The following is a 72,089-nucleotide window of genomic DNA, read 5'->3' on the forward strand; positions in this document are numbered from 1 at the left end:
TGAAGTACAGCTTCAAAGTAACTTTTGTATCGATATTGGTTGAAATAAGAGGAGTTTTTTTCAAGGTGGTGGCTCAGCTGGTAGAGTGGTGATCTTTGAAATTGGAAGGTGTGTCATTGAATCCCAGCTGCATTCAAGTGTTGAGGTGTTCTTGGTCAAGACACTAAACCCCACATATCCCCCATGTATTCACTGATGTACAGAAAAAGAGATGCATACTTTATATGGTGTTGTTATAATTGGCTTTGTTCTTAGACATTATGTATTCATATTCTGTATTTTCCTAAATAACCTATGTTCCCAGCTGGTACTTTCTGGTACTCTGCTCATACGGCACAATCGATGACCTTAAATGGTCCAAGACCTTAGGATGACATAGCAAGACGAAAGAACTGGGTCAGACTAAACATCTCTATTGGAGTAGATAGGTCTGGTACATTAGATCCACGCCTAAAACAGCACTCACACATACACACACTGTTTATCACATCCACAGAACACAACAAGGACAGTGGTTGGCCTGTTCAGGCCACTAAAAACTGGCCAATTATACTCTGTCAAGTGTGAGTACAGCCTCTGTGAGATAAAGCTGAAAATAAATATGGAATGCTTCCGGATATCGGGGCTCGGCCTGACGGATTTCCTGCGAGAACTCTGTCACTTCGAGTCCAGCGCTGCCATATACTCTACATGTGACCACTAATAAATACTTTTAATAAAAGATTTCTCCAGCTTGTTCTTGGGCTTCCAATGAAAGGATCGGGCTAACAGTGTATACATAGAATAACTGCATGTGTAACCGTGTGAAAGGGTCACACATGGTGTGCTTCACCATAGGGACATTCACTGGTAGTCCTGGCAATGTTTAAGCAGAGCGTGCTGGACCCCATCTGAGCAGTAATAGACACTTTTATATTGGCTATTTCTGGGATCTTTCCTATAAATATGTCAATCGTTTCTCTGACTTTCTCATTATTGCTACAACTGTCTTTTCCCTCTGATTTTCAGTTGGCTGCTAATTTGCACATATTGTATTCAGTTACTTATGTGATATTATGTTAGCTTTATTTTAATTTCATTTTGTTTTATTTAGTGCTTTCCCTCTTGTACCATAACTGTTGCACAGCAATTTCCCTCGGGATAAATGAAGCGTCTTGAATCCTTTTTTTTAATTTCCTCTGTGAGAAATCACCAGTCAGAGTTTTCCATTCTTCTGGCAGTTCTTTGCCTTAGATGAAGGAGATGTGCTCACAGATTCCACCCATAGATGAAGAACCACAAAAGCTCTGTGGTTCAGATATGATTTTATAGCCATGCTCGTACAATTAGACTCAATCAAAGCACAGAAGAGCTCCAAATTTGTGCCTGTTTTTTAATCTTTTTTTTTTGTGGAAAATTGTTGGCAATTTACCAACAAAATAGTCATGTGTTTTATGAAATGAAATAACTAAAACCCCAAATCAAATGTTTTCTACCTTAAAGCTAATGGCTGATACTTCCAGCCTCGTCTCAAACAAATCAAATTTTTATACCTCCAAGCTGCAGAATTTAAGAGGAACCATTCACCTCTTCATCCATCCTGCCTCAGCCTGTTCTGGGTCATGGAGGTGGCCAGAGCATATCTCTGCGGCCATAAGCTAAGATTTTGGGTAACATCTGAGTCAAGTTGGCTGTCCATCACTGAGCTAAAGCAGATAATCACTCAGCAAGATTTGAACAAGGAGCCTATTATCTGTGAGGCAGCAGTGGTAACTATTACGCTGCTCTGCCACCTTTGAGTTCCAGTGGCACCTCAGTTATCTTATTTTAACAAACCAAATGGGAAGATATTAATAGTCATGCCATGTACACCTAAAAAAAATATGATTTGCTTGAACTACTGAAGAACAGAACTTTGAACACACAAAGGCCAAATTAAGCCGAACACAGTAACAGGGAAAGAAACAAGAAAAGTTGTTTTGTTATTTTACTGAAAATATGAATCTTTGATGGGAATACTGCAACATATGGGTATGCTTTGCATCTTTCAATAACAAGCTTTAGACTGTGATTATATTGCCTATTTCAACAGTCCAGTGTGTTCCAGTTACAGCATAAACTATAACACTACAGAGATTATAGTGGCAATAAAGCTGCTTGTGGAGTTAGACACTTACTGTAATATAGCAACATTTTATGTGATATAGGTGCTTAAATGATGCATGTTTTGTGTACAAAAGAACTGCAGTCATTTTTCTAAGTTAACACTGTGAAATTAAGTGTCCACAGTCATTGAATTAAAGCCTGTAAAATGAAAGAGTCGGTGGAGAAATTGATGCATCAGGGCATTGAAGCTGGAACAGGTGGGAATTAATGGCACCTTTTCTACTGCTTTATTTTCTTAGTCTATTATCGCAAACTTATATTTGTTAATGAGAAAAAAGAACAATAGGAAACCACATCTGTAGCATATTTTTATTTCTTTTCACATGTGACTATGCAAGAAATCTGCACAGTATCTTTTTAATTTATCTAGACTGTTGCTTGTTTCTAATAATTTTGATTAATCTTAATTTTTTTTTTTGTTTCTTTTTATATTCTTTAATGTATTTTTTAGGGTCAGACCAAACCTGTCTGCCTGGTCCCGGCGTCTCACTGAAAATGAAATTGAGTGCAAACAGGTGCTGCTTCTCATGTGAAAAGCATATCTGCTCAATGTGTGCGAGTCACCAGTCCCTATTATTATTAGCCGTTACAATATGAGCTAGCAAACCTTAGCACCAGACAACTAGCTGTTAACATCTAGCTGAAGAAGTTAAGTTATTTTCAGCCTGTGAGTTTTTTCACAGCAAAACTTTGAGATGTACAATTTGGAGTAACACTGGATTCTAAGTGATGACACCGGCTGGAGTGGGTCTTTATCAGCCATCTGACGATGATAAATACAGCATTCACAGTACCTCCAATCAGCAGCTGCCACCATTCCAGAATTGGGGGAAATCTGAAACAGTTTACACACTTTCTTCATCTGGATGCCAGCCTGAAGTAATCAGGCAGGAGCGGCATTGGACAAACAAACCAATGATCGTTATGAATCAGATCCAGCCTTTCTTTGTGGAGGTATTGGACAGACTCTTACCACATCAGTGCCATCCATGCTGTCGCACACGGTAATGGCAACATCGTGTTGCGACATTATCAGAAAATGCAGAAGTAGCATTTGGAAAACCTCCTGTAGTTCTGGTATAACCCAGCCAGAGTCGGGACGTTAAACCAACAATAGGACCCCTGGAGAGCCCTGAAAATGGATGTGCATGACACTAATCCCAAAAGGAAGGGGAACAAACCTTTTAAAGAATGGGGTGGCATGCCTTTAAGGTCCTTACGGCTGCCATTCATGCTTAAAGAGCTCTAAGTACTGAGAAATTTAAATACTTTTGGTCTTCTACTCTTCAATACCCTGTTTTGCTTTGTCATTGTGGAAAATTATGTACACTTGATCATACATCGAGTTACTATATTCTTTGAATCCCATTATTTTTTAATAAGCAAAATATGTCATCTCTACTGCAGAGGCTCCAAGTTGAAAATCAGAATGTAACGTTTGAGGGATTCCAGGCTCATTGTGTGCAAGCAGAGGAATGCAGAAGTCGTCTCTTTAATTGGCTCTCCCTCAGCAAGTTACTCACCTTAGCTCATTTATGCAGTCGTGCACTTTGAAAGTTTATTAATAGCCAAACTTAAGTCTCGCATGTATCGTTAAGAAAGAATTTCTATTGCCCCCATTCAATTGTGCACTTTCTAAAAAACATTCTACAACATACTGTGCAGCGAGTCCCATTACTTTGTCCTCCAATTTGCATTTGCTTCATTTTAAGAACCTTTCCTGGCTGCGCACAAGTGACATTGGCAGACGACAGCGGCAGACAATGCCAATCCCCACTTTTCCCCAAGCCCACAGAGGCGTTTAGTCATCACCAAGAGTGCCTTGATGTTAGCCCTTAGTCTAAGCACATTTACCTGCTTATCTTATTTCCCAGGTGTCAGCTGGAGAGCATGTTGGTAATTGAGGGGAGTAACCTGCCAGTTGAGGTGTTCATCATTCATTTAGTTGATGGCATTGTTCTACTCGGATTAGGGGGGAGTTCCCATGTGGAAAAGAACATGACAGGACTGTAATCAAAGCTCAATTCAAAACATGCACCTCTGTTTAAATAGAAGTTTGATTATGAATTAAATGCGTTGTCAAACTAAAGGTTTTAACTCAGTACAAAGATAAATGTGTGACTTGTTTTTTTTTTTTACTAAATCATTCAAACTGGAAGAGAACACTAAAGTCAAATTTTTTTCTCTTTATTTTTACTATTTCACATGAAAGTGCACACGCAGCTCTGCTAAAACCACACCTACCTTTAGTCTCAGGTATAAACCTCCTCTGAGCAGCAACATCTCATGATATGACGGCGTAGATGTTCAGCAGTCTGGATTAAAGGACCACCATCAGGTGGCCGACTGTAGCAGCGCTGTAGAAAACGCAGGATTTCACTCGAAAGTACTTTGCTGATGATAGCAGTAATAATTTGATATTTAACATCAAAGCACCCAATATGCTGTTGATCTGAGAACATTCTTTGTTCCTATATACTGTATATTTTGTTTGTAGATCGGAAACGGATGAAGAGTTACTGAAAGGGAAACTGCTGTTGGAATATCTTGGGGCGTACACATTTTGAGCCCTGAAACATCAGAGATCCATGAGCGATCAAAGGCAAACCTTATAAAGAGAGGAATGAAGTGTTTCTGAAACTGTTTTATCATGGTGTCACTAAGCAAAAGCAGCACAGGATACAGCACAGACGCACACCAAAGTATAGAGTTCCTAGGTAGGCTTATCATGCATAATTGATCAGTGTTATGATATAAAGAGCCCTTTTACTTTCATTATCATGTCAGATAACAGTTATTCAATGTGCGGTATTGTTATATTTCATTCAGCCTAAGGAAGACGATTAACATTTGAATGCATTTAATTACTTGGTTAGGTGTACAGTTTAGGTTTCATTTGACATTTACTTGGATCGCTATTTTCTGTAGCTACACTCATCAGTTGATTATTGCTCTGAGTCTTTTCTCGTATCATTTTTTCAGTTATTGACAAGGAATTTCATGGACACAAGTCAGCCGTGTGGCAGATGGAAGTTCAGCAGAACACGAAAGGTCCATTTGTTGACTGAAAATCAGCATTCAGTCAATAATGCAGCTAATTGGGACCATGAAAAGAAACGCACACTGTTATTTTACGGATTGGTGGTATCCATGACATAGATCAGTTTGTATGCATTTTTTAACGGATTGATCCCTGAATAGGTGTTGTCTTCTCCTCCTTTAACTAATAAAGACCTGAATCTTAACTGGCTTCACGTTTTAAATCGGTCTGGCTGCATCACTTCACTGTTCATCAGTTAATCAATGCTTCTAAAGATCCATCTCACAGTCTTGCATCCTAAAACTGCTCCTAGCCACTTTTCATTAATAGCTACAGTCGGCGACGGCAGCTTGTCAAAGTGACCCAGAAAAAGTCATCTCAGGGCACTTGAAAGAGAAATTAAGAGTAAGTTCCACTGAGATACATTTCAGTTCACAAATTCAAACTTTACAGCAGTGTTATGTATCCAGTTTTGTGAGATAAATGTATAAACAGGTGAATGTCTAAATGAATTTTGCTTTTCCAAGGAAACCCTTTAAAGGGATTCTGTCCCTCAACTGTGATACTAAAGAAAAGTTGTGCTTGTGTGTTTTGCTTCTGGACTTTTTTACTTCAGAGCCTTCACACATACAAAATTGGCTTTGCCTTGATGAAATACACAAGAGCTCCCCTGAATTATGTTTATCACCTGCAAAGCTGCATCTCCATCATATATTAGGCAGCATAAATGGTGCCTTCGTGTGACAAAACTCAGCCCCAGGACATCACTACTTTAACTCTGTGCTGATAGCAGGCCAGATTTAAAATAATTCATCATAACTGATGAAATTAACTCGATCTTCATCATTTTACTTTTATGAATGTGTTCATAAATTGTCTGACACACAGTGTCTTCCCCATCCTTAACTCTGAACCACTCGGCCTCTCTCGGCTGTTCTTTTTTCAGTCATGTAACTGACCTTTAACCAATCAGTGCTGTGCAAGCTGACACTTAACAAGCTCTGACAACATTCAGCTGACGCAGCTTACAATGAACTTGCTCATGTTCATATTTCACCACTTCACCTTCACTTTGTTAATTAGCTCCTGTGAATCATCTTCATTTTACAGTAGACAGTACGATGGAGTCTTGTAGTATTGTATATGGGATTGGACACCATGGACACCTGAGCAGTTGCATACACTTCTCTGCATAGATCTTATTTTTTTAAAACCATTGAGATGCTTAAAATCCAAATTTGATTTGAAAAGACGTGCAAGATATGCGTATGTATGTAGGCATCAATGCAGAGGCAGCTACAGAGCTCTGGAATAGCTCACCAAGCCCATCGGCTCAGAAATGGAGCGGTTTTCAACACAGTAGCTCAACCTTACAATGTCAGGTCTCCATGCATGATTCATACAGTCAGTATGTTACTGCCAGTCAAACTGCATAAAGTAGACCTGCTTTTCAGCACAAATCAGCAGCCACTTGTCGAAAAGAACGTTGCTCAGTGTTGCAAGTTTGTCCCGTTTATCAGTTAAGATATCAGTGTTCTGAATTCATAAATTCTCCATTAAGAGGGCTTCTAGTGGCAGTTTACTCAATCTGTTGTTGCCAAAATTTATGACAAAACAATTTTAGTTAGAAAGCTTTATAAGTTTTCTCTGAACATTGTTCAATTAAATAGTCAGTTTTATAGATTAACTTTGTGTATACATACAGTGCTGTAATTCAAAGAGGATTTTTAGCAGTTTCTTATGATGACACAACTATTTTCTTAACTTTAATAAATTGGAGTGTTTCAATGTATAATAGCAATGAATCATTCCTGTATGTTTCTCTCTGAATTAAGGTTCCATAAAGTCACTGTTTTGATCAGCAGGCTTTTCATTTTACACTAATCTTCTGTAATTTATTATTCTGCCTTACAAAAAACTGCCCTGCTCGTCATTATTTTAGAATACTACCTGTTGCTTCAGAAATGACTGATATATCTTTTTAGCCTCCACGGGTTGCAAAGTAGTTTCCTATCATCCAAATGTCAGCTTCTCGTCAGTGCATGTAAGGGAGCACAAATGGTCAGATACCGTGGGATTACAAATGATAGGCTTCAGAGGGGGGAAGTCAACCAAAAGTCTGCAGGTCACCGAATGAAACGGCAAACAAGATGACAGAGATGCCCTCACAACACGTCAACAAAGAGTGGGGGTGGCGATACAGAGCAGGGAAGAGTCCACACACACACAGAGAAAACGCAGTGCTTCCCTGCATCACGGTGTGATGGACAGCGCCCACCGACTAATAAATCAGAGGCGGTGAAATGGCAGGATGCTGAGAAGGGTATTCAGAGCGACGCTATCCTGCGCTCTGGGTTGCCGAGAGAGGAGAGACGTGTGAGGAATGCGGAAGCAGACGCTCACACACATAGACAGTGGAGCCTGGTCTAATTTGGCTTGCCTGATGAAAAATGGTCAGGAAAGTGCTTACTTGGCTTGCCCTTGCCTACACTCCGCCGCTTCTCCTTCTCTTTTCCTTCTTCTGCTTTTACCAACCCTTCACCTCACTCCCTCTAACCTGTGTGCCCTTTTCGCCCCCTCTGTGTCTGCTTAATTCTCCCACTTTGATATCTGTTTTCTCCCCTTACGCTGGTATTTCTTCATCGAAAAAAGGCATAAATCCGTATTCTGAAACAAGGGCTAGATCGGACCGATATGTCAGAGGGGAAATAAGTGAATGATAATTAAAACATTTATGTAGATCATTAGCTCATATAGATTACAAAGATTATTGGCATTTTCACCAAAAAAAACAAGGAAAGCTTACTAAACAGTTAAAACATATCTTAGTTATTCATATTATGATTATTGATGTGATTTAAGAGGTTAACTCAGAACAATCGTTAAAACTATAAAGATTATCCAACATGTTTTGGCAAGCAAATGGATACCGACACTAAAATTAGCCTATTAAAAAGTTAAGCTAACATAGTTTGCTTTGCAATTAACATTAGCTTTTGGTGCAGAAAAGACCACAACAGTCATTTTATCTCAGGTGATTTGGCTACGAACATAATGAGTGGAGTAGGTGTTCTCTGCATTGGTGATGTTGCAGAATATTCTAAATAGGGGAATTTCATTGAGGAAAGTTCTTTGAGCTGATTTCCAAAAACTGTACATAGGAAAATAAAAGCTGCAAGAGGAAAACATGAGACAAACAAGGTAGAGGCAGGGAAAAGCTTGACTGCTGGGCATAGAGAGACACGGACAAATGGAAGAACATCAAGGAGTGGATACACTGAGGTGAAAAATGACCTTAAACACATGTGTAAGGTAAAGGAAAGCTGGAGGGGAACTAAACAAATGTCTGGAAATGAAAGACTTGGTGTACAATAACAAGACATTTCAACATAAAACAGCAAAAGGACTTAAAAAGAAAGCCCAAACCATGGCAACCACCAAATAAATCTACAGCTTGTGTCAAAAGCTGCAAAAGTTGCAAATTATATGGCTGACTTTTACAGATACTTAGTGCACTTAGTCACTATGAAATACTCTTATACAGAATAAAATGCACAAAAAGGCAGGTATGCTTTAGAGCTGCTATCCATTTGACTTGTATACTTTCTATGGTTTTTAATTAGATCCACTCGTCTCTCTGAACTAGTCCACAGGCATGCTTTCTGAGTCCATTTTCCATACACTACCAATGAATACAGTCATGTTTTTCTGTCCTAGTTGAACAAAAAACTACATTTCATCATACATACTCGCAGGGCTTTTTCTCCATCACACACAAATTGAGACACTGGAGGCAACATTGAGTCTTACCCAAGGACACACACACACACACACAATCTAAGGAAGCTCGGGATCAAACCACTGACCTTCTAACTAGCATTAATCATTTGTTCTGATTGATATACACAACAGCAACTTTGTTATTTCTAAATGAGCCAATTGAAGGCGTGAAGGCCGGACTAACACACCCAGATGATGCTGGCTGGGGTCTGCATCACCATTAATGTATAAATACCTTCAACGAGACTCAAAGGGGCCCGGGCGCTCTGTGTGAACTCCAAAGCTGAATCTTTTTTTCTGTAAAAATAGTAACGTGTGTATGTTTATAATCAAATCAAACTTTATTTATATAACACTTTTTATACAAAAGCAGTGCAAAGTGCTTAACATAATAAAATCAATACATACATAAACTCACACATTCACCCAAGTTTAACAACACACATCTGATCATACTCTCTTTTTTACACACCCCCAACTTTTATTGACTGCCTTTATACCGAAGACATCAATCTAAAATAAAACTGGAGATAAAAATCTGTAGATAAACATCTACATCTACATCTGGCTTGATGCTGAAGTGAGAAAACGATATCTTGGGGATCTGTCCACACCAGAAGCCAGCCCACCAATGACCACAGATGCTGTCACTACGGGGAACCGCCCAATCAGGGCGTCCACACCACAGCCAGGGCTGCAGTGCAGGATCCCCCTGCCACCCCGACCAGGGCGATCCCCACAGCAACGACCCCTCAGACCGAGTAGGCATAGTCCCTGGTGTGGAAGATCCCCCCGAGGAAACACACTGGATAAATAAGTATATAATATTATTAAATAACGTGTCTACTCGCAGTTACTTAAAGCATTTCCAGACCGTCCCATTGCTCTCCTAAAATCTTGAGTTTGTAACCCAGGTGTCATCTGACAAAGTCACCATTCAGTATCTGTGCAGTAATCTCCCACATAGATGGTTAGAAGCAACACAATGGCGTGAACATTCCTAACCGTCCACAGAAACTTGATTCTATTCAGTGTTCTCCCAGTGTATACTGGGACGAGCGAGTGGTCCAATTAAACGACCAAGTCGAGCTGTAACTGTAGCTGGACTCCATTGTGCTCGTAACCATACTGTGTGTTGCTCAATGCTGGTGGAAAGATGTATCGGAGGATGCATGAGTGTGTGATGAAAGCAGGGGTTGGTACGACAGTAACAAATAACCCCTGGAAGACAAGAACATTGTCTCATGCTTTGTGTTCATTTCGATTCAGGCTTCTCCACATCTGGTTGTGGTGTTTCATGGGAGTGGAAATGAAGAGATTGAGATTTATTGCAAACATGTGGATGCATTGCTTTTGAAACATGACATCAAGAGTTTTGGGAATATTTGTAGGTTTTCAGAAGTTAACATTTTGTGTGTTACAAAGGTGGCTTTTTACCGTATTAAAGCCCCTCCTTGCCTCTCTGGCCGTCGCACTCTGCTTAAAGAACAGCCCATCTTTAAAAGCCATATTATTGCTTCAAGCCTTCTATAATCAGCCCCCCTCCTACATCAGTAGCCTGCCCCACCACCACAGCCCTTCCTGTAACCTTCTTTTCTCTGATTCCAAGCCTCTGCCTACATCTCTTACGATGAAGAACCATTCCTGCCAAGGTGCCCTCTTCATGCCCGTCACACCTACATGATCAGTATTGTAGGCAGATTGGATTTTCTTCTTTGCAGAGTTTTCAGTTTTCCCGTCTGAACAGCCTTTGAAAATCAAACAGCATCTTGCATTAATATATATAATGCAATTTATAACAAAAGGAAAATAATCCTTTGCTTTCTTTTTGCATCTTCTACGGATGTGATGACAGGGATTTTATATCTGAATTATTTAAATGTCAGCATCCTTGTCACAAAGCAGTCATACTGTGGCATCGGTACTTTCCACATTACAGAGATCAATAACGTCATTATGAAGAATTTGATTTTTTTTACACTTCTTCCATTTGTGTCATAAAAGAATAATTATTGGAATCATGATTCTTAAAGGCTTGGGTATGAAAATGAGGCTTTTTGAAGGACGAGGGATCTCACAAAGACAGAATGAGCTTTTTTCTTCTTAAGAACGGAGAATTCAATTTAAATTTTCCACTGAAAAACCTCTACTTAACTCAATTCAATCACCTCAAAACAGTAAAAGTAAGCGACTGTTTTACATTTGCAACTAAATGAAAATGAAATTGATTGAATGTTGTCTTTCACCATTTCATATAATTGTCCTGAAAGGAGTGATTATCAATCAATTATCCACTGTCAGTGCTTTCTAATCTTAGGCTACTTTAGTTTGCATCTCAGGGTATAAGCATGAGGAACTACATGGTTAACTGAATCATTTATTAATCTCCGAAGGAAAATTATATTCTTGCATTATAAATTAAAACATGTAGTCTTGGTGGATAGATCAGGGATGTCCACATCTGGTCCTCGAGGGCCGCTGTCCTGCAGGTTTTAGATTAAGTTCTGCACAAGCCTGCTAATGATGCATTCATCTGAATCAGGTGTGTTGAAGCAGGGAAACATCTAAAACCTGCAGGACAGTTTTGATCCTCGGGGACCGGATGGACATCCCTGAGATAGACACTATGAAAGGCTGACCTTGTGTACTAGTTCTATATACTTCAGCTGAGCTGAAGAAGCCTCTGACTGAAGACACTGTTGTTCGATCAGTATGTTGTGCAACTGTTTATATCCACATCCATCAACTCTCAGTGCTCAAGCGCAGTCCAACACAAAACCAGCTGTCTTTATTGGTTTGTTCACTTCCTTTGAGTCAGTGGTTCTAACTCTGCTGCCCAAACAGATGGATGCATCCTCTAAGTCAGTGGCTCCCAACTGGTTGTGGGTCGCGGATCCGTTTTCAATGGGTCGCCAGACTGACTGGGAAAAAAAAAGCTTTAATTTTGAAGGGCTCAGAATGCATGCTATTCACACTCCTAAACAGTAGGTGGCGACGATACCCTGTAAAGTTAAAACTCCCGCTATTTCACAGATAGAAGAAAAGTTACTGTTTGTTTTCATATGAGAGTGACCATGGCTAAACGCAGGTCCAACATTGACTACATAAAATATGGATTTTCTTATATTGAGGACAAAAAAGGGGAACGACCTTAGTGTACTTTTTGATTTTGAGTTAAAATGCAGCCACTTGAGTGTTAAAGGGAATTATTCCTCTCTACCATCACACTCTTTTGTTTGCTTTTGTTTACCATTAACCTTGAATTTTGTGTCTATTGACACACTGGGATATTTTATTTTATGTCAGGTTCAAACTGCAACATGTTTTCATTTAAGAAATTTGAGACGTTAAAAATGTTCCTGGGTCGCAGCTTGTCAATAGGTGCATTCCCACTGACGGATCCTTTTGCAGTTCCTGTAACCTTTTCAGGAATCAGGCTGTTTTTTCTTGCATTCGGACATACAGGAACTCGGGACCACGGCCCTCAGTTCCTAGAACCATTTCAGCTCCTTCTCCGAGGTCTTTTCTGGTTTCCATAGCAACACATATGACGTAGGTGTTTGGTGGCTGGTAGCTCCGCCCCTTGTCTGAAATGTTTACTCATACGACACGGACCCAACCGGCGCCTGTTTAATAAGTTAAACTTCGTCTCCTTTGTCTGCGGCGCTCTGCTCTCCTTCTTTCCTCCATGAAAGGAAGAAGTATCGCCCGCTGCTGGATTCTCCGTCTCCTGACTCTCGCTGTGCGCTCTTCCAGCCTCCATCTTAGACGCCTGATGTGATCGTCCATGATTAATATCACCGTCATGCAGACCGTGAACACGGTGGCCTCCTCGCTCTCCATGTTAGCTTCTTGGTGCTGTTGTTTTCTTCTCTCCTTACTTGTCCCCGGTTAACATATTTGCATGTTATAGTATGCAAATATTAGTTTAATTATTGCTGTTTCTTGACAGGTATGCAGTCCTAAAATGTTGTAACAATTCAACAGAAACTAAAGTCTTCCTTCCAAAGGCATCTTTATGGTTGGTTTGTTCATTGAGGCAATAATACCTTCAATCTAAATTCAAAGAACAAGTATCCTCGAGGGGTCGTGAGAGCAATTACACGTATCAAGTGTCACAATGGCATCCATTAATGTAACTTGGGCATAGTCATGTTTTTAAATAGAATAGAATAGAAGTACTTTATTCATTCCAACCTGGGAAATTTCTTTACAGTAGCAGCATTTACACCCGAGACGTAGAATAAACGTAGAAGCACAAAGAACCTACTATTAAGTGGTAGTATAAATAAAAATATACAATTCAACCTTTAAGATTGTAATTACAAAATATGATTAAAGTAAAAATATTGTATATATACAACAAAATGTGCAGTGGTGCAGTATTAAAGTGTACTAGTAGCAGTTATTAAACAGATGTACAAATAAGCAGTGTGTTTAACATGTAAAAATATATATCTACAGTGCATATGGAGAAATAATGACCACTGATTTCAGCTTTTATTAAACAGTGTGATGGCATGTGGCAGGAATGCAAGTGGATTAGATGGCCAACCCAAAGCAAGTAATGTTTGTGCATAAATCCAACCAGGATGTGACAGAAAAATATCCATTAAGGTGGCGTATTTTAGCCCATGATTGTTTTCTAGCCACGCACAAGTCTAAAGTCCCAAAAAGAAACTCTCTAACAGGGTGACGAATAGACGGCAGAAGCACAACCTGTACAGATGAGCTCTGTTTTCATCAAGTTTTCCCAACACATGCTTTCAAATGGTTAAAAATGTCTTTGTGCACCTCTGATGTATGATGACCTGTATTTACATCCAAGACAGAACACCAAATAAATAGAATTCCATATCCATAACATAGCAGAAAATACTCATGATACAGTACTTTATTTGTGCTGCTTCAACCCTTAAGTCCATGGCCGGTAAGCAAAAAAATAGCTCTATACTTGCAGCTATGCTCAAGCCTCCTGGGGCCGTACATTTTTTCTTCTTTCTTCTTTAAATGTCCTGCCACAGCAGAGCACAGTTGCGACTGTGTTGATTGCTTGAGTTTGTGTGCCTGTGTGTATATGGAGGTGCACACAGCAGGCAGCTTGCAATGATCTCACGGTGAGCCATTACTTTTGTGCCTGTGATGTATCAAGCAGGAATTCATTCTCTTTTTTTTTTTCACGCTCTTCCTCAGATGCCCACACATACAAACAGACAGAGGATCTCACACAGACCAAGTGTGCCGATCGTCCATCTCAGCTTGACACCCCCCCAAACAGTGATGTTTTCCTTTGGCATGGGGGTATAATTCACTGACTGATAGCATTCCCTCTCTCTGCTGTACTCTTCCTCTCTCCACTCACTCCATTATCCTCTTTCACTCCCTCTTTCTATTCATCTCAGTCAAGCTTGATCTCCATTTCTCCCCTCCCCACCCGGTCTTTGTTTCACTCTTCATTCCTTTTTGAGGGATCACATGCATTGAAGGCCTTAAATCACCACTGACGCTGTGGAGCAGAAATGCACAGTAAACATACAGCCGTGAACATGATGGCTAAATGTCAGGTCTCAGTATGAGGGGCCTCTCACTATATTCACCAATTTGCTCTGACATTCAGCAAAGAGAAAAACATCAAAGAGGAGGAAGAAAAGGCTATTTTTATCATTCACAGCACCATCAGAAGTCCATGTCACATTACGAATAAAGAAAAACTCGCTTCTCGACACTCCTGCCTCTACAATGCTTTTCTTTTTTCCCCATTGCACTTTTCAACTTAACAGAAAAAGGATGACTTTTACAGTGATGCACGTTGACTGCGCTGTGCTGTACCCGAGAGGGTAAACCCTGTTCTCATTCTAAGGTTTTCATTATGTATCAGGACAAAGTAAGTCTGTCTGGTACTTCTTTGGTTTTACATACATTAAAACTTAAATCAGCAACACGTGACGTATTACGATGTGTTGTTTATTTTTTAAAAACTAAGATAAAATGTGTAGGCAGTGTGTAGAAAGAAAAAAAAACTAAAGAAGTAAAATACTGATGATCCAGCAGCTTGTAGAAGCACCTTTAGCAGCAGGAAGTTGCAGTAATGGTTTCTTGTGGGACGTTATCAGTCTCTCACATGGTTGTGGAGGAATCTTGGCCACTCTTCTCTCCAGCGTTGCCTCAGCTCATTGAGGTTTGCAGCATTGGTTTCTGCACAGCTCTCTTAAGGTCCCACCACAGCATTTCAGTCAGGCTGAGGTCTGGACTCTGACTGGACCATTGCAACACCTTGATTCTTTTCTTTTTCACACATTCTGCTGTAGATCTGCTGCTGTGTTTGGGATCTTTGTCCTGTTGATGAGCCAGTTTCAGCCCAGCTTTAGCTGTGGGACAGATGGCCTCACATTTGACTCTAGAATACTTTGGTATCCAGAGGAGTTCATGGTGGACTCAATGACTGCAAGGTGCCCAGGTCCTGTGGCTGCAGAACCAGCCCAGATCATCAGCCCTCCACCACCATGCTTGACAGCTGGTATGAGGTGTTTGTGCTGATATGCTGTGTTTGGTTCCCTCCAAACGTGCTGCTGTGCATTATGACCAAACATCTCCACTTTGCTCTGGTCTGTCCAAAGGACATTGTTCCAGAAGTCTTGAGCTTTGTTCAGATGCAGCTTTGCAAACCTAAGCTGTGCTGCCATGTTCTTTTTAGAGAGAAGAGGCTTTCTCCTGCAGCCCTTCCAAACAAGCCATCCTTGTTCAGTCTTTTTCTAACTGTGCTGTCATGACCTTTAACCTTTAACATGCTAACTGAGGCCTGTAGAGTCTGAGATGTAGCTCTGGGCTTTTTCACCTTGGGGTGAACTTGCTGGGACGTCCACTCCTGGGAAGATTGACAGCTGTCCTGAATGTTTTCCACTTGTGAATAATCTTTCTCTCTGTAGAACGATGGACTCCAGATAGTTTAGAAATGGCCTTATAACCCTTCCCAGATTGATGATGTCTTTCCTCCTTGGCATCGTGTTAACACACGCCTGAATGCTACAGAGCAGCAAACTGACAAAACTTCTGCTTTTATAGAGCTGCTCGTGAGAAAATACCTTTATCTTTCTCATTAATTTACATTTTTTAATTTACTGTTAATATTGCACTGATATCAATACATGCCTCATGTTTTGGTATAGATGTATTCTATCATAATATAATGCACGGTGCAAGTTTTCATGTTGATTTTCCCTGTCAGCAACACCTTTATGTCTGTAAATGGTGATTAGCATTCATTAAGCTTTATTTTTTTAAATAAATCCAAAGTAAATCTCTCCAACCATGCGTATTTTCTTCCATGTTGTGTTCTATTTATTCAGTGATTCCGTGCAGGAAAATTAATTGGGTTAAACAACTCAAATAGACTTGCTGTGAACTGAAAATGCTTTATTTTGTGACAACAAAAGACAGACAGACATCCAGAAAATCATTACCAAAGGGACAGCGGTTTGACACTCATCCTCGCTTCACAGTGTTATATTTTCTCTGGTTTCTCTGTGTATTTGTTTTTTGAAGGACAAATTCAATTTCTGTCAAATAAGTTCAGCTGAAAGCAACAGGTTTACACCGGTACCCTGACAGGTATTGCGAGAGATCTGATGAATCACTCTTTCCCGTCCAAGCCATGAAGCTTGTGTATCGTGGAGATTTATCGCATGTTAAGACAGCGCTAATTACAGAGTGCAGGTCACAGTGTATAAAATCTAATTCACACATCAAACTGTTGTTCTTTATGTACCCCCGACTAATAAAGAAGCTGTTAATCACAGGTAAAACATTATTGCAGTCGATAGGTTTTATTGTTAGGATATGGCTTTTGTTTTGCTAAGTTAGTGTTTTGCTACCAGTGTCGCTGTGAAATACTGAATCCCCCACATGACGGACTGCCCTGAATTAAACCATAGAAATTAATAGAAATATTAGGTTACTACTGGAATAAGCACCCACCATCCCATTCAGAGATTATATCTAGAAGTATAAAGTACAAGTAGATTAGATTCTCTTAAACAAGATCTGTTCGTAAAGCTTCTTAAAGTGGAAGTCGGGATAATTGGATAGCTCTCCAGAACCATCTCTGTGTTTGCAATGCTGTTCAAGTTGATCTTTTATCCCTCTGCTTTATCATCAAAGCTACAGATCAGCTTTATTCTGCTTAAATCTTAGCCTTATTTCTTCATTTGTTTATCATCATGAAGAAAACTGATTTGGAGATATTGATTAGTATACAATGAGCTTAAACAGCTTGTGAAGTGGGTTGAACTTAAAGCACAAAATGTGTTGATTCTGTTTTTTTGTTGTCAACAAAAGTAGCAAAGGATTGATACAGAAGTACAGAAGAACATAGCTCTGCTCTTGTCCAGTACCTGCAGCCACATACGTCTGTTGTGTCACTTTGCTGTTTTGAATGGATTGGTGCATTCACATTGGCATCTGCACAGCTCCACTGTTACTGTTGCACACTCTGGTGGGAAGCAAGGTGACCACTGACTCTATTTATGATGTAGCAGGTCGATACATCTGCTCCAGTTGTGATGCTGTTGCTGGCTTACAGAGGTGTGATTTTGTCTGGTATCTGTGGCATTGTTTAGCTTTCTTGAGCTTTTAGATTTTAGATTTTCAGGTGTGTGATCAGACACTGGTTGACAGATTCAAAAGTTAAACATACCTAAAAACGCATTCTTTAAATGTAGTTCAATACCTGTTGCCTCCGCAACCCAAGCTCAGAGAGGCAGAAGATAATAGATGGGTGGGTGGGTTAATACACCTTTGTGTCCACAAACATACCCAGCTTTAAAACATTACAATAAATGACAGGAAAATGGGAGCAATGCTTTGCCTTTACATTTAATGAAGCATTTAATGTTCTTTTTCTTATCTGTCCATCTTTGATTAGGCAGACTAGACACTACACTAGTTTTGAATTAGTCACAATGTTTCAGTTGGACTGCTTGGTCATCATAATCCTATTCCCAGATCATGACGTTCGCGGTTCGTTGTGATGGACTAGCAAGGTCTGGCGCTGGTGTTTCAGTGCTGCATCCCTTAAAAAAGTCAGATATTATCCCTGATCCACACTGGTGATAAGTGGATACAGTTGGTGCTGCTGTCCATAGTGATGCTACAACTGTTCATCATCCTGCTGCAATGAATTATCATGGTTGATAATAATCAAATGTGTGTAAATATGCACATGAATGTACCATTTATCACTGCAAGCACTGAAGGATCTTCCATCATTACATACGTTTGAACTGCTCGACACGTACAGGAACCAGGGTCAAAAAGTGCAAAGATCCAGCCAAACACGATGTTAACTTTGGTCTTTTTAATGGAAGAAGCAGACTTGATGTCAAAAACAAAATACAAAAAACAAGGTTTGTGAACTTACTGCATTTTTACATAGGTGTGTATACAGTATGATTGAGTATGTGAGTTATGGCTCATAACCGACAGCCAGTGTTATCCATGCTGGGATTTATAAGATTTATTTCCTTTGATCAGCTTAATTTTTATAGTTGTATTAGGATGCTCTGAGTCACTGACTTCAGCTTTGAACCTGACCTTAACATATTTACAGCATCTCCTCTCGAGCATCAGCTTTCCATTAAGGTTTGACAAGCCTATTTGAGTTTTCACATACTTAAAATGAAGGTTTATGGGCGCTCGGCTCCCTGTTCCCTGCTTGCCAACCTGGTCTGTATTGCAGAACCTGTCACTACCACCAGTGTAAGGCCGAGATGGGAAAGCAGTGATTGTCTCAGAAGGAACCCACAAGGGTTTGTCACCATGTGGCAAAGAATGAAAGGAGCATAACTGAGGAATCAATAAAAGTAGGACAAGTGGGAAATGGGTTCATTTATTTGTGTATTGATAAAAGGTGCTCATACCAAATGTTGACTTTCAAGCTTTTTAGAATTACCAGACCTATTTCCCGCTTTTTGGCAATAAATAAGGAAATGAGACTCAACACTTTTGTGAAGTCATGCTTTCATAAATTCAAATGGAATGAATTTTCAAAAGCAGCAGCAGAATAAATGTTTCATCATTGAGTAGATAATTGAAGCAAGGTCTTATGACAGGATCCTAACCCACTTAAAGTCAACATTATATAAAATTACATTAAATTGGACCAAAAACCCTGGAGAAAAGAGCTAATAAATTAAATAAAAATGTGAAATACAGAAGAATGGTTTGCGAGTTCTTCTTTATCCATAATGCTGACCAAATGTCCTCAATCGAAAGACTGTAAGTGAGTAAACTGTGTTCTGCTTGGCGGACACAGGCTCTTAAACTGATGTGCTAATCTCATTTTTGTTTCCAAATACAAACTGGCTTTCCTAAGGGGTACAGTATCTTTGCCTGAGTCAATTTCATGTTTGAATACTCAAAACAAAGCGGCCGTTGTGTCTCTAGTCTGCCAGCTAGTCGGACAGATGCTGAAGATCTGTCAGATGGATTTACCCATAATGCTCTGTTTGGGGAGCTGCTCACCAATAATGTCGATAATAGACTTTGAATCTTTAATTGTGAAACATTGTTTTTTGTTTTTTTTGGTGACTCGTGGTCGACATGTGAGAGGATTCTATCCTCAGAAAGTGTAAGTCGCACTGAATCTAAAACTATGCATAATGAGTGCATGTTCAGATTTGACTGAGTTATGACTCAGAAAAGGGGTGGGATACTTGGGACACCAGCTGTCGAAATTCAGCTGGTGTGAATTATGTCCGATGAAGTTGGAGATGTATAAAAATTCAAATTGGTTAGGAAAAGACACCTGACAGAATCAATTACCATTGATGCTACATGTACAGACTGATTGATGTTTTTACACCCATTTCTTTTACTTCACAGGGCTGTCTAAGAAATGAAGTGGTCCCTCTGTTTCTTTGGTTTAGTCCGTAAGATCTAACAAGGACATGTGAAGACAAAAAAAATATCTGTGCTTGATATTATATAATGGGATGTCTGAAGTGACTGACTCAAAATCTCTCTTTGTTTGGGGCTATCTGGGTCAGAAAAAGTGTAATTTAATGAGCTGTTCATAATTGTAGGATAAAGTCTATGTACTAAGTAATATTACTACACCAGTACTATTTCAAATTTCCCTTGTGTGTACCCACTGGGAAATTTCTTTCGGAAAACTTTTCGTTGGTGTTTTTTCCTGTGTGAGAAACTGGAAATTCCCATTTGTATTTGAATGCAACACCAACAGAGGTTAAAAAAATGTTGCCCATTTGAGTAGCTGCTATTAGTTAGCCTCTGAAATCCTAAAATAAAGAAATACAGAGGAAATGGTCCGATATGACATGATTTTTTTAATTATCTCTCAGCTGGCTACCATGTCCACGATAAAAGGGAGTTACAGCATAGATGGAAGTTAACAAATAATTCATTCTTGTTCCATGTTGGACCAAATTCAAATCTGCAATCAAATGTTAACATTATGGGGTGCAAATATTAGTCAAATCAGTGGTGGATAGTGTTCATGAATTGGAGATTAAGTTGTATGCAAAGAGAACACAATTTAATCAAACTCAACATATCTAGGTGGTAAAGTACCTGTAGAGGAGAGTAAATGGGGCAAGTAGATTGAAGTTGGGACCTATTGATCACAATCAAGTAGCAATGGAATCGTTTAGCTAAAACCTAACCAACCACAGGTGGATCTGTAGGGTATAAACACAGGTGATTATATTACTTCAGTGTTCCTATCTGTGGAGCAATATTTTAACAACCAATAATTGACAAAAATATTATGCCTTAAAATGCAATTACTGCCTGATCTCAACATAATTTGGTGTTAGTCTGAGCTTGCTTTTTCTGTGTGTGCCAGTGAGAGCTCGCTATATGCCGTGTGCTCTGATTCAGTTTAACATGCTTCAGGGGTTCATGAGTGTAATATGTGTCCAAATTTATGTTTGCCTGGCAAATCTTTACTACAGATCTTAAATAAGGCACACAGAGGTGTAGGGTGGAGTGAGTCCACCTTCTAAAACCAGCTGCAGTGAACATGGCTGTGAAGAGATGTCAGACAGTTAATTTAAACCTCTGGAAACCATATTAGGTCGTGGAAAAAAAGGGCAGAACATGTGTCCTTTAACTTTATGGTCCTTTCGTGTCCCTGGACCACACAATGTTTCAAAGAGGTCAAAGAGTTTGCTATCTCTCTTGAGTCTGGAGCACTGTCCAATTTGGGAAACCAGTTCACAGTTCTATGGGTTCACCAATTGTGTCACAACCAAAATGGGACTTGACTACAACTCAGCAATCTGCCTTTTCCACTTATGAGACGGATTTCATCCAGCATAAATAATGTATATTCTTATTGAACAGCACGGCAGTCCTGGGACAGTAAGAACAGCGAGGAGCTGAACTCTGGTGCTGTACTCACAGCACAGAAAGGACAAAGCAGCAGTACAACAGTAACCATTTAAAACGTGACTACAGTAGTTTTTTCAGACAGTAGTCTCAATGTGTTGAGGTTAGGGGATAGAGGAATGACTCGTTGGTGCTTGGCGTTGGGCCTGGAGCTGCTGCTGCTCTGCACACTTACCTTGAGTTTATTACAGTAAATCCAGTGGCACAGACACCATAAAGGCAAGGTTTTTCTCTCCTTTATCCTGTGACTTGGCTGTCTTATGTCAACATGATAATATCCGACCATATGTTGCTCATATCCACAAAGCTATTGACCATCATTTACTTGTTTCTCCCTTTGCTTTGTTTTGAGAGTAAAGCTGTGTTTGAACAAATGTTTAGTTATGAAATCGACTTTGAAAACCATTCTAAGTAGTATTAGTGGGTTTATATTCATTTCAAAGTGCCACAGACAGCAGTTTATTCTTGAAATATCAGTGCAATAACATTTCTGGGCCAAGCCATTTGGCTGAATCAAAGCATCATCCAGCAAGTGATTAAATTACAAATCAAATTAGAATACAAAAGTTTGTGATTCCATTCACTGTGCAGATATGCACTGAGTGGGACAATACTCAAACCGTACATAAACACCATGGACAGAAGTGGTTGCCAGCATGCAGCATCTACACAGATTGCGTGAATAAAAGGCAGCAGAGCTGCCCAAGGCTCTGGAGGTGATGGATGCATGGCTGAGAAGTGAATAAGAAAGCTTGGGGATAATGGCAGGGAGTCTAGCAATATTTGACTGTTGCAGGGGTAATCCTCTGCTCCTATCCCCCCTGCCTGAAGGTGATAATGGTTTTGCACCGCTGCCTAGCTGCATGTGCAACTAGGAGAGACTGGTGCCGTGTCACTTCATAAGGCCTTCATAAAATGCCTTTCTCTGGCCCTAAGCAGTATCTGACACGGGAGAAAGACGTGCTCTGACTGTCTGTACGCATTTATCTTGAATTCATTGTGTTTCTATTTGCATAGTTGCGATATATCACGCAGAGAAGCAGAAGCAAATATAATACTTCTGAATTTAGTGGGTACTTTTTCACTCTAATCTCCCCACCCCATCAAAAAATACTTACTGTAAAGGTCAAATTTCACTTAAAGGCTCATCCTGTGTTACAAGTGTAAACCTTTGTGTAGCAACACTAGCAATAAAGCAAAAGCATGACATCCTTCATTTCATATCAGAATGGACTGATGGGAGTCGGCACACTGACCGCAGAGGGCAAATATTGAATTTTTCCTTGAGAAATGTTCTCCAGGCTCTTATTTTAAAGTATGTTCTATTGCTGCCATGTTATTCAAGCACTGACATCCACTAGAATGTTTTTTTAGAGTGAATAAAGGTTTTGCTTTAAAGAAAACTATCTCAGGAGACTGGTATAGACTGTCCATGACACACAAGTTGACAATTCACTGCAATCAAAAGGGGATGAACGTGGGATAACTTCAGATCTTAACCTCACCAGCTGTATTTTTCAGAAGCAGAAAAATGTAAGATCTCAAAGAGGATCTAAATCTAGGATCTATTTGTCACAACAGAGAGGCCTGTGTGAAAGTGTTAGGCCACCCCTAATTTCTTTACATGTTGCCCCAAAAAGGAAATGGGTGAAGTGAAACGGGTTGAAGGACATCCCAAAGCTCTTCATTGGATGTCGGCTGCCTTTTGTTCCGTTCTCTGTCAGATGATCCCACACTGCTTCAATAATGTTGAGGTCCGGGCTCTGGGGAGGATTCATCCCTCCATAAGACCTGTTGCCACTGATTTTCAGTCCACTTCTTGTGTCATTTGGCATAGCTCAGCCTTTTCTCCCTGTTTCTCCCCGTTTCCCTTCCTTAAGAATGGCTTCTTGACAGCCACCCTTCCATGGAGACCATTTCTGATGAGGCTTGGGCCAACAGTAGATGGATCAGCTGAAGGTCCAGATGCATCTCTCAGGTCCTGTCAGGTCTTTGCTGGATTTTTTCCTCTTTCTTAAGGACATCACTTTCAGATCCTGTTCATCTGCTGTAGATAGTTTTTTAGGCCTGACACTTCTTATTTTTTCCTCCACTTGTCCAGTCAAACTATGTTTTCTTTCGTCATTTTCATAGATGTGAAAAACGGTTACAAATGTTGTCTTCATGACAGGCTGCTAGTAACAAAGTGCCTAAAGATACACTTTGAATAGATTTTTTGCTAATTTATCCATGATATGTAGAGACAACACTGGTTCATCTGTTGAGTTGGGTACCTTTTTATGCTTTAGTGATTCATAGGTCAGTGTTAAGTGGGTTAAAAAACAGTCGGAAAATGGTCAGGCATAAGTAAAAAGCGTTAAAAGACCTTCAGAAAGGCTGCAGAATTATTGCTCTCATGCCACAAAAAGTAATAAGCTTGACCTCCATTGACTGAAGCATGTTAAGAATCCATACTCCTGTCACATCTGTCTGTCAGAACTGTTTAGTTACCAGAGTAATAAGTCCCTTGATTTGTTTTGCCGGTTTTTCAGTTCCAAGTTACACTGAGCGGGCTAAGCTTTATTTTCTTCGGTTAACCCTAACCCTAATCTTTTTCATTACCCAAACCTAACCAACTTTGATCAGGTGAGTCCATTCTTTTTGCAATTGCATGTAGGTAAATCTACACGCCATCATTTGAATACACAAGCAATTATCCATCGGAGAGCAGAGATATTGAGGGTGACCATGGCCCAGGTGATGGAGTGGTCGTCTTCCAACCAGAAGATCGATGGTTTGACCTCAGTCAATCCAGTTGTTGGTCAGAAAGAATTTGTCATTTACAATATTCTTCATACTGTCAGTTTGATTATGCAAGACCAAGAAGCGTCGTACCAAACAATCTGATTGCTTGAGGTGCAGGTTTGCTTTTTGCAGGCTCACCAGTGATAGACCTATGAGGCCATTGTCTGCACAGGCCCAGGGAGACAGAAGCATAATTCCTGCCCTCCCTGATACGCATATATCCATTTCAACTGGAGCAGAGGAAGCAACAGTCAAATCAAATTTTTATCAAATGAAAATAAAGCTGCATCATGCCCCCCTTTTGTTTTGTGCTACATTTTTGATTTTAATAGTTGTTGGCGTTGACTCGGTAACAAAACAAAAGCAGGAAAAAAAAGACTTGAAAGCTTCTTGTAAGCATCAGTGATGGTGAAAGTGTCTCCTGTTAAAAATCACTGGCTGTATTTGTAACTAGATGTGTTTTCCAATTCTACAGGGTACCTTTAACTCCTGTTAACCCACACCGGGGTGTGTGTCAGGTGACATAACAAGCAGTCAGCAGTGCTTTAAAGCTTGAGCACTGAGTGATCCTCAAAATGTAAGCAACCTCAGAATTTGAAGCCGGGCAATTCCTTTGGGATCACTCGAGTCACTGCAAGCAGCCTGACTACTGATTGGCCAACGTGTGCCTGTGTGAGAGAGGGAGAATCATTCTTTCAGGTCTTGTTAGTTAGGGATTAATCCTGTGATCTTATCTCTCTCTTTATTTCCACCTGAACCCACCACTGCCACACACAGCTGTGATAATGGGGCAAATTGCTTGGGCTTGTTGGTCCGCCACAGACGCTCATACTCTCCCCCAAAATCACAAGGAGCCCCGTCATCAATAATGACCTTAACGCTCGTGGGTGATTACCAGCGAAAGGTTATGAATCGTGATGGATAACGCACCGACACCTGAGATGCAGATGCACTCTTAATCAGCCTGACACAATCAAAACATGCAAAGGAGGAAAAAAGCATGCTAGTAATGACACCAAGTGCAGCATGGTCTGCATGACTGCATCTTTAATCGTTGAAACTGTGTCGACAGCAACTGCAAAGGGGCATGTTTGACATACTTCAAACATTAGCTGGGATTTTAATGTCACTGTGTGTGGTTCTCTGTCTCCCATTATTCCATCTCCCATTGACTGGTATTTGGGAGTTGTAATGCTTTTGTGTGAGGAAAATATTGTACGAGGTGTATGTAAGGAAATGCTAATTACATTCTAAGTGTGGTATGGATGCCAAGCAGCTACGTGCTAATTGCTTTAATCTAAATGCTATGTGGCAATGTCTGATCGGAAAACACTTGTTCCTTATTATATTGATTTCAGTTCATAGTGGAAAGCCTAACCAAAGCCTTAATCATGACAAAGCCCAGCCTTAACTTAATATAAATACACATTTACACTTATAATGTATAAAATAGATCAATCAAGTGCTAAAGTGCTTTAACTTGTGTTGTTTGCATGGAAGTCTTCTAGAAAAACTGCTAAATTTCTAACTGTATTTGTGACCTTAGTAGTTTTTTAACATATTCTTGTTATTAATTGTTAGTTTGTCTTGTCTTGAGCATTTTGTATATTTTGTGAATTATGGGGAATTATACTGGCCATCTTGAATTAGATTAAGCGGGTATAGAAAATGGATTGATGGTAAATCAGAGTAAAACAGAAGTTAAAGCAGGGTATGCACTCGATCTGTGGTTTCGTTGGCAAGCCCGTAGGAGTGCATCCTTTTTGAAAATCTCCATCAGATCCACTGCTTCCAGTATAAAAGATCAAGATGGCAACAGCCAACATGCTAAACTTGACACTTCAGAATGGGATTCAACAGCCTAGCGGGTAACATGTTTGATACATCTGATTTTTTCAGTCCGTAGTTACTTATCTTACTGACCTGAAACACCACATAGTTTGTTCCACAGAATCATCTGGCAAATCCCCTAAAAGTGTTTGAAAGAGGGCAGGAACCATGAAAAATGACTTGGCGCCTGTCCAGAAGGAATATTTGTTCATCAAAGCACCAAAGGAATATAAACCAGTCGGATATACTAAGCAGAACTTCACTAAACCTGTCGAAATCGAGCTACACAAACACAGCCGGATAATGCAATGAAGGAACAAATCACTCTTAGTTCCATCTTGTGACATTTTTTTCTACAAACAATAAAGCATAAATGTACATCAATACAGCCAAATTCCCAATGAATTAACATCTCTAATTCAAATTAACATCTCTAACTCTAATTCACATATTTGTATGTTTCTTTAGTCGGACGACTAAATGCATGAGAAATCATGCATGAAAATCTGCCCATATAGTCGGTTTCAGCTCACCGGCACTTGAAGCATCTTCAGACTGTCGCTCTGCTCTAATAAAATCCTAATTTTGTAACCACAGCATCATCTGACAAAATCACTTAAAGACAACATCTGTGCAGTGAGTTCAGCTGGACTTTGCATGGACGAGGATCTCCCACAGCTTTTCCACAGTGTTGCAGCATCGGATATATTCTGCTCAATAACCCGATTCCATAAAGTAGTCCAGTTAACTATCAAAGTCGAGCCGTAGCCGCAGCTCGACTTTACTGCGCACGTAAACGTGCTAACTGATGATCACTGTGGGGATAATGTGAACCCCACAAGTTGAAATCAGTTGATTTTCTGTAATTGTTTTTATAAAAAGACGCTTGGGGTTATTCTTTAAACTGGCTTTTCTTCTTTGTACGTGGTGAAAACTCTGCAGCATGTACAGAGCACCGAAGCCAGCTTGAGTTTAGTTGAGCGTATACATGCAAGAATGATTCGACTCCCAACCAGAAGCTTGTTTGCGCAACATTTTGGTCGTTCTTCTCTACTGTAGGGCTTGCTTGATGTTGGCTATCCTTGTGTGTTCTCTCTTGCTGATCACTATTCCCTAACAGGAATACTTAAGTTATTATCTCTCTTTCTCTGTGCGTGTATCTAATAATAATCCATACTGTGGAGGCTGCCCTTACACAAACATGTGGATGTTGCCTCTCTTCTGTACATCTCTCAGCATGACTGCTTGTCTCTGCCTGTGGCCCCGATCCATGCGTTATTGATGGAATCCCTTTCGACACACACCCCTGCACACACAGACACACACACGCTGCCCACTCAACCATCCAATCATGCCCAGCAAGACCCCAGTGACTAATGCTAGCTGATCCTCAGTGACCAATAAAAAGAGCCTGGAGACTGACAGGTTGCTCTGCAGCTCAGATTTATTGAGTGGGGTCTCTCATCCCCTCCCCCCTCTCCCTTCACTTTAATTACTTTTCCTTTCCCTCCCCTTAATTTTTTTTCTCTTGTTTTTGTTTATCTTCTCACTGTCCCTCTCTTATTCTGTTTCCCTTACGCTGTTGTCACGGTTTAATTCTTTTCTTTATCCTTGTGAAACGCGGGCAGAAGACTGCAGTCATTTACAACCCCCTGATGTCTGAGTGATTGGTTTCTATTTATACAATTAGTTGAGACATCATGGAGGGGAAAGGGGGTGGGGGAGATCTGTATGGCTGGAAAATAATAGAGTCAGCGATGGATACAGATGGATGATAACAAAGTAATCTTGGGGGGGATTGCAGAGACCAAGGTAATGGATACTGTAGATCTGAGACGGGAGAAGGATTAAGCACAGAAAAACAAAATATTACCTTTGCAGTGCTTGTGTGAGTGAGTGTGCACAGGCATCAAGGCAAGGTCGTACACTTGGCTGTGATAGTTTATACACTGACAAAAATTGTCTGTTCTGTTATAGAAGTGAAAAATCTAAAGAGTTCTTCTCTCTGTGCACCTGCTTTATGCTATATTTCACTCTGGCAGTTTATTATGTTGTGTCTGCTTGTGTACACTGTTTGACTGTGTGAGCGCTTGTAAAATATATCCCTGCCAAATGGCTGGGAATAACTTAGTCAATATGGGGCAGGGCAGGGGGGCTCTCTTTATCCCATAGGAGTGTAGGAGTGAAAGGTTAAATAGCTATTTTCATGGTATGATACATTTGAAGTCAAGGTGAGTCAAAAGCCAATGTTGATGGTTCTCCAGGACATGAGGTTTAAATGGTTTGGCTCTGAATTAACTAAATTAATATTGCTAAGTGTAAATTAACTCCTTACTCTCGCAAAGATTTACATGCTTGACAATGTTTATTTTGCCCAACATCGATATTTGGGTTAGATACACATTACCCTAGAAAAGCTGTTCAGGATCAGCTTAAGGAACACAGCGAGCCCAGAGTGTTGAGCCAGACTCCTCGACATCTCAATCCGATCAAGCATGAGCTGGAAGAACCTAATTTTCATCACCAAACTCACAGGACCCAAAGGATCTGCTGCCAGCATAGCAGAGCTGAAGACCACAGGACACCTCTGACCATCTGATATATTTACATGTATTACTTATATGTAAACATAATGTTAAGAAGAATGCATGTAAGATACTGTGCAGGAGTCAGGTGGCAACTGGCATTCTGACATCCCTTCTTTCTGTTCATGCATTTTACATGTTTTAAGACATGTGTAAAGATGTGATACAGTCTTTAAAAGCATTTTATGTGCATTTATTAAGCACCTATTTCGCAACTATTTGGATATGATAAATAAATGCACATAAGGGAAGTGAAGACTTCTTTTCGTCTTTTTAACTATGTTGATTTGTTTGTATGTGCACAGCTGCTCCACTTTGATAAGCCACAAAATGCACATTCTTTATGTAGGCTAAATTTAAAAAATAGTGCTGTCAAACGATTATTTTTAATCGCGATGAATCACATTTGCTTCCATAGTTAACTCGCGATTAATCTCTATATTATCCTTTCAAATAAAAAAGTGCATTGTAGAACCACTTGACTATTTCAAAAACACAGCACATAAAATGCCACAACAATGTGGTCTTAAACCTGAAGAGGTAGTAGACAACAAACAACAAACAGAGGAGAGCCTAATGACTGCATTCAGAACTCTGTGTGACTTTTCTCCTATTTATTAAGCCAATTGCTAAGGCCGCGATTAAGCGTGATCAAAAAAATTAACGCGTCTTTTTCTTTTAATTAATAGCATTGCGATTAACGCGTATGACGGCCCTAAAAAAATTTTCTATATTAATGGGGAGTTAGATTAATCTAAGGTCCATAAGACATCAATAGGCTATATAAAGCCTTGAGCAATTGTTTGAATTGTCGGAAAGGCGGGATGTTTAAAAAAAATAAAACAAAGTGTCATTCCAACCATAGGAGGAAAAAAGAGTCGAAATGATGGGACGTTTGATAGAAAATTTGCTGAAAGGTCCAAACTAATACTTTCATGAAGATGAGACAGGGCCTCAGTCCTTCCCCAATCCTTGTGTTGTTTCAACCCTGCAGTTGTGGTCTCATTCAGTTGAGCAAAGTTGCCTCTTCAGTTGCATTCAGATGATTATTCTGTGACATTATCTGTTAGGATGTGGAAATCCAGAGGAAACCTTGCATCTCATTTTTGTCATCTAGATATGAAGACCTATGACGATATGCGTGAGAAAACAGCCACAAATGAGATAAATTGCTGAAGTTCCTGGTGTCTTCAGAAGCTTCTCATCCGTTTTCTTTGATGTGTTATCAGAGGAGTTTGTAGAGTACGTCAGCCTTGAAAGTACACCTGTCAGGAGCCTGTCAGAGAGGAGCTGAGCTTGACAAGTGATCTTACATTTTGGCCTTTCACATAACTGCATGCTGAAAGCAACAACTTCATCTATCACAAGCTGCTTTTTGAAGTCATTTCAATCCCTTCTGTGATTGTGGAAACAAACAACTTACATTGGCAGAGTTGCACAAGAGATGTCATATGTAAAAAAGAAAAGGCTGTACCAGATGAGAAGACTATCAATTATTCTGGAAAATTTGGCACAAAGCGGCGTTCTCACCATCTTTTCATTTGAATCCCAATAGTTTAATTGAAGAAATTTCCCTGTGGTTTTGAAGAGCTCTTTGATAAGCATTAGAACAGAGAGATTTTAAGATGTATTTTTGCTGAATTTTAAAGCTTCGCAATAGACATTCAGCGGATGCCCCGTGTCCTCACGGTATACGAGCGCACTTTGAAGACGATTTTCTCTTATAAGACAAAGGCTCACTCCCAACACAGCATGACACTTTTTCATGTTTGAAAAGAGTTTCATGGTCGAGTTTTCTCTGAAGTCTGTAACGATATCCAACCTTCTTCAAGTTCTTCATAGCCCTGTTGCAATTCTGTGTGGAGGTAAATCACATAGAAGCAAAGTGCAAACACTTTGTACAATGTTTTGTTTTCTTTCCAATTCTGAGGTCACAAACTAATACCAAGCTGACATTTCCTCTTGCCCACCATATCAAACCTGATATTGGAGAAAAGGAAGTCAAACATTCGTATCTGTCTGCCTTGGACCTTTCTTTTTTTATAGATTAGTGACTAATCTCTTTTTTTAAACATCTTTAATGGTTTCAGCTTAATTTAGCTTGTAAGATTCATACGTAGCTTACCTATATTCATCGCCTGAACACTAACTGGATTAGGTCATACATGACAATCTAACATTAGGACAACCAATTGTCTTGTTTGAGATGTTTTTCTCAGTTGTGTAATGTTGCCTTAAACTATAGTAACAACTATTGGCAGGACTTGTCACCATGTCAACCTAGATGAAGAAAAACCGGAGCCTTAATATGCTTTTGACATGGCGAAAGACATTAAATCTAAATCATGTTTTCAGATGTCTGACACAATCCCCGATCTCACTGTTTTCCACACAGTTAAAGGCAGTCCAGGTGAATTAATAAATGTGTTATTTAGAGACCCATTCACGCGTTTTTCTTTTCTTTCTAAAATGAGAAAGATCTCATATTATTGACATAGTTTTTAAAAAGATACAGAAAATATCCATTTTTTTCCAAGTGTTGGCAGGAAATTGTCACTCTGCCGTAGAAGTGGTTCAGCTGTTGAACTTGTTTACTGGTAATTTGTTGACAGAAATGATCAAAACCACCTCTTAAAAGCCTGAAGCTTCTGATGGGCCACTCAGCATTACTCTAATTTTACAAGTAGGCAAAAAAAGACAGTTTGAAAAGGAGGAAATTGATGGAATAAAGATGTGTGGACAACTGAAAAGCACATTTAGAGGAAAACTAGAGGTTTAGGAGGGCTATGAATAGGATATGTTAACACATATTTGATATATGTTGCCTAGAAAACTGTTGAACCGTTATTCTCTGAATTTTCTTTAAATGCCATTTGAAGGCAAAACATTTTAAAAGCTCTGTATCAAGAACATAAAGCATGGCCTTCATGGTGTAAAAACACAGCTCCTGATAATGCATTAAATGAAGGCTTGTTTTGTCATTTTTGTCACTGCATTTAGCACATTTTCAGAACAAGGCAACTTTTTCTTTTTCCAAAGAAGCAAAATAATCCAGCAAAATGATCTATTACAGTACAGATGTGAACACAGGTGCACTTTACATAACTGGGCAGTCTTTTTTGGGAATGGCAAACTGAACAGGGATCATCCCGGCAGGGCAGGAATATCAGCGAACATCAACGATTTTGATCGTTCTTATACAACGACGTGTGGCAAATGTTAGCATAATTCTAAATATACATGTAAATATGTACTAAAAGGTCATCTGTATGGTTGAATTAACCCACTGTCTTAAGAATAATCTGAATCCCTGTAAAACAGTTATGTTTTGACATATTTTGATGTTGGTTGATATTTAGGATGGAAATACACACATAAGTTACGCTGGCAGCAGTTTGCCGTCTGTCTGCTATTAATATGCATCATAAAACAACTTAAGAACATATTAAAGTAAAAAAATATTCACATGCAATACAAAACTAACACGCAGCACAAAATAAAACCTTTGTCCTTTTCAGTGTAAATTATCCAAAACTGAGTCACAAAAGGGTAAATGCTGCAGTCGTGAGGCCATTAGTGGTACTGCAACTGCGACACATAGCATTACTATGAATGAGTCCGAAAGCATTTCAGTAAAACATCTTGAACAATAAAAGAAGAATCTGACAATTACCTGCAGAACGGGTCAGCAAATAAACATTTAGGATGGGCATATACGAGAGGTCCTGCTAAAACACAATAAATATCGTGTTAGATTGCACTAAAATGAAAACTCAAATAAAAGTTACAAACCAGTGCAAAATCTCCCACATCTGCAGTTTATAGTCTGCTTCATAGGTTAACTTTATTTGATGTATGTCTCCGCTTAAGCAGTGTACTCCAAATAAAAGTTCTGATTTATTTATATATCAGACACACACCAGCCTACCGGCAGCAGTTTGTCGTCTTTCTGCTGCAGAATACCCACAAGGTGAAACTCCAAAATAAAAGCCTTGACCCATTTATGCAGGATTTAACATACAGAACCATTTAACAACTTCGTTACACCATGCTGCCAGTTTTCACCATTCACACCAGAACCAAGCTGGAACATTGTGTGTTGGGTACAAGTTGACTTGGTGCCACAGTTTGCAGTTTAAACATTTAAAAGCCCACAAAGCCAAAACTGTCAAAAGATAAATTAATACAAAATTGTCAGATAATTATAACTTTGAAAATATCTATTTGGATCTCGCCAGCTGAAAGCTTGTAGATTTGGTTCAGATGAAACCAGTCACAGACTAATTAGCGCAACAATCGGCTCCTCTGAGTTCAAACTTATCAACTTTAAGATCCAACTGCTCATCGAAGCTATGCCTTGTTGGCCTTTTCTAACTGGAATGGCATCGGTCCTGGAGAGTTCTGCAGCATCAAAGTCTCCTGTGTTGTGTGCTTGTTGCATCCACTGGTTTTGGCAGAAGGCGGACATGGTTATTTTCAGGATTTTGGCGTCTCTCTTTTATGGCACCAGTTGGCAGCATGACACATTAGTGGTACAGATGCAGCAGGCTTAGCGCTTACCCTATTACCATATTGGAACTTAAGTAGAAGTCACATTAGTGCTAAATGTAAATCAATAAATCAAGAATGTAAACGACTAAGCCAATGTTTAATCAGTGTCTTATGGCCGGGCTTAATTAGACTAAGCGGCACACGAAAGGTTGAGCTTTTTGCTGCTATTACAAGGCATTGTGATAGAACGGCTTTGCTCAGATTAATTATACCAAATGCACATTTGTCATAACTACACAATAAATGTGTTATCTTCTGTTCTGTTTTTACATAGATCTTAATCTGTCAGACAGATGCAGGTGTGTATATGTCTGGTGTTGTATACATTTGTTCTGTTGTGAAAGATGTGTACATGTCTTTGCTGCAGACCGGCGTTTATTATGTCCTTTTAGTGGGGGTTTAATTGCCATATTCTCTACTGGTTAAGCCCTTAAGAGAAAGTGCTTTGACATTTAAAATGTAGGAAGGACTAAAATTAACTGGTAGTTTACCTGCCTATTATGGTGAATGGCAAGCCAAAGAATCGTTTTAATTGCAATATAAGTGAGTATCTTGAAGCTATTCACATGAGCATCTAAAGACTTTGATCATGAGAAATTACATTTGCTGAAATATTGACTATGTAGGCCTACTGTCATTTCCAAGATGGTATGTATCAAGACATATACCTCACAGACAAGAGGTAAATGCAACCTCAGATGAACACATTATACCGTGTCATTTTTTAACAAATATTGAGCCAAAATACAGAAGCAGTGTGTGAAAAACCATTTCCAAACTATCTGGAGTCCATCGTTCTACAGAGAGAAAGATTATTCACAAGTGGAAAACATTGAGGACAGCTGTCAATCTTCCCAGGAGTGGACGTCCCAGCAAGTTCACCCCAAGGTGAAAAAGCCAAGAGCTACATCTCAGACTCTACAGGCCTCAGTTAGCATGTTAAAGGTTAAAGTTCATGACAGCACAATTAGAAAAAGACTGAAAAAGTATGACTTATTTGGAAGGGTTCTAAGCACATCTTAGCCTAGCCTTCTCATGAAGAAATGATGACTGTGTAATATGTTATTTGTTGTTGTTCATCTGAGGTTGTATATTAGCATTATTTTAAGACCTGATAAGGACCAAAGTACTACATGATATGTCCCGATACGTAAAACATGACTACTTTTTTATTGACTGTATTTTATTCCTTCAAGGTCTAGCTAATATTTTTCTATCCTTAACCAAATACTTTTAATGTAAACAAAGCAGTACAATGGAATATTGTGGGAGGTTGAAATAAAAACTGGCAAAATGTAACTGTAGAGCAGTTCCTGTGTGTCTGAAAGGGACTGTAATAGGGTACACTGTACACTGAAAACTGAAGAAAAGGGCTATTTACCAGATGTCAGTATGTGACAAGTTGGATATGTGACTATGCTGAGTTAGCCTTGTGTTTTTCTGTCGATACCCAATAACCTTTTCCATTAGAAGTGGATTTAAGCCAAGCGTGGTACATTGGAGTACGTTTATTGTATTTTTTCAGACTAAAATAGTCCATTCATTGGCTTTATTGTAGGAAATGTATAAAACCAAAGAACAAAGTAAAGATATTGTCATGAGCCTGTTTACTTTCCTGAAGCTACTGGGCCTCAATTAGCTTCGTCTCAAGCTGTGAGATGGTGACCCGTGCGTCTGTTTGCTCGCTCTGAGCCCATGCGAGCTCAAACCTGCAATATGTTGGCATAAAGACAGTCTGTGTGTTTGTGTTGAGGAGAGAAAGCCTCACTAACCATTTTGGCATATTGGCTTCCGTTTCATATTCAGCCCCAGGATGAGGTTTCATGGGTAGAATTTGTGTATGTGTTCACACAATATTTGTGTCTGCACATGTCTCAGGCTCCAAACGTGTGGGTGTGTGCCGCACTTATGTGGTAAAATGGCTTTATCTTTATCTTTCAGTGCTTGTTTTTAAGGTGCCAACTCAGTCAGGGAGTTTTTTTTCATAAATAGAAGTGAATTTGACTTCCTCTAATTAGAAGAGGCTGGATTTGTTGAATACGCGTATCCATTAGTACGGGTTAGTGTTTATTTAGCAATAATGAAAACAGTGAGAGAAGATCAAAAAGCATGGTTAAGGTCCTTGACTCGAAACAGTTCCCTTTGATGTTCCCCTTACATGATGAGAAATTAATTACTGTGGTCGTGAATAAAGTGTAAGTGTGTGACTCCTTTGATCATTTCAAATGTCAAATGTCTCCATCATTGTTGTGTAGCTAAATTAAAACAATAAAAATGAGATGAAAGTTAATCTGCTCTTTGTGCTGGGTGCACTTTTTGGCTGCAGTTCTTTTTTCGCCACGCTAATAGAATACACTCCTAATCCCTCAGATTAAAAACTCATTTGCATAATTATGTTACTGACCATACAGGTTAAACATTCTTTTACACAATTTGTGCAGTGCAGTCTTAAACATGGTGATCCCACAGTCTCTGCAGGATTGTTTCCCCTCTTTTCTTGCAGTGCTTATGAGCTCAGGGACCATTTGGACCATTATAATCCATTGAAGTAGACCAGCACTGTATTTGAAATCCCTGTCATGACTAACAGGATGATGCAGAACACCCAAAACACACTGTAATACAGTTCATGTGTACATTATGTTCTGAAGAGAGGATTACAAGGATATGTTTGTGTCTCTCTATTTCTTTAAAGCTGGCAGGGACGGTGCACAGCTGCACAAGGCAGCACATCATCAAACGCAGACCTGGGTACAGGGACACATGAGCATCTTGTGTTCAGTTTTAAAAAGCATTTTGAAATAGACCAACTGCTAAGAGACTGAAAAGAAAGAAAAATTGATGCACATGTTTGAGAGAAAAGGAGGAGGACAATGGTGAAGGAGACCAGGTGAATGTGGGAAAGAGATACAAGCTGAAGAATGGACTGTGGTCTCTGCCAGGCTTAGGGGTTCAAATTAAGACTGAATCCCTCCTCAGTGAGAAGTCATTTCATGCCCATCACTGCCAACACCTGTGGCTCCCATGAGAGGGGGGGCTGTGGGTGGGGGAGTGAGGGAGCATAAATCTGTTGGAGATCGGACCTGAATTTATGGCAGACTTGCTGGTAAACATCCACTGTGCTGTTCTGTTCAGCTTAGATACAGTACTGAAAGCCCCAGTTTGATCTGCTCTGGTGACTCACTGACACCTCATGATGGGCTTTGTTTGCTCATTGATTTGTTGGCCTCGGGATATTTCTACTTCAGATTCTTACACAACTTTATTAATTATTGAAGAATTTTGAATTTACTGTTCTGCTTCCGTTTGTTGTCTGAAATGCGTTTCAGGTTTATCCCAACAGGAAGAACCCCGGCGCCGAACGCCACAAACAACAGCCAGCCTCTCCTGTTATTTTCGACTATAACCCCTCACAGTGGCGGCAGTTGTCTGCACGCAGCGCTCTTTAATGCGCTGCTCCGTATAACTTTGCAGCACTGTTTTATTTTAAGGCTTTTCTGTTCCTGAAAAGGCATCTTTCATCCTACCTGCTCTGTTTAAGTACATCCTGGCTCCTAAACCTGAGCAGCTCTTCGACAGAGCCTGGAGGAGAGATGTTTTACTGGGGTTAAGAAATAGCCGGAACGTTAAAATATAGCTTCTTAGCCATGTTTAATTAGTGTATCCACACACAAGTTTAAATTAAACTGTCTCAATATAGCTGAATGTAGCTTGTTTTTAATGATAAATGTTATCTCATGTAAAACTATTAAGTTTAGTAACTATATGTTATGTAGTTGAAGCTCATCTAAATCACAGTAAATGGTACAACGAACCCATCTTACATTAACTTGTGGATTACCTGCACTGTCCCTTCATTAGAAAGGTATAAAATAAAGGAATGTTATCGGAAGTTTAACCTCTATTTAATCAGAAAGCAACTAAGATGTGATAGCCCACCATGTTGCTCTGTGCAGCTACAGTTGGGACCTTCTTCACAGCCCAGATCTGCAGGGTCAGATGCGAGCTGCATTGGGACCACTTCCTGTTGGTGATGCTGGCGAAAATTTGCCGACTTGTATAGGAGTTTGAGAAGCAGTACGATACTCCGTGTTCATGTCTGTGAACAGGCACATACACTTAGGCAACATGCTCCAAAGGAGGTGGTCGTGTCACTCTGTGATCAGGGATACTGTTTGGTTGAGACTGATCGCTGCTGTGCGGTATCTGAGAATACTCGCCAAGCTGTTCGTTAAGGTGAAAGACTTTGTAAAGCAGAATACACCAAATCGCCATCACAACCTCCAGACCTGCAATTAACATTCATATGGATATTAATAATAGTGAGCCTCGTCTCACTTCTTGCCCAACTGTATCATTAAGATATTATACAGTCATGAACAAGAAGGTATACCCTCCCATTAATATGAGGGTTTTACGTCCTTATCTGGTCCTCACTGAGGACTTCCACTTCTCAAATTAAAGGCAGGCCTCCTTTTCAAATTTTCATCCTTATTAGTGTAAATTATCATAAACACCGTACAAAATCTGCCACATATTTGTGTTCATATGCAAGTCAACTGGAAATCCATTCATTTCTATGTGGAGCTTCATAATCAGCACAAGTCTGCCAAACACCACCGTGTGTTTTTTGTTGTTGTTGTTGCTCTTTCTCTCTACAGATTTTGCCTCAAGTCGATTAAAAAAAGTTTACACTTTGTGGTGGGTTGTGGAGAGAGATTTCATTGTGAGCCAGACATCTGAGTTAACGAAGTAGCGAGCAGTCGAACTATTCTTCTGGAAGCTAAATCTTAACACTTCCTGTACCTCACCAAATTAAAATCCCTTTTGAACGTAACTGGACAGAAATAATACCTGTTCTTAGCAACTAAATCCAGTGCAGCAACACGTTTAAAATGGTATGCTGGTAAAGACTGAAAATGTCAAAGAATAAACCAAAAATCCATCTCTGTGGAACTATTGTTGCATGATCTTCCATAAAACCACCGTCACTTCCTTATCAAAGCAAAGGAATCGTCCTTCTATTAAAAGTGAGAGCATTAAATGTTCATTCCAATCACAACCCTTTTCTGTCAGTTCTTTCTCTACTTTTGATCCAGACCAACCCCCTAAATTACAGTTTGACCCCTTTTTGCTCCACAAAAAAAGGCCATGCCCCTCCATAGGTTCTAGCTGGCTTCATAAGAAAAAGGCTGAGCAGCCAACAAGGTTCATATCAAGTCTGAATGGCCCCCAGCTCGACAGGAAAGCGGCTCTTCACTCCCACTATGACAGGGCTTGTCACTCAGAATTCAAATCAAAATGTGTTTTTTTTAATAAAAAAAGGCCCATTGTAGCTCAAGATATAGCAGGGATGTTGTTATTTTTACTCCACTTGTGTGCCATATTTAACATTAATCCTCAGAATTCTGCTTTAAAAAGCGAAGAAATGTTTGTTTTTTTCTGTTTTAGCCTTTGTGTACAGCAGGGTTGTTTTTTAAGTCTGAAACAGGAAGCCTCCCTCAGATACAGTTGGTGAAAAGACGCCACACTCAGTCTATCTTTTTGCTTTTTCTCCTGGATGCCTATATAATCATTATGTTGTTTAATCCCTTGCACGCACATGAGCTGAGATAACCATACACTTCTGTTTGATACAGGACCACAATAAACATGTAAATGGTCTCCCCTGAGGTATATATCAGTTTTTGCCTGAGAAAACCAGTCAAGCTCCCACAGTAGCATAGAGCTTTTTCAACCACATCACATTTAAGGTAGTCTTTCAATAACTAATGCAACATTTCCTCACCTCCATTCACTGTTTGGAGCCACCCTGGGGAGATACGTCTCACACTCTGAAATTCTTTGATGTACAAAACCTGTGTGGCAGATAACTGTAAGACTGGCGTTTCAAAACGGGGGGAAAGAACATAAATGCAATGCTCTGGGCATAAGACGGACGGACGGCCAAATATGACAGTTTTATTTATACAGAGAATTCACATTTGCTCGCAAGAAAGTGAAAACTAGTGGACTCGTGTTGCATTGTTTAAAGGCTCTGATGGTTCATCAGATTATATCCTGATACTCCCTGCATTTAATCTCTTATGACACTGAGATTGAACCTTTGTTCTTACACAAAGCTCAAAGCTTTAAAAGCACTCTCACCTGCAGGGATTTTTTATCACAACACATACACAAGCGTTTAATATTTAATCCATACGTGTGTCTATTGGAGTTGTCATATATGACGAGTACAGAATAGAACAGGATGAAAAGCAAACAACAGCACGCACTATAGATGAGCATTCTCCTTAAAAGTGATTCATTATTTATGAATGTTGTCTCATGCAGAATTGATATTTAAGGCATTCAGATGCATATCAACACAGTGGAAGTCCAATTTGTAATCTTGTAAGCAGCTACTGTGTCTATTCGAGTAAGTAATTTGGAATGAGTGGTGAACAATCCTCCTGAGGTTACGACCTTCTGTTTCTAGCTACACACTGGGAGGATTATGCAGACTGTATGTCCAGCATGAAAAACATGCATCATTTGAAAGCGTATTAGAAAGCAATTAGAAAATGTCTCTCTGAGCGTTTATTTTGAAGTGCAACAAAAATGATCACATGCTCACTGATTGACAGGATACCCCATATGTCGAGGAAATGGTTGCATGTTTTCAGAGCAGATTAACCGCCACAGAAACAACAATCTGTTCAAATATCCGCACTGTTGGTCCACAAAAATTACCTACTGTCTGCTCCACAGTCGTCAACATGTATCTCCCACAACTTTTGACTCACCATGTAATAATTTTGCAACCTCCCGCAGCTTTGACTTTAAAGCCCCTCAAGCCTTCAGCTCCTGATTGTTTTTTGTGAACCACTTTTCACTTTGTTTTGTTTTTCCAAATGTACAGCAATGAGAAAAGCAAGTTTGACATTTGGGATTATGGGTGTGATTCGTCGCTTTAAGATTAAACGTGTTCTTTTCAAACTCAGGATGAATTAAAAACTTCTTCCATATTGATTGAAATCAGCTCTGAAATCCTCTGGAACAGCATGATTGTTCATTTCAAGCTTTGGTAATGGTATTAAAAGGAATGGAACTTCTGTTTTCCAGGGCAATTTTATAAAATTGGTCCATTAAAGGCTTTTCAGTTTCTGTGTAAGGAAAAAAAGAGCTATGTCACCATCCCAGGCAGAGTCCAGCTTGTTTAGGATGCACGTTGGACCCATCGATCCTGTCGTGTTCATGAACAGGAACTCGAGGCATGATTGGAGAGGAGCGTGTCTGGTTTAAGAACCCAAAGGTTGCACATTTGTTTTTTGAAGATGAAGTAGTTCTATTTTCGTCTTTAAGCCATGACTTCCGGCATGCGCTGGAACCGTTTGCAACTGGGATGAAAGTCAGTTCCTCTGAATCTGAGGCCATAGTTCTCAACTAGAAAAATGTGGAGCGTTCCATCCAGGTCGGGGATGAACCACTACCTCGAGCAGAGGCATTTCAGTATCTTGGATAAGTTGAAGCGAGAGATGAACAGTCGGATTGGGGCTTTGTCAGCAGTAATGAGATCGCTGTGGCGGTGAAATGGATATTCTTTGAAGGGGGGCTGGGTTAAGCCTTGAAGATGAGGTGAGGAGCTCCACCATCCGGAGGGAGCTCAGAGTAGAGCCATTGCTCTGCCACATCGAAAGGAGTCAGCTGAGGTGGTTGGGGCATCTGATAGGGATGCCTCCTGTTCGCCTCCCTTTGGAGGTATGTCCAACTAGGACAGGGATGTCCAAAGTCGGTCCTCGAGGGCAGCTATCCTGCAGGTTTTAGATGTTTCCCTGCTTCAACACATCTGATTCAGATCAATGGATGTGGACATCCCTGAACTAGGAGAAGGCCCTGCACACCCAGAATTTGCAGAGGGAATCGTATATCCTTCCTTTCCGTGAGTGTAGCATTCTTTTTCTAAATGCTAAACACTTGCGTTTTGTTTCCACATAGCTTATGTATTCATGTTAGTCAACCAGATGTCCCTGCATCCCTACAGAAATGCCATAGTCGGGATAGAGGTGCAAAACTCGGCTGTTATTTTTTCCTCTTCTGTGATTGGCCTCAAGAACAAGGATCACAAAGAGTGACTTCACTGTTGGCCAAGAAGCTTGATAAAAAAGTAGCAAAGGGGCTAACAAACTACTACCCAGCAAACATGTCCCTTTGGGGCCCTTTCAGGGTCACCGCAGGGAGAAAACTGTGCCTATATGGGCAGCTCATTATGGGCCCGGTGAAATACAGGACACATGCAGAAACCCAGCATTGTGAGCCTCAAATGGGGTTGCAAATGGGTGAGCCCAAAGCAAGCAGAAGGGGCCCATGGCATATCCACTCAGCCAGGTATGGGCTGACCCTACTGGGGCAAATTTTTACGGTTACCACAAGGACCCGGCATTTCCCTTCGACAGCGAGGCCCACAGTGGCCCCAAATTAGGCCGTGTCTAAGTTGTGACAAGCTGTTACTGAACGCTTGACACTTCATGCACTATTTCAAGTTAATACCTTTCTGAATTTCATTGGATTGAAATACCCTCCTGTTCCTAATAAGGCCTTTCATTGTCGTGTGTATGCAGCCGCTTACCGGGCTGATCTGGATCAAACAGCACCACTGCACAGTAATGTGTCACTGTGATAAGTGCTTAATCTGGTCAAGAAGAAACAGCATGATTATTAACCTCTTGTTTAACCTGCACATAAGAGATTTTTTTCCCCATTTTTTTCTTACATTTCCGACACCTTTTTTATGCTTTTTGGAGGTTGTTTCCACCCTAAACAGTGGAACTCCAGTTTGTAGCAACAAACAAATGTAAATTCATGTTCTCTGACGTCACTGAGTTATTCCTCCAGATTTCCACTGACGGCGTGCAGAGAAACTGAGGAAGTGACGAAGCAGGACAATCTGTCGTCTGTGTTGAATCTTGGGGACCAAAATCTTTTTTGCTCTGTGCTCATTTACACAGCAGCTGTAGCCTTTTTAATAAAGCAGCGGATGGCCATGTTTTTCTCAGAGCTTGTTGGAGGTTTGTGTGACCTCATTTTGAATGTGTGTGCGTGCGTCTGTGAGCATTGAGCCATGGCAAGCGACTGATTGATGGCTGAGCAAGTCCAGGATGCTCCATGGCTGCTACAGATTGGCACAGCAGGAACCTGGCACTGGAAGCGCTCCCAAAGACCCATCATACAAACACACAAGCATACAGCAGACATGCACACACGTCTCTTTTTATTTGATTTTCTACACTAAATCACAGACAGAGCAGCTGAGGATATAGGGCGTTGTCACCACATGCCCTCCATTTCTTGTCAAAGCCTGAACCTGTCATAAGTCACTTTTTATGTACCAGAATTTAGCTTGAGCATATGGGGCCGAGTTAAGATGTAAACGCTGTTTACATCCTGGAAATTCTCCTCCTCATTTCCACTTTTTATGCTAGATTAAAAGGATTGATGTTTGTCTGAGAAGGAATACATATGAGGGAGTATTTATAAGCAGCATTCAGCCATATTTGTACACTGAGTTGTGCTTTGTTGGAGCCAGTTTTTAGCCTTTTTCCTCACACAGCTCAGCCATATTATGAATTTTAACATATTTTTTTAACTCGCTCAAAAAAAGTTAATGCTTTAATTTTTGGTTCCCTTGCTGTGCTTTGTCCTGTGTTGCGTTATGCACCTCAGATCCCTTCTTTCAGTGTTCTGCTCAAACATAATAAAGTGTTACGGATCACAGACAGGACCCAAATGCAGGTAATAAGAGTTTTTATTTCAAAGGTTAAGAGGCTTTTGTTCTGAGATTATCTGTGGACAGGCTGGTCATCTCTTCGAACACGAGAGAGACGGAAAAAGACAGGATACACTCAGATTTGAGTCACTGAAGTAAATTTTTTGTTGGCGTTAAAGAGTTGTTGCCTCTGTAGGTGAAACAACGTTCTGGGAAAGAATAGCTGGAGCGCTCGGTGTAGTTGTGCAGAGTTTTATGGGAGGCAGGTGAGCAGATTGGGAGATGTGATAAGCCGGAGGCTGTCAGAAGAGCAGGAGGAGAAGAGCTTGGAGTGAGGAGGAGAGCGCATTCACAGCAATACAACAGCCAAACAGAAAAAGGAACAATGTAGGGAACACTGCTGTGGAGTCTTTTTATTAACAGCCGGTCTAATAAAGTGAAATCTGTTTAGCTCATTTGCTATATATCCTGGTAAAAAGTTAGTGGTTTAATTCTAACGTATTCCCTTTAAAATTAAAATTGTCATCCCTCATTTATTCCTTAAAATCTCATTGCAACGCTTCTCTTGAAGACATAAATCAAACTTCTGCTGATTCACATCTGTCTTGAAGTTTAGAAGAGAGGTATTAGAGTTGTTCCTGCAGCTATGCCTCGATGACGGAAAAAAAGTCCCTCTCAGGGGTCTGGGCTCGTGATCTCACACTTTTGTTCCTGCTCTGCACCCACAACCTCTCCTCTTCAACTTATCTGGGTTTGGTCTCCAGGGGGCTTAGGAAAAGGTCAATTAGCTGCTCCCACATGCAAACAGCTTTACCGTTGCCATTATTATGCATGAGAACAGATGTAAAAATGAAAGAATTGTCCAATTCATCACATAGCCTTCTGACTGAATTATTAAAGCAATTGGTGTGTCAATTCAAGCTGCAGAAGAATGGGTGGCATTTGTTGTAGAGCAGTCCCCTTTGCATCAGAAAACCGTGATGAAAGGGGTGCCCTGTGTAAGGAAAACTAACTGCTCATCAGTGTCACAGTTTGACTACATTCTTACAAAACTAACAGTCTCAGTGGCTTCCTTTTAAATGCTAATTACCACCATTTTTAACAAGTAAAATAAAATAAAAAGTCTGGTACCTGATGTTATAACATGAGCACGTTCAGTCCAGTCTCCCTCTGGTGGCATCTTATTGTGTTTTTTTAGGACCCATCGCTTCACTCAGACACATATAAGGAAACCTTTCATGTTATAGGTAAATACAGACCAGGAATAAGTTTGTTGGCAGCTTTGGTGAGCTGATGGTAAAAAACGCACCTTGTGCTTATCTCAAAGCAACACGGGACTTTGACAGAACGGAGGTATTCGACACCCTGGGAATAAGAAGGATCGGTGGCATGCACCATACATGTGAAAACATTACTTTATTTGATTTAGTTTTGATTTCATTGATAGAATGTACCTCAACATTTATCTGTTGATAAAATAAGATGCCCAGCATGAAGTTCTGTGCAACTACGATTGCCTTTGCTTCACCCAAGTTGGAGGTTAATCTCACACAAACAATATTGTTTGAAAAATTGTAAGATCATCAGCCTCGTAAATAAGAAATGTCTCCTATGTGTAGACTACAGGCTGTTTGAGCAGATTTGATACGTTTTCTTTTTGCCTGGAGGGAAATTGAAACATTACATTTCTAATTCATCATTAGCCCGGCTTAAATAACGATGCAAAACAAAACAGAGGTGTTGATTCCAGAACATGTTTTCATACCGAGAACCAATCAAATCGCTGCCTCGGGCTCTCTGTTGTTCAACATTTTCCCTCAAATTTTTCCTCAGATTTGCAGGAGCTTCAGTGAAATCACTCTAAGAATGGTGTTTCGTGAGTGATTTGGTTTCATCACAATGTCCCGACTGATGGAAACGTGACTCCTGAGCAGGCTGGGGAGCAGCCGGGCCGGGAGAAAGGAGGAGATCTGACAACGGTGAAATGAACAAAATCACAGTTAGGACTGATTTCTATTGACAGTTACAACTCCTGTTGGAAGTACAACTCGGCTGACCAGCAGAGGCAGATGGTTTTGGGTGTGCTGGGTGACTTCAGTAAATCAACCAATGTGTTTTTAATTCACTCATGTAATTCAAAACACAGCAAGCTGTCGACTGCCTCTAGCCAAGATGGAGACCTGCATCTAAATCAGTTCTGCTCCAGTTCAGTTGATCTTGAAAGCCATATGAAAATCCTGCTAACCCACCCAGCTTTGTACAGTAACCTACAATAATAGCTCAGCGTGGTGCACGAGTGCCTTGAACATGATTTGAAGGCAAATGGAGATTTCATGCTGTGACGCTCCTTCCTCCTCCTTTGGCCTACAGGAGGTTTAAAACATGCCTGCCTTTTTTTCTCTTCTTTTAGAGTCTCTGGAAGTTGTTTGAGGATAGCAAAGCTTAGGAGGTCTGGTCAGCTGATTGAGTTTGTCAATGCACCCCTGTTAAGTTTTGGAAAGCTGTGTTTATTCATAGGATTTAGATATGATAACAGGCAGTAGGCCATGGATTGTTTTTCTCTTCTGAGTGTTGAGCAGATGGCTGCAGTTGCCTTAAGGTTTAAAAGGCTTGTTTGTGACTGGAAGATGAAAACTTTGGAGTAACTGGAGAAGGACGGGAAGTGTAGACAATGCTCCCATTAGTCACAGTAAAGGTACTCTTGAGCTGGCACCTTTAGGCTCTAAGGGGCCCAGTGGAGCCACTCAGTGTCCAGCAAAAGAAAGCAGAGGACAGTTGTCTTTACACTGATCAGCTGTAATATTATGACCAAAGGTCCCCTTTTTGTCTTTAGAACAGCTGTGACCTGTTGAGGTATGGACTAAACTACATCTCTCAAGGCATGCTGCAGTATCTGCAGCCAAGTTGTCAGGAGCCAATTCTTTAAATCCCTTAAGCTGTGAGGTGGGGCCTCCATGGATCTGACTAGTATTTACGGCACATCCCACACATTTGGATTAAGAATCTGCAGAATTTGGAGACCAGCTCGATACCATGTTGTTCCTCAAACCATTCCAAACCCTTTCTGCAGTGTTGGAAGCCGCGTTATCCAGCTGAAAGAGACCTTGTTACCATGAAGTGTTGTACTTGGTCAGCAACAGTGTTTAGGGTAGGTGGCACATGTAATGGGAGCCTTGGTTTCCCAGCAGAACATTGCCCTGCACACATCAGGCATGCCATCATGCATCATGATGGCATGCCTTATTGTGGCACACGGGGACCCATTATTTATGTTATGATTAGGTATCTGTACAAATGTGAAGCCGAGCCACAAGTGAGGAAAAAAGAAAAGGAAAAAAAAAGGTGTGCATGCTCAGCAAAGCACTGCCTCCGATAAGAAAAAGCAAGAAAACCACGGTGTCGATAGGACGCGGGGCCAGAGATCAGCTTGACAGAACAGCAGCAGATGTTCGCCCATCTTTCTCCTTCCCTCTCTCCCATCCTTTTGTGCTATTCTATCCATTTCAATTCCCGTTATCTCGTTTGAACTAATCTGCCTCATATTACAGATAGTGCACCTTTTGATAAGTATCCTATTGATTCCTCGGAGAACAATGGAGGATCCTCTCCTTTCGCCAGCTTCTCATCAGCAGTCCACAGCAGCAGCCTCCACACACCGCTGAATAATAGAACATATATGCATGCCATGCTCATGCCTCACTGTGCTGAATATTAGAGGTGAATGTGATATGATTATGGGCTGGGCCTGTCCGACCTTCGCATTTGCAGTTATTACAGTGCTCCTGGGCTGCATCTTTATTTTTAAGAACCCCGAGTGCTCCCCTGCTTTCCTTAGAGAGCATTTTTAAACTTATTAAGGAAGCATCTCTTCTCAAAAGGTCTTGAAACGTCCTCAGTTGCAGATCAATGCCAAGAGACTTCACCAGAAACGGCGACGAGACAACTTTATTTTTAAGGTTAATTTAAACTTCTCAAGGACTTGTTCTGGATAGTATTTTTTTTTTTTTGGCATTCACGGGTGGTGTTTTGAGCTCAAATCTACTAACATCTGGTCTTGAGGGAGACCTTACCAGGCTTGTGCTGCTCGTCTCAGCGGTCCTCGCGTCAGAACAGGAGCCTCGATTCAAAAAGAATTATCAAACAGAAACGCATGTCTTACAGGGTACCGGTGGAGAATTTCAAAAGCTGTAGCTACAAGTTTCTTCTTTTTCTGTGAGACCAAAAAGTTCAAGGATAACCCTCAGGCGGCCAAATTCTGTGAAAGCTGTGAAGTTTCTCATGGATTGCTTCTTGTTTCTGCATTAAGCATTATAACTTTGAGCTTTAAGAGCGTCAGCATAATTCATAGAGATGTTCAGGCTGAGCACTTCAAACGATATGAAAACTCACAACCAGCATGGGGATGGGAGTAGAAGGACAACACCAACAGAGTGATTAAACTGTTAGATACCATATCAAACTGCATCCCGCAGTTTTCTATATATGCTTGCTGTAAATTTCTGTTAACAAGCACGCACTGAGTGAGATGCATTTTCTGTTAAGACATTGTCCTCATGTTATGTGTTCTGTTATCCTTGATTTATCCACAGTTCAGGTCAAAATGATTACTCCCTTAATAAAAATCTAGATAAACATTTCAAAGGAAGCAACCAAATACAAAAGCAGCGCCCAGAGCCGAATTGCTTTCCGAAGAACAAAGTCTGTGAATTTCACTGAAGATGTTTTACTTTGGCTCCGTGTTGAAAGAAGAACAAAAATCCCAAGGCCAAAATTATTAACCCCTCTGACAATATTCAGTGCTGTAAACTTTCTAACTCGCACCTGACAGTCACTCCTTCCTGTTTAGATCTGTCTCAGAGGCATTTTTTTGTTCTTTCAACTCAAACCTTAACCACTGCTCCCACATGAGATTGTCAGAGAGACTTTCTTCTGGACTTTGGAGAGAGAGGTTGGCGTTCAAAGGCATTTATCCAGGTGTTGGAAAGTTTTGGACCAACCTGGTTACCGCGATTGCTGCTCCGTTAACAGCCTCATTAGCCACGTTTCTTTCCATTATTGTTTAAAAAACATTGTAACATTGTGTATGTTTTCATGGACCCTGGACTCAAAGTAAATGCTCCCTGCATGTTACCTCCATATTTAACTTTTCGGTTGTTTGGCTGAAAGCAGTTTGGTCCCATCAGACCAAAGTACAGACCCAAAAACTCGCTGTCTGCAACGTGGAGTTTTCCTTTTGGCGATGGCCTCCCACCAGTCTTCCAGAGAAGGTTAGTTCAGAAACCATTATGTTGGGATTGCTAAGGCTCCCTTTTACATGTCTAATCATTTCACTCACCAGTACCTTCATTTGAGATCGTGCTCAGATATGTTTCTAATCCGTCTATCTCTAAGTACTCTGCAACCGTGCAACGTGCATTTGTTCTTAACACAATGAAAGACTTTGCAATGGCCATACAGCTATATCCCCTTTAAGATGCCATCCAGCGCATTTTATTTTTGGCATGATTTAATTACTTATATCAGGAGAAGAACCTCTCAATCTTGCCTTCAAGTGCTACTACTCTGTTTATTGGAATCCATTTAGCAGAGATCTGCTGACTGAGACATTTAAGTCTAATGGGTTTCAGTTTTAAAGGCCTTATGTTGAAGAATTCTCTTGGGGGGGTGGGGTTGGGGGGTTATTTTTATTTCATTTTATTTTATTAATTTTCCTAGTAAATATAGATTACTCTTTAAACGGCTCAAAACAAGTCTTATTTGAATGGCCCATAAGACGCTGCAGAACGTCTACTAAAATAAGAATCGCTATTTTTATTTTGAGCTGTGATGTGCAGCCTATCATTTGCACTACATTGCAACTCTCTTGGGAGACCGGTTCAAGAGTAATGTGGGGCATCTTGTCAGATTTCCTATTGGGTACAAAAGCCTCTGGTGAAGTTACATCACATTAGTCAACAGAACATCTGTTAAATGTGCTGCCAGCACATCAAATATGGATCCTGTGTTTTGTGTTTCAATCTGAAATGTGGTGAGTGCTTTAATGGTGAAGATTTGTGATTACCACAGAGTGGTTTGTCATTTTAACAGTGTCAAGGACAAGAGATGTGTTCTACAAACTGACAGAAAATGGTCTGTGGTCTAATCTAGACAAAAGAGAGAATAACCCTAACATTTCACAATGTTTCCACCCAACGATGTCGCCCTTAGTGAAACTACTCGCAGTGTTACAGCCATTTATTTTTCAGCTGGGAGCTGAATGCTAACCGCGATCAGAAACAGTTTTGAACCGGCCACTGATTTGACTACTTCAGTGTTGTCTTAATGAGCTGTGTTTCAGGCAGTGTTTTAGACTTTTTAATAACAGAAAAATGAACAAATAAGAATGTTTTGGGGGGAGAGATTTGGACAGTGTCTGATTACAACTGGTGATATCAGAGCACAGACTGGAAGAAAGAGACAAATCAGATGGTAATGTTAGCTAATTCAACACCACTCAAACAGAGAACAGGATCAGCCGAAAGCAAGGACGCATTTTACCAGAACTGTAATAGCATCGCTCCAATTGTTGCTGTTAGGGGAACTTGTTTGTGGTATTAGTTACACATTGAATGCTGTGCTAGCAAGAGTTGGTTAGACCAAATGAAGTAAAGTTGTCACTCTTTGTCAATAGCCATGGTTGTACCTCTGCTAGCTAAATATAATATTAGCAAAGCAAACAACAAATGTTGCACACTGGCTGAAAATGTCTACTTTGTACTAAAGTTGTACTAAAGTTGTACTAATGCAACTGCTTCCTCAGCTTCTCTTGTGTTTAATGTCCCAACCAAAGACTGCAAACTACAGTAAAACTGTGTTTATGGATAAATTTGGACTGATTTTCTTTTTAAATGCTGGTTTTGATCATTGAATTCGATCGTTTTTTTAAATAAGCATCTCTTTTTCCAAAGAAATGCAAAGTTATCACAATATTTATTAATTACCACATTTCTAATTAAAAACTCATGTGAGTATACTTTTACAGATGGTCCACATGTGACAAAAATATCCAGAAGAACTAATATTTTTCAGCAAGCGTTCTTTCCACTGTCTGTAGGTGAATATTAGTATAATTTCGGGTTCATTCAGATTATTTATATGGTGCAAATTTACAACAAGTCATCTCACGGCACTATTTAGCAAAGTAAACGAGTTAATCGCAAGTTCACTTAGATGCAGTGTAATTTAATTTCATATAATACATTATAATAATTACTTTGTGTTTATCAAACCAGTGCAACTTTCTTCCAGCTTCCCTTGGTTCCCTTACTTGTATAACTTTAATCATAATAATTAGTAATAGTAATAGATCTTTTTATGGACAGGTATATAATACAAGTAAAAGCAAGTCGAGCTCCCTGCTGCTTTCATTTGTGTTCTTCCACTGAGTTCATGGTTTAAAGAAAGGAAAATCTACTCTGTCTGTATCACTTACCAAATATAGATTCAGGACTTCATCCTCTTCCTTTCTGATTCTGGCTTTAAATGTGGTGAATGACAACAAACCAGGAGTGTAACATTAAACGCTATGTTGGGAGGTTGATTTGATGAGCTTGAAACGGACAAAGTCCGTTGGACTGTGTGGACTGGGCTGTCCGTCATTTTCGACATGATGTGGGGTTTTTATCTTAGCAATTATACGCTGAATAGTAATTTTCCTTTGTGGCTGGCTGCCTGTGTGCCTGACAACATCAGTTTGTTAGCTATTATTCTCTGGACTTCCAAATTTGAATAAAATTGACATTGATGGGACTCAGTCGCAGGAAACCTCGAGTGTTATCCTCTTCATTTTCATGCTCTTGTTTTTGTCCTTTTTTACCCCATCATACCACTTTAAATCCTAAAAAAAGAGGGTTGAGTGGGAGTGCAGAATAAGTGAACGTTGATAAGAGACCCTCAGCCTTTTGACATGATTGCAATCATGAAAGGGAAAAGAAGACTACGCTCTCACCATGCGTAATATCATTGTTGGTGTCCTTGTTTGTATTTTTTTCACAGGTTAAACCAAACTTTCATTTATCATTCGATTTATACATAAGCATACTCTATTAAATGTGACATCAGTAAAATATATGGCCTCTAAACAAGACCCAATCAACCCATTTGTTTGTCCCTAATTCTACAGATTCTTGTCACCGTGCACTCTATTTAGCTTCTACCGTCAAACCTGTTGTTTCGTCACAGAAATCCAGATCTCACACCACTGTTGTAGAAAAAATAGGCATAGAGCCTTTTGACCTAGATAAAAAGTCAAGGGTTCACCAAAGTTCACAGACTCCTTCACTATCTGCTTCAAATTGTATGATAATCCATCAAACAGTTGGTGAGACTCTTCACTAGAAGCCACAAATGTCAACTAGCTTGGGGTGTTCAAGAAAAGGTCAGAGGATCACCATCACAGGGATGGAGAAGTGAAAATCCTGGCCTAGGTGGCAGTAGATGAAGACGACTGGATGTATTTCATGAAATGGAAATCTTTTCATATGTTTAAGTTGTGGCCTTTAAGTCCTTTAAATCCTGTTTTCTATCTGAAAATGGCACAAAGACCACATATAAACTGTATTGTCCCACTTTTCTTCAGACTGCGGGATGCCATAATGTTAAAAATCTAATCAGATCATGTTCTTTAGACAATAGAACGATTTTCTACGTCTCCTTAGATGTTTCTGAATCTTGTAAAAGTCTACCTTTTATGTAAGAGTTGGAAACAGTATTTTTTCCTCTACAGAATCTTAGATTTTTATTGCCATGAATGTTAGAATAAGTCAGTCTTGCATATTGCACATTTGCAGCTGTCAAAGAACTCATGTAGTTCGATATATTAAAGTCAAAAAGGCATCAAAGAAATGGCCATTGTTGTTTGAACTGGTTTTAGAGTCTTTACATTATTCACACGGGGTGTTTAGAATCAATTAAAGATAAATTACCATAATCACACACATGGTGTTGATGGAAGTATATATATCCAGTTAGAGCAACTCACTGATGATGGATGGCACAGAGAAATAAGCTATATTGTGTTTTTTAGAAATACATTTAAGTGGTGGATTGATTCAGAATTTATTTGGTGTTTTCTGGAGTTTGATGACAGGGAAAAAATATGGAATATTGCCAAAATGATCCTCCATGACCTGCAGGTGAAGCCTGAGCTCCCCTACTATATTCTTCCTTTACTGTAACCCTCCTCATTTTCAAATGATGTTTGCAGGTGAGTTGAATTTGATTTGCTTTGACGCAGACGAGAGGAGCTTATTGCACTTTTCTGTTTTTCTTTCTTTCTCACGGACTAACTTGTTTGTGCTGTCCCAACCGTTATTACCTTCTCGCGGCTATTTTTCTCCTTTTTATGCTTGTTTTTGTGTGCATTTGGTCTGGATGTTATGAAAGTTCATAATGCAAGCGCTGATGAGATTCAAAGATTTCAATGAGAGATGTTTCCAGGCTGGAAAGAGATGTTGTCTTACTTCAACCTCTAAGTTGTGAAAGTCACAAAAGATGGCTGAGTTTTAAAGATTTGATTGAAGGAGAATTTAAGTTATTGTACCATAAAACTGTTTCAACATTTATAAACAAGACTACATTACATATTCATATATTCAAATGCACCATAAAAATAGCAATGCTACTTTTGTGGTGTCAATATATCAAGGCAGCTTTTTGAACAATGATTCATCCAAGTATTCACTAAAGATCATAAAGAAGTCCCCATCTTTCTGTTTTTCTGGTCCTTTTCTCATCTGGTGCTTCATCCTCTATCACTTCTATCACTGTTTTGTCATTGCTGAAATGAAGTTGTTCTGCTTATATGAGTGAGAAGTGACTGTTTATACGAAATACCTGCTTTTTTTTGTCATGGAAAATCAAAATGAATCTGTTCGCTCTGAACTAAATACAACATCAGATGAACATCAACATCTGACATATTACAGTGTCATCAGTAAGTGTGAGCAGCTCTATAAAAGCAGAAGTTTTGTCAGTTTGCTGCTCTGCAGCATTCAGGTGTGTGTTAACATGATGCCAAGGAGGAAAGACATCAGCAATGATCTTAGAGAAGCAATTGTTGCTGCCCACTAATCTGGGAAGGGTTATAAGACCATTTCCAAACTATTTACTAATCAGGACGTGCTTAAAAAATTACCTGGTCCTTATGAGGTAATAAAAGTAATGAAATGCAGCCTCACATTAACAACAATTCAAAAATAAAGCAATTATTCAGAGGCAGTTTGTTAGAAATTAATTCCAACCTTACTGCTTCCTTAAAAGAGGGTAAGGAGCAGCCAGGTGCTGCTGATCAAAGGCACTTGATTAATTGATCATCAGGAAGTTTGCTGGTCTGGGGCATTCAGGTGTGTCTTAACACAAGGCCAAGGAGGAAAGGAGCAACTGTTACTGCCCATCAATCTGAGAAGGGTTATAAGGCCATTTCCAAACTATCTGGAGTCCATCATTCTACAGAGAGAAAGATTATTCACAAGTGGAAAACATTCAGGACAGCTGTCAGTCTTCCCAGGAGTGGACGTCCCAGCAAGTTCACCCCAAGGTGAAAAATCCCAGAGCTACATCTCAGACTCTACAGGCCTCAGTTAGCATGTTAAAGGTTAAAGGTCATGACAGCACAGTTAGAAAAAGACTGAACAAGGATGGCTTGTTTGGAAGGCCTGCAGGAGAAAGCCTCTTCTCTCTAAAAAGAACATGGCAGCACAGCTTAGGTTTGCAAAGCTGCATCTGAACAAAGCACAAGACTTCTGGAACAATGTCCTTTGGACAGACCAGAGCAAAGTGGAGATGTTTGGTCCTAATGCACAGCAGAACGTTTGGAGGAAACCAAACACAGCATATCAGCACAAACACCTCATACCAGCTGTCAAGCACGGTGGTGGAGGCCTGATGATCTGGGCTGGTTCTGACCAGGGACATTTTCTCCTGATACGTACAACCTCATATTTTAAAGAGTGTGTATGTGGCCGTCTCTTTCATGCATTACTTTGTATACTTTGACAATAATTACTTGTTTGACATCTCAATGCAAGATTTAACTTCACCTTCACTCATGTATTTGGCAGACAAAGTGACTTACAGGTAGGCAGATAGGGTAAAGGAGTCTTGCCTGAGGCCCCCTACTGGAGGTAGTACCTTTCATGTAGGGGATTTGAACCCAAGTCTCCCACACAAAAAGTGGCAATCATACCACTACACTATCCAGTCCTGTTCTTAGGATAATATCTCTCCTTTTATGCAGAAGAATGTAGACTAGTTTAAGAAAATAATTCAGACCTAAGCAAAAATATGCAAATGGTCATGGAAGTGGAAGCTTTATGAGTGACAGCACAAAGGAATACCTGAATCTGTCTGTAGTCACCCTGGACCACTGACACTGAGATAAGACGGCTGTGCTCCTCCCGTGTCACTTGATGTCAAATCACCCATTCATTATTTCAGCCAGTTTCTGAAAAGGCAAACCCTGATAGAGACCTTTGAATGCACCTCACAGAAGGGAACGTATTGACATCGGTTCATCAAAGTTTATTCACCTGCTTCATTAGACAGGCTTGTGTCAAAACAAACTTTGATATCTCACTCGACTGGAACATGCCCGACAGTCTGGCAGCTCTCTTTTGCTTTTGTTCAATCAATACCAGAGATGATTCAGAACATTTCTTTCTCTGACTGCTCACTGTCTCTATAAGAATGTTTACAGTTTTGTGTAAACAGAGTGATTCATGCATTCAAGGTGCTTCATTTGTGCATTAGCATTTTTATATCTGTGCTGGTGTTTCCAGAGCAGAGCTGAGGTGAGCAACAGCTTGCTGCAGTGCTGTCACCATGCCAGCATTAGTGTGCATTATTTATCTGCCTGCAGACTGATCCAGAGAAAGGCATAACCATAGCAACCAGAGTCATGCGCGCATACACACACTGTGAGGAGAAAACATGTATTACTTACATGGTGGTCGTTGGTGTCGACTTAATCTCAGAATCCACATGTTTTGGAGAGTCCGGCACATTCTGTTCGGAAGGAGGGAAAAATGTGGTTCTTTTGAAGCTTTGCAAGAGATGTGGGGGTTTACATCCTGGCCACTCATCATAATATTCTAACAAGAGTTTTGATTCGTGACTGCAAGGCTTCAGTCGGATTTGACAACCAAAAGCCTTTTATTACACTTACTGTATGGCATGGAAAAGCTTGGACATTCAAAACCAAAAATGCATGATTTGTGTGTTTTTACTGTTTGAAAGTAACTCTCTTATGGCTTGTTTAGTCATCATACAGAGATGTTAGGTGATTGTAATTCAAAATAATCTGATATTGAGGTTTGGACAACCAAAGAAAATATCTGAGCTCCAGCTGGTTCCGAAAAAGACCAATAAAAACCTACATATGAACGAAAAATCATCAAAAGAAAAACATCAGAAAGTCTACACCATCAGAAATATCTCAACTTATGTTGAGTGATCTCCAAGTTTTAAACACAGGAGAGGATCCATCATGTTTTGAGCTAAGGAACATTTCACTGATGGTTAAAAAATTAAATATCTGCAAATTGCGGAGTAAAAATGACGTCGATGGAAAGGGATTGTAGCTGGGTTAGGGTTAAGTTTTTTGTTTTTTTTCTTCTTCCTCAGACTTCATAGTCTGCTGACCTAAATATCAAGAACATGCCGACAGACTTTTAAAGAGCAATGCATGCGAGATGACTCGCGAGTCTTAACAGCACTTGAAGCTTTTTGCTGGAAGAATGGGTGAAAATGCCCCCAAATAAGAGCTGAAAGATTTAAAAAGTCAAAGAGGGTGCAAGTACTGAACATGCAAGAAACCAAACCTAATTTCAGAAAAATTAAAGAAGCAGCCTTCATTGAATAAATTAAAGAGATCATCTTAAACTAAATGGCTTTAGAAAATCAGGTCTTCTTTTACTTCCTTAGCTGTTCAGTGACAAAACTTTTGAACAGGGGTTTGCATGATAAGCTGCTTATTCCTTATGGCAAGAAAATTACCTTTGAAGCTTGGCCAATTGATAGAGGACACTGACAGTTATGTGTTTTAACTCATCTCTAGTTTCCATAACATATGTGCTATCGTAAAGATGTGATCCCTCCACAACCAAGAGGTGTGAGTGTGGGGGGGAGACACTGTGAGTCCAGGTTGCAAAGTAATTCTGCTTCTCTTTTGGTCACTCTTGCGGACAGCATTGAGCAGTGATTAACTGCAGACACCAGCCATCGAGCAACTCATGGAGAGTGAAGTGCCTCCTTTTTCGTCTGAGGACAGCTCTGAAAAGCTTCACTGCACACGTTTGGCCGTTCCTCTTAACTTTCAAGTGCATCTCAGTAACCGCCAGCTGGCGTGTACTGTAGAGCACCTTGTGAGGATCTGCCAGTACCCACTGGCCATGTCTAACATGGTGATCCACCTGGCTCTCACTGATTCACCCATACATGCACTAAGCATGTAAAGCATCCTTGATTTTGTTCTAGTCCTAATTTTGAATAAAATGTTTATGTCAATGCTGCAATCACATGCTTTCATGAAATTTAAAGAAGTCTAAATGCAAAGTTTGAGGACAATTGTGAAGGGTAAAAAAGCATGGGGAACTAGGAAATTTAATCACGCTAACAAGGCCTCCACCCGCTGCTGCTGCTGCTCCATTAGTCATAAAACGCCATAAGGCTGTTTGTCAGGCTGACTGACCATCCGTCAGAGGAATGACATGCTGGACGTTTCTTGCCAAGATTTGCAATAAAGAGTGAAGTGACTTCCTAGAAAACATGGATCCTGCCTGCTTAAACACCCACTGAGGAGGATTTTTTCTGACCATGCAAATATTACTGCAAATATCTGGAGCCCTGCACTTGTATGGCCTATGGCATCCCAACATTGTTTAGTTTCTGTCACTCGGCTTTGTGGGAGATGACCGACACTGCCCTTTATTCTATTGGAGATGGCAGCTTGTTGGTAATGAAAAGAGACTTGGAGAGACCACTGTCACGCATTGTGTTGTTTTGCCTGCTGGTCACACCACGTCACTCGCGTTTGCTTAGAGCAGCCTCAGATCTGCTCACAGTCCAACAAATAAGTTGTGTTTTGAGAAGTGAGAACCCATAACTGTAAAACTGAATGTGCATTCAAGTCCCAACACATCACAGTTTAACACCAGATAGACTGAAATGATAAATATGAATCTATACACCTTGAATTCAGTCAAATTAACGATGTTTTGTGCTAATCTACGGGACAATCCTGGCCAGATGTTTTCTTCTGGGATGACAGCTGTCAAAAACAGCCACTTCTAATGAATCATTGGCGAGACCACAAAATACAAGCAAAGAGTGACACTTAATGATGCTTGTGGAACCTATAGGGTTTAGCTGTTTATCATCTATTTCACCCACATTTCCAGATAAAGCAGCCCCTTAATTGTATACTTATGATACATTATTTGGTTTCTTGAGATTATAAATCAAAGATGTGACACAGTATGACTGAAATAAACCTGCTATAGTGGAAGTATCAGGAAAGTGGTGGCTGATCGTGTGGATTCTACAGTTTCTCACAGTCTATTATAGATTTTTTTCCCGTGTCACTTACTCCTGTGACCCAAATATATTAATACTGTCATCAATCAAATTTTATAACCTTTTAAAAAGGAGCATGAAAAGCAGCAAAGACAAAAATGCAGGAAAATAAATAAATTTTGATGAAGTAAACAAACAAAAAGCAATGACACCACAGAGACAAAGATCAGAGGTATAGGAATATTTGAAATGAAAGACAGCAGGTGTCCTACATTAGCAGTGTGGAGTCTTTGTACTTTGGCTGGGAAAACAACTTGAGCTGCATAACATTTGAATACTGTTATTTTTAGTGTATAATCTCCACCCGAGATGAGTCAGATGAGGCTGGTGTCATCAGAGAACTTCAGGGGCCTGACAGACTGGTCAGTGGAGGTGCAGCAGTTGATGTACAGGGAGAAGAGTTGGGGAGACGGAAGGCTTGCGGAGCACCGGTGCCGATGGTACGACTGCCTGAGACGTGCCTAACCAGCTTTACATGCTGCTTCCTGTCTGACCGAAAGTTAGTGATCCACCTGCAGGTGGGATCAGGCACATGGAGCTGGTTGAGTCTGTTCTGCAACGTAGCCGGGATGATGGTATCAAAGGCTGAGCTAAAGTCCACAAAGAGTGTCGTCCACAGGCTGCATAGGCAAACTTCAGTCAGAGACGCCGCAACGGGACTGGAAACCCAAGCAATTGCCTAGGGCCCCGAGCTGGAAGAGGCCCGAGACAGGGCTGACATTGTTCCTTATCAATAACAAAATGATTGAACTGCTTTAGACACTGCAACATCGATGTATCGGGAAACCCCAGCATAGGGCCCGTATGGTGACTCTTGCCGAGGTCCCCCAAGGTGACTAGAAACGCCCCTGACTGCAGTGGGTCTCTGATAGATCTGAGGTGAGATGGTACAAGGTGCTCAAATTTCTTCATGACCACTGAGGTCAGAGGCCACGGGTCTGTCGTCATTGAGAACTGCGATCTTTGGTTACGATGCGCAATGAAGGCACATAGCTTGAAATGGCAAATGTGAACGAGGCGAAACTGTGGCGCTCTGCAGATTCAAAGCAAAAATCCCCAGCCTTGCTTTGCTAATATCTCATGTTAGGGATTTAAAAAAACATCTTATGGACAAAGAAAACAACTCAACTATCTTTTAAACGACTTTCAGACTTTCAGTGGAACCAGCACAGGAAGTGCATCAATGGATAAAAAGTACCTTACTCAGATTTTTTATCTTTTTACAGGGAGAGGAAAACTATAAACACTCGAGGTTACAAAGAAAGTCCAGAGGGTAGTACTTGATGCCAGCTGCATAAGGCAGGAAGAAGCCTGTTTTCTTCACTGCTATAAAAACTCTGATTTGAAACCAAATTTAATCTTGCATTATAACATCAGTAAAGTAGCTGGTATGAAGTGCAAGTTGAAATATTCCAGGCAAAGGAGTAAAAAAGGAAGAAGGTTTACACCACCCCTTTCAAACTGAATAGAATATATCTCCACGTGGGGCAGCAGTCTGGGGTGTTTGAAGCACTTTTTTGTCATTAAACTCTTATTCTGTTTGTTGGCAGAATAAAAGACTGCAAGGTGCAGCTGGGGGTTCCAAACACTTCACTCCCCCTGATGTCCTCCATTCAAGAGGTGGAGGAGGCTGGGAAAGAGCAAAAGCACAGCTCCTGAACCCCCACCTTTGTTCTTGGAGCCTCCGTCAGTAAATAAGTTGTTTTGCTCTCCACTAGTGACAGGAGTGGTGTAATCCCTGTGATGTAGGCAGGGAATGAAATCAGAATGTGTTACAGATTTGCGGTCGTGGCACAAATGCCAGCAATCCTCACAAAACAAAGTCATTACAGAACTGATGGCGATGGTAGTAGCCTGCTGTTGAACAGCACACAAGACATAAAAAAGGTTTCTCTTAAATCTTCACCTCTCAACTGAGAACCTGCAGTTTTTCTTTTTCCTTCAGTGTCGCTTGTAATTCGTGTGATGGTTGTCCTTACAGTGCCAACAGGAACTGCTACCAGCTTAAGCAGAGATATTTTGATTGATGCGGATTGATCTTAGATTCATGGCATTAGGGCATTGCCAGTAGATCTGCATTCCAGCCCTCGTCTGCGGTCAGGAACGGAGAGTAATGGCTGAATACAAGTGGACGAAATGAGCTTCCTGGGCTCAACCTTAGAGATGTAAGGAGCTGGGTTATCTGGGAGGGGCTTAGAGTGGAGCCGATGCTGCTCAGGATCAAAATGGCAGAGTTGAGGTGGTTCCTGCATCTTGTCAGGATACCTTTGGGACTTCTCCTGGGGGAGGTTTTTGGGGCTCTGGGCACACCCAGGACCTCTGTAAGAGGTGACTGGGGAGATGCCAGTCTGTTGAAAGCCAGATATGTGGTAGAAAACTTCATGTGTATTTCGTGAGGGAATATTCTTGTGCTTTTATGCTGTCATAATTTATGTACTCTTCAAAAGACCTCTTTTAAACAAGTTATTTCTCTTTGATTTTTAATAGGGCTGGGCAAATATAAAATTATTTAATCCCATTAATCGCATGATTTCCTGTGATTAATCACAATTAATCGCATTGTTATACGCAAAATCCAATAATGAATTCAAAAGTAGCATATAATGCACCTTTATTGGAACTGTGCAGTCATATGATGGAAGTACTCCGGTGATAAGACAATTCAACGTCGCAGTGCCTACAAATAACTTTGGCTCTGTTGACTGCGCCGTCTGGAAGAACTTTGAAGGGAAAATGGCCATTTAAAAGTTCTGTAACCTTCTCCATGTTTGTTTAGCCCGCTTCATCCGCCATTATTTTCTTTTCTGACTGTTTTCTGTGAGCGCAGCAGCTGTAAGAAACATACCAGGCTCGCTCACGATGGACTTTTTCAAAACAAAAGCCGGTGAGCAACAGACGTTTACAATAAGAATAATGAATAATAAAAACTGCGTTAATGGGAGACAAATAATTGTCAGCGAAAATGAATTCATTAGTTAACGCAAAAATAATGCGTGAATGTGCCCAGGCCTAATTTTTAAGCATTGCATACACCCTTTTTGTCATATAAAAACTGCCTAACTGGAGAAATCAATAATTGTGTTCACTTGTGATCACTTTCTTCCAAATTATTTGCACTTAGGAAGTGCTTCACTTGGTGTTACAAAGAGATTCAGCATGTTTCTTTCTTCACACAGTCATAAAACACTTGTCCTATAGATGCAGCACTTTTTCCTCTCTCGCTCATTCACACACCGATGAGCACAAAGACACTTCAGTATGTCTTCACTACCTTTCTACTGTTCTTCCTGAGCCAATAGTACAGCCATCTAAACAAATTCTAAGAAGTAACCACATGTAAACCTTAATATAGACACAAATACAGCTTACATTTTACATATTGGTTGTTCTGAAATCTCATAAATCCACCGTGTGTAAGACATAAATCTTTTACAGAATACTTTTCTTTCCTCCAGTTTGAATGCCCTTTAAATGGATCTTACAATGGCCCACTAGGGTCATTTCAGTGCTGCTGAAAAATTCTAATGAAATCAAGCCCCCTGTTTGGCCAAACACTGGTCTGCACAAACTAATATTGCTTCATTCATCATGCTGTACCTTTTGCAGAGTACATTTCAAAGGGCTCCAGCTCTCGAGTCTCACTCAGATGGAGAAAGTGACCAGCTGGGCTCCTGCCAGTTTAATGTTGCATGAATTCAGGGGTTTGGTAATGGATGCTTGGCTGCAATGGTTCTGGACAGAAAAACCTATTCTGACAAGTAGACCTTTTCCAGTTGTCTGCAGGGACAAAATGACCAGCCCCAAACTCACCGCAGAGGACAGACCTCTGGCTTTTCCCAGATTATGTCTCCTCTCAGGCATGTGGGTGTTATGTCACCCTCTCTGAGGCGTACACATGCTAGAAACATGGTGTCTCTTCGGGGAAGTGTCATGTATGTTTTACATTCACTATTATTTGGCTTCTTTAACAGGTCTACTGTTCCCATCCTAACTGTTTCTCTCGCTTGCTGTTTTTTTTTTTTTCCCCCTTCCAACTATCCTGGTGTCATCTAGAGATGACTCAGCCACTCGAACGATGTGTCCTTTGTCATTGTTTTTCAGTGTGCCATTTTACTAGAGATGTTGTCTTGAACACGCACTGGTAGTGTCAGTAAAAGCTGACAGGCTTTCAGCTGGAGATACATCAGGGAGACAGCTCTGTGCCGTACAGAATGTACTTCTGTAGATTATTTGCACTTTTACATATCTTCCATTGCTCTCTCAGTGAATGGGGCATCCAGCAAGTATTCACCTTAACTCTGTGGGACACACAAATAGCAGCAGAAACACTCAAAATATAATTTTGATTTACCTGTCGTTTCTTTAATATTTCTTTAAAGCTCTCATGAAGCTCAATCTCAGAATATAAAGGACATGTACATATACAAGTACATGTCAGGATTTGCTGAATTTCACCCTGGAAGGATTTTTTACGAGGATACTTCTGGCATAGCTGTGTGTGGGGCAATGACTGTATTGGTTTAAAGGTCTCTGGAAAAGATCTTAACTGAACTGAATTCTCTTAAATTTGGTGAAACCTCTATATTTATGGTTCCAAAAATAGAACACAGCTTGGCAAAGAATGCAAAGAGAGGCAGAATTACCAAAATGCAAATTTTCTTTTAAGGACCAAGAGGTCACAGTCAGTTTAGCCCTTCAAGTTGGACATTGAGGGCCATGTGGGTGGCCAATGAGAAGGTTCAGGACTTTATTTTATGTTCTATTGTGCATTTAGTCTAATTCTTCTTTGCACTACAGACTACTGACCAACAAAACATTAGGTTGCATGTGATATATTAGCATCTACTAGCATGTTACTGTTTATCTACAAGAGAGACTAAATTAGCTGCTTTTTTTGTTCATTGTTACTTTTAATAATTCATAATAGTTAGACGTTGCAAAAGGGAGAGCAGCAACACCCCTTGACATAACTGAAATATCTTATTCGAGGCTGGATTGTCGTGGAATTTGTTTCAGATGTTTAAGGTATTAGAAAGAACACATGATAAAATGCCCCGACAGCTTTAACAACACCAGGCGGCCTAATCATCTACAGTCAAGTGAAAAGAAAGTGCACCCTCTTTCAAGTCTAAGGTTTTACTAATCAGGACGTGCTTAAAAAATTACCTGGTCCTTATGAGGTAATAAAATTAATTAAATGCAGCCTCACATTAACAACAATTCAAAAATAAAGCAATTATTCAGAGGCAGTTTGTTAGAAATTAATTCCAACCTTACTGCTTCCTTAAAAGAGGGTAAGGAGCAGCCAGGTGCTGCTGATCAAAGGCACTTGATTAATTGATCATCAGGAAGTTTGCTGGTCTGGGGCATTCAGGTGTGTGTTAACACAAGGCCAAGGAGGAAAGGAGCAACTGTTACTGCCCATCAATCTGAGAAGGATTATAAGGCCATTTCCAAACTATCTGGAGTCCATCATTCTACAGAGAGAAAGATTATTCACAAGTGGAAAACATTCAGGACAGCTGTCAATCTTCCCAGGAGTGGACGTCCCAGCAAGTTCACCCCAAGGTGAAGAAGCCCAGAGCTACATCTCAGACTCTACAGGCCTCAGTTAGCATGTTAAAGGTTAAAGGTCATGACAGCACAGTTAGAAAAAGACTGAACAAGGATGGCTTGTTTGGAAGGGCTGCAGGAGAAAGCCTCTTCTCTCTAAAAAGAACATGGCAGCACAGCTTAGGTTTGCAAAGCTGCATCTGAACAAAGCTCAAGACTTCTGGAACAATGTCCTTTGGACAGACCAGAGCAAAGTGGAGATGTTTGGTCCTAATGCACAGCAGCACGTTTGGAGGAAACCAAACACAGCATATCAGCACAAACACCTCATACCAGCTGTCAAGCACGGTGGTGGAGGGCTGATGATCTGGGCTGGTTCTGCAGCACCTTGCAGTCATTGAGTCCACCATGAACTCCTCTGGATACCAAAGTATTCTAGAGTCAAATGTGAGGCCATCTGTCCCACAGCTAAAGCTGGGCTGAAACTGGCTCATCAACAGGACAAAGATCCCAAACACAGCAGCAGATCTACAGCAGAATGTGGGAAAAAGAGAAGAATCAAGGTGTTGCAATGGTCCAGTCAGAGTCCAGACCTCAGCCTGACTGAAATGCTGTGGTGGGACCTTAAGAGAGCTGTGCAGAAACCAATGCTGCAAACCTCAATGAGCTGAGGCAACGTAAAGAAGAGTGGGCTCCACTCTAAAGAGAGACTGAAAGTCATACATTAAACGATTACTTCAGGTAATTGCTGCTAAAGATGCTTCTACGAGCTCTTGGATCATCCAGGGCGAATTAACTCTAATCCTCTGTTTTACTCTGTCACCAAAGTGAGATTGGGAAAAGCTGTTAAAATGTCTCAAAGTCTGTAGAATGATTAGCTTTTGACGCAGACCCCCCATGACTTTTCATCAGCAACCTTCATCAAGTTAAAATCTTAAGGTTCTGGTTTAACTGCCGTTGGGTTTGTAACTTTCTTAGCGAATCACTGCTGTTGTTGTAGACTCTTATCCTTCTTCAGATTGCTTTTCCTAAGCATTGGTTAGACCTTTATAAAACTTTAGAAATGATAAAATTAACTGACTTTGTAAGTGTCCAATATGCCTTGGAAATTACCTTAAGAGCTGCTGTTAGTTGCTCTTAATCAGTCCGTAGAGTTCCTAGACAATTAGACTTAATAGACCCATATAATTGTCTTTATAGCCTTGTTGTCTGATTGTGAGAAAATCGCCCCCCTCGAGCGTCTCCATTTCCATTAAATTTAACTAAACAATGTCCTTAAATGAATCAATCTGAATATAACATGAATCGCCAGTGTCATCGTTGATGCTTGACTATTGATCTCACTGTAATTACATTCCCCTCAAACTCCCCTCAGGAGAGAAGAGGCACAATTAGAGAGGACAGGTGACAGTGTGAAGCCATGTAGCTCAATAGAAGACTCTTTCCATTGGGTAATTAAAAATCATAGCATGTCCTAAATGAGCAGAATCAAGGTGTCTTTGTTTCTTTTCACGCCATCATCCGTAACTCCCCAGAGGAAGCTGGGAAATGTTAAACTTTATTTAGAGTTAATTGCCCAATGTCAGTCAGATAAAACTGTTGTTTTCCCACCTGCTGTGAGATTAGAATTGTCGTTGCAAGTTGCTTTTCTGTTGGTTTTGGACATCAGCTGCCAGCTTGCGAGGGCCGTTGGAGTTTGAGATAAAAGGATTTGGGAAAGGGGTTGGCTGCTGACACAATTTGAGTGCGATGCAAATCCACTCATTTGAAACTACTGCACTGAGAAATGTAGAGTCCTTTTTACATGGTCATCAACCATGACCACCACCCTGAGTATCCCATTTCACAGCACATGGAAAGTGGCTTAACTTGCATGTGGAACATGTGACCGATAGATTAATTTCAGGATCAACGATTACAGTTCATGAAAATCGCACGATTGACACCCGTGATTTTTCATTTATTCAAAGGAAACAGGCCATTTATGTTAATAAAATTTTGTTTGGCCTCATCACTGCCAATTCACACACAAATTTGCATGATGATCTTTTCAATATTGACTTTTAATGATTACTGTGTTACATCCAAGGCTGTGATTGTGTGACAGCGCGACAAAGGCTGCAAGGAGAAAATGTCAGTGCATTCTCTGTAAACAGAGCAAAGCTTTTGAATTAATGCGCCACAGAACGGAGGGAGAAATCCGTGTCCAAATCTCTCTTCTTTTATTCAGTCATTGTACAGAGAGCATCTTCTCCTCACAGTTGTTCCCTTATCTCCCGCTCTCGCCCATTCTTTTCTCTTCTCTGGCTCTGACAGTGGAAGTGAAACAAATAACCGCCCTCCCCCTTCCAGTGTCTTGAAAGCAGGAGCAGTAATTTGTGAGGAAGTCTTTTCTCTATGGCCCCTTTGCCCTCTTATACTCTCACTTTTTCTTTATTTGCCTGGAGGTGTGCACCACATCGTTATTCCACAGTGACACCAAGGGCAGTCAGATAAGGCATGCAGAAGCAGCATTTCATCAGTTAAACTTTACTTTTTGAACCAACACAAAAACATCTGGAATGCAAATTACAGCGTACGTATTTAGCTTCCTCTCTTGTTTTGTCCCATCACTCAAGTTTATGCATTATACACAAACGAGTATGTAATCATGGCTGTACCAGGAATTTAAACAGCCATGAATTTGACTTGCAGCATCCTGAAAGAATATAGTTTAACATATTTATGCTGGAGTTTATTCTATTGATGCATGCGCTAAAGATAATCTGAATAAAGATTACTAATTATCATTATGAATCTTAATTTTTGAGTGGAAATGGCAGATCAAATATACTTAAATTACCATGATTCTAGATTTTCTAACTAACTACCACTAACAATGAACTGGCACTTAAAGTTCCCTTGAAATCAAACTGAATGATTGTTTTTGATTTTTTCTGTGTAATCTGTCTCGCTCTGTATATCACCTGCACTTCAGTATCTGCCCCAACAATAACATGAACATGGTTGTTTAGCTATTCTTATTGATATTTCTGAGCTGGCAGCGAACTGGAAAATGATTGTTTACACCTCATGTCAGCGTAACTGTTTGTACGAGTCAACCAGAGGTCCATTCAGTCCTGAGGGGATCTCTGTAATTTCCAATAGAAGTGTGAAAGTCCTCTTTCTATTAGTTTCCACTCCAGAGTTTCCAAGAATATGAAAATGCTTCTACTTTTGCTGCAGGTTTCGGCAGAATGCTGCGGTATGCCAGGAAGTTGGACGAATTAGTCAAACCATGAAATTTAACCAACACTGGTACTGAAATGATGGGAAGCTGTGCAACATATGGACAGGATGCAAGGTGTGTAACTAATTACACAGGAATAATGATTCATATTGTATAAAACTGTGTAGGGAATGTGCTGAAATTAGCATCTGAAATAGTTGCAACTTTTATCTTAAAATACATGCATGTCTGCATCTTGACCAGTAGGGGGCAGAGTCTCGTATATTAGGTGGCTTACACACGTATGTGGCGTTACCCGCTCCCAAGGTGTATGCTGGCTTATTGTCCAGTAACTCAATTGCTCAGTCAGGTGGTGCCTGATCGTACCACAGGGCTTTTCCAGGGGGTTAGAAATACGTGCCAAATCAAATTATATTTAGAAATCAGTTTCATGGGGAGAGTAAAGAGCCTTTGTGAGACTAATTTCTGTCATTTTCTGCCTGAAATGCTTCGCTTTAGGTCCTGTCTCTTCAAGACTCCCCTTTTGAAAGACCCAGTGTTCTCTTCTTTGTCCAAAAATGGAGCTCTCGTTCTCTGTTTGAGGCGTACCACACTTGCCACCTCGCAGATATTATACAAATATGTTAAAGGAAGAAAAGCCTTGACTAAAAACTTGGTGTTTCAGAGCATGCAATGCTGTACTATCTGTGAGGGAGAGTAACAATTACTTGCATAAAAAGCTAAATAAGACACATAAGATAAGTTCAGGAGAAAACCCAATAAGCATAATGTGCCCGATTCAAAGGGTCCAGGTTTAGTTTTTCATTTGATGGATATAAGCACATTGGCACAGCTTTGATGCCTGGTACAAGCTGTCTATAAAACCTTTTTGTATTACCAGCTGAAGCACTGGAAAGACGTCACTTGATATTCCGACGTTACATCAGGCAGCACAGAGGATCATATCTGCCAACCTGACAAAGCCTTATTGCCTGCACTTTCCACGTGAATGCTCTCAGATGTGCTTTAGTTCAAAGTCTGAAGCTGTTGCCAGGAAATAAATTGTGTGTCTGACTGTCACAGTGCTGAAGATTAGATGGTTCATCTCTGCCATTGTTTAGATGTGCATTGTGCTGTCTTTTTAGTCTCCGTATTTGCATTGTTGGGACGCGCAGGGTGTGGTAGTTCACGTCACCCCATTTAGCTTACTTTTTAGCTATAACGTGGCTAAAGCTTGTGGCCAGCCAGGCCGGCAGACTGAAGGATGTAAATGGATTGCCGAGCAGTTTTCTACCAGACTTGGTCTTGTAGATCCTTCTCTGTGTGTTTTCTTTAGTAATTCATAACACATCTGTTTACAGACAAAATTACGCAACTATGAGTGTTTTTTTTATTGTCGTGAGATATGATCTTGTAGGAAAAATGCACAGAAATAGATTAAAAGAATGTGGAGGCATAATGAAGCATTTAATATTACGTTAACAGTGGCATTAAAATGAATCATCAATCAGCTGATTAAGGACTGCAATATAAATCGCTGCTTGTAGTTGATGATATGAAGTACGATCACTTCTCAGAGCTTGCCTGTCCATTTTTTAATTGTCCCTTTATAAAGAGACCCTTAGCAGCCATATTGGTTACGTACCGGGGGCCAGACTGGAATTGAGCCTAATTGCAGCACACCTCCAGGCCTCCGGCACCAGTCACGTGAAACAGGAAGGTTATGCAAATAATGACCAATATATTTCACAATATAGTCCAAACTCAAATCTTCATCTGTTCCAGAATAAAATGCTTGGTTTAAGAAAATAATGGTTTCCAGTGATTGCACTTGACAGCATATTGGCTTTGCAGACTTTACACTGCAGATGACCTCTGATTTCCATATGTGTTGGCAGTTCTATACACATATGCTCCTCACACTGAGACATGAATACGACTAGATACTACAGACGATTCAAAACCTGAATGAACATGTCACTGAGGTCATTAAAGATGCATTTCTGTGGTCTTTAAGCAAATATAGGAAGACTCTGGTGGGCAGGCAGTGTCCTGTTCTTGAGATTGGCCTGTCAAAACACACATCCAATTAAAAGATTCAGATGACTGTGCCCCAGGTCTTGGCATGCTTCCAGTGTGTGTGTCTGTACGCGTTCACAGAGAAGAAAGAGCATGAAGCGAGAGGCAGCCGAGTCTGTGTTTTATCTCTGTTACTGCACATGTGCTTCTGTCCATGGTGCTGAATCACTAAGTGATAACACCACCTACCACGTCATTTCATTTCCCCTCTGTGTGTGTCTGCACGTGCATGTTGGTGCGTTTCTGTTTCCATGTTCGCAGCTGTATGTTTGGGTGTGAATGAGTGAATTTGTATATGTTCCTGTGTGTGAGTCGAATACGTAAATGGGGCATATTGCCGGCAGTGCACCACAGTGGAAGTGGCCGTGGTTGTGGCCATTTCCCTGAGCTCCCGCCTTGTCGCTAGTAATTAGGCTGATGGTCTGTGTGTGTGCCCATATCATGCGCCTCTCTACATAACTGTCTTACTCCGAGTCTTATCACCTCCTTCTCTCTCCCTCTGTATCTGCCTTTTTTCTTTTCAACCATGACGAGAGCAAAAGAAATAAATATATGACCCGCGGTAAGTAAATAAACAAACAAACAAAAACTCTGGGAGCTTTGTCTGCTCTGAGAGACACGGAGGAAATCGATGATGTGACATCACAGCAGCGCCTGGAATTAAAATTCTCCTTCTAAATATAGATTTGGCTCATTCGTGACTCAAGGCATTTGCAAGAGATTAGCTTTGGTGTTCTCTTTCACAGTTTGACTTTCCAAATGACAAATTTCCCAGCTTCTGGGCTAAATTCTGCTAAAACCTGCTTTGCTATTTGTTGTTGTTGCAGTAGTTTGCCTCGGCTCTGGCTTGCATGTTTGTGGACAAAGGTTCAAATGTCCTGGATCATCAGTTGGATACAAATCAACACGGCTGTTTAGCAGTTTTAGACATGCAGTATCAATTTGCATATGGGCTCTTTAGACTGATACTGTACGCATCCAAACCTAAATATTTATATCTTATCTGTGCCACAGAGCGCTCCAGTGTTGCCCATATGAAACTAACCCCTCTGTCATGTTTTATGACCCCGTAGAAGAGTGTGGTGGCGTTTTTATCCATTTCTTGTTATTTTTCTATGTTTTAGTAGCACATTCTCATTTCCATCTCGTATTGATGCTCAGTTAAGAGCCCTTTAAGGTACCTCTTCAGAGTTAACTCAGTGAACTGCTCAACATCTGCATATTGCCACTTATTTTTCAGCTTTTACAAGGGTTGTGCCATTAATACATATGGAAAGGAAAACAGCATTTTATTGGGCTGTATGAACTGTGTAAGGAAGTTGGATTAGAGAGGAGCAAGGCACCCATCACCCAAGTATTAAATGCAAGAGTCTAATTGCTGTTTTTCTACTTATTTGAGCTCTTTGTTGCTATATTCGCTCTACTATTGACCTAATTTGTTGTTCCAAGATTAGAAATGACAAAAAGCTATATAAAAAAAAATCTTTACTAGACAGCATAGGGATAAAAAGCATAGGGATAAAAAGTTTACCTCGTATACCTTGAAGTGACACATTTATTAAACGTTATTGTACTCTTTTTTTTTTTAGCACTAAATTAATAAAAAGCTAGGAAATATTACCAAACAGTGAGTTGGTTTCCCTCGTTTAGTTTTATAGCTTCCAAGACAGGCAGAAATGGCCAACAGCTGCAGTAAAAAGCCTGGAAAGTTACTTTTTCCTTAGCCGCTTTAGATTTGGCACCAAACAAATCAAATAGATTTATCAGAGCTGATACTCCCATTTGGTAAAAGTGAGACTCTATGTTTAAAAAAACAATCCTACATTGTTCATTCAGCATGAATGTACATTGCCTCAAACTGAAACCGTAAAGCTGCACTTAACATCATGGTCACTGTGTCATTTTGAAGTTAATGTGGTGAAATACAGAGCTAACACACCCATTTTCAGTCTCACCTCCAATCTACTAATGGTGCCACATAAACTGCAAGCTTTCAGCATAAATACACTGATAACCCTTTTAGTTCCCAGTGCCATTTTAAAATTGATGTCCTTATTTTTTATTTTTTGTTCATATCTTCAATTTAGTCTTATTTTCTTTTCTTTAAAAGCAATAAGTGGCTTGCCGATCCAGTCGCAATCTATTGAGCATCTCTGAATGAGATCTTACGGATTCATCTTCCTATTCTTGGGGGATTATTTGACTTTTTTGATGGAAGGTAGTCTGTTATTTGCTGTATTCAGTTGGTGCTAGTTTGCCTTTGAAAAGAAAATTCAGTAACAGGCAGAACTTCAGTGCTTTAACTGAGTCAGGAGCTTTTTCTGGGACTTTTGTGGCGATTTTCTCAAAAATGTGACGAAGAATGTGAAATACTTTTTGTCATGGGTGCCTTTTGTATTGAAAAAGACACTTTAATGGACTGCAGGGTCTGGTTCATTTTAAGGATGTCTCTAATTGAGGTGATTAATTTGTTATTATGTTCAGTTAAATCCAACACGAACCTCTTTGAGTTCACGGTGCTGTACCAGTGCAAATTCAGGGTGATTTATTCTTTCAAACCTCTAACAGTTGTTGTTTTGAAGCCTTAAATCTGACTTAAAAATCTTCCCAGCCAAACACTGCAGGCCTGAAATGAGCTGCAAGCAATTGTGACAGTACACTTGTGTGTTGCGTAATGTGCCTGGAGAGTTTTATTCTTGCTTTTATAGCCCCAATCCCTCTCACCACCACCAAACTTTCTGCTGTGTTAAGGCTTGTCTCTGAATTTAGACCTTTTTATTCGAGGCTGTGCACTAATACAAAGCACTCACTGCTCACTGCATTGTTAAGAATTGAAAAAGCAGGCAGTTTTTCTGTAAGCGATCCAGGGATAAGCTCAGAGGAAGTTCTGTAAGGCTCTCTGATGGGTCAGCAAACCTCTGGTTAAGGGATGGAGAAGCCCAAGAATAGACTTTGTTTTAATGCCACATTGTTAAGTATGTCTTGTGTGTGCGTTCCTTTGTATGTCCGCCCTTGAACCTCTTGAACTGTCCAGTCGGCTTGAATGCTCAGGGCTGGAAAAGACATCAAGCTGGAGGACTTAATTGGTCCGTAGAGGCCTTTGCTAAGAACAGTTGAAGGTTGTGTGGGGGGACGCTTGACAGAGCTAAAGCAAGTGTACTGAGGAGGAAAGAGAAGAAGAGGCGCACCAAACATGCCAGTTAAATAGAACATATCTGGGAAGGGAAGAGTTGAAAGAAAAGGCCGAAATCTTACAGACAGGTGGAGGAAGTAAGACCGAGCCTGTCGGAGAGCTAGTGAAAAGGGGTGTAGAATAGAGGCTGGGGAAGATGGCAAGATTGGGTTGAAATGAAAGCAGCTGAAAAGGAAACTGGGAGAGAGGAGGTGGGGGGGAGGGGGGGTGAAAATGGATTGAAAGGATACAAGAGGGGAGAAAGAAAAGAGAAAAGATGAGTGATGGTAATCGAGAGGATGCGCGCACGATGCATCGGCTGATGAGAACGGAGTAGAAGGAAGGAAGATGCTTTCATGTGTCTCATGGTGCCGGGATTTGAGAATGAATTATAGTCGTGGCAAAGAGTAGGAGAACATCAACCTGACATTCATCCTGAATTCCGATTTCACTCCTCTTGCTCATTTTCTCACTCCCAAACAGCCTTTCAAAGATGGCAGAGCAGGGGGCATTCGCTGAAACGTTGTCTCGTTAATCTTCTTTTAAAAACCTTCACTGTGCATTTGAAAGACTAAAGTAAAAAAAAGGTTTTACAAGCATCG

Source organism: Leuresthes tenuis, unplaced genomic scaffold (genome assembly GCF_036924035.1).
Source record: "Leuresthes tenuis unplaced genomic scaffold, fLeuTen1.0.hap1 SCAF_1, whole genome shotgun sequence".
In the NCBI taxonomy this organism is placed as follows: domain Eukaryota; kingdom Metazoa; phylum Chordata; class Actinopteri; order Atheriniformes; family Atherinopsidae; genus Leuresthes; species Leuresthes tenuis.